The sequence below is a fragment of the Thalia democratica genome, chromosome 7 (assembly GCF_965202585.1).
Source record: "Thalia democratica chromosome 7, ktThaDemo2.hap1.1, whole genome shotgun sequence".
NCBI lineage: Eukaryota > Metazoa > Chordata > Thaliacea > Salpida > Salpidae > Thalia > Thalia democratica.
In genome coordinates, this window is record NC_139171.1 from 20,083,394 (window position 1) to 20,155,482 (window position 72,089).

General features: G+C 24.9%; 1 protein-coding gene across 3 annotated transcripts; it reads right to left on the minus strand.

Annotated features, from left to right (window-relative positions):
• Positions 1-17,270: 17,270 nt before the first annotated feature.
• LOC145840336 (rho GTPase-activating protein 17-like) lies at positions 17,271-40,817 on the minus strand. Of its 3 annotated transcripts, none has more exons than XM_082947563.1 (19): positions 40,751-40,817; positions 40,443-40,521; positions 40,046-40,085; positions 38,995-39,114; positions 38,584-38,675; positions 38,258-38,369; positions 37,730-37,897; positions 33,906-33,974; positions 32,815-32,896; positions 29,858-29,985; positions 29,260-29,453; positions 27,559-27,639; positions 27,085-27,204; positions 26,122-26,198; positions 22,353-22,575; positions 21,788-21,997; positions 19,940-19,972; positions 18,589-18,851; positions 17,271-18,367 (listed from the first exon to the last, which is right to left on the minus strand). In XM_082947563.1, the coding sequence occupies exons 2-19, from the start codon at positions 40,508-40,510 to the stop codon at positions 18,195-18,197; spliced, it is 2,253 nt and encodes a 750-aa protein (XP_082803689.1). In that variant the 5' UTR covers positions 40,511-40,521; positions 40,751-40,817; the 3' UTR covers positions 17,271-18,194. The 3 variants fall into 3 exon arrangements, with proteins under 3 accessions (XP_082803689.1, XP_082803688.1, XP_082803690.1); XM_082947562.1 differs by lacking the exon at positions 19,940-19,972 and adding an exon at positions 20,695-21,405; XM_082947564.1 differs by lacking the exon at positions 19,940-19,972.
• Between the last annotated feature and the right edge of the window lie 31,272 nt (positions 40,818-72,089).

Genomic DNA, 72,089 nt, shown 5'->3' on the forward strand with positions numbered 1-72,089 from the left:
CTAAACAGGGTTGCGATTTTTGTAAGTCGAAGGGCGAATTTTAGTAAAGGGGCGAAAAGTGGGCGGTAACTAGTAAGGAGGCGAATATAGGGCAATTTTAAAACTTTAGGCAGTCATAAATTTTTACTTTCTATCTTAATATTTTAATAATTTTAGCTTGCCAGGAAATATCGTTAAAGTTGACCCTATGGTAAAACTTTAACAAAAAAATCCATTTTGTTTACGTGAAGTATAGATTTCATTCCGAACATGTAGATTAGAATTTAGAGTTTTTCAGAAAACGTTGAGAAAACAAAACAGTGTAAAATCACAAACATGTTCAATAAATCTACACAAAGTATTGAAGATGGACAACTGTCTTTTTATTATCTGTCTCTCATTGTTGCAAACAAGGACTGCCTCACACCATCGGAGAAAAATTTTTATTCCTGTCTTAAAAACAGTTCCGGAAAAAAGTCATTCATTAAAAAAACACTAGTAATGTTTTACGTTCTATTCCATTAAACAAAAACACTGTGAACAGACGTATAGACGAAAAGTTAGAATGTGTTAACAAAAGTTAGTTCGAATGATGTGCAATTACTTTTTTTAGATGCAGGTTGACGAGTCAACTTTGCCGGAAAATGTCTTTATCTGTTTGCGTGCGTTTAATAGTTGATGATACAACAAACGAAGACTAGCGTTCTCCCAACTACTAGAAACCATAGCACAGGAAGGTTTGTGTTACAAAAATTAAAAATATTTTTAAGTAATTAAAATAACTTCAAAACATCTTATAAGAATTGCAACAGATGGTGCTCCGTCTATGATAGGAAAGTATCGTGAATTAATCACAAATAACAAAGAGTTAAACCTTAATATACTAACTATTCATTGCGGTATACATCGCTAAGAAATTGAGCATACGTTTAAATTACACATAAAACTTTATGATAAAAGCTGTCAATAAAATAAAAAAGGCATGCTTTACAACGTCGTCTGTTTAAACAGCTGTGCACTGACAATGATGAGGCTTTTATAAGTTGATAATGTACACAGAAGTGAAATGGTTATCAAAAGGAAACTGTTTAAAAAGTTTTCGGCTGTTTTTAGTTGAGTTATTGATTTTTTCTGATTAGGATAAGATATTAGCAGACAATCTTGTTAAAAAAAAAATAGACATTGCTTACAAGTCGCACTTATATGGTATGATCAACAATCTGAACAAAACTTTACAAGGTAAAAACTTGAAACTTGTAAAAGTCAAAAGTAAGATAACCAGTTTCAGAAACCAACTTGAACTGTATGGAAAAAGTTTTAAAAATAATCAGTTTTCATAGTTTGCAAGTTTGGAAAATTAATACTTCAAATAAGTGAATGTGAAATAGAAGTATTTTCATCTCAACTGGAACAGCTGAGATATTGATAAACGGTTTACTGGAGATTTTCAATTAAACGTCCCGAATTGGATTATGGATCCTTTCAGAAGCAGATATTTTTGAAAACGTTGACTTACAGGAAACTTTCTTAGACTTACAAACTGACCTTGAACTTAAAGTAAATTTTTCTAAAGAACGATGTAAAAGGCTTTGGATTCAACAAAAACTAAAGCAAAAGTATTCAATCACTTTGGAGGAAGTTAGATAGTTGTTTATAGCTTTTCCTTCTAGCTATGTTGTTAAGAAATCTTTCAGTTCATTTATCAACATCTTGAGCAAAAGATCTAATCAAGATATTTATAAAGGAGGTGACTTAAAGCTTTATTTGACTGATTTAGAACCAGATATAGAAAAACTTGTAATCAATCATTAAGCTCATCCTTCACATTAGATTAGACTTCGGTTGCAGACGTTATTTTCTTCTAGAGTCTTCAATTTAAATTGATTTTTTAAAAGATTTCTTATTTAAGCTGGTTTCTATTGTAATTAAGTAGTCTTTTTATAATGACAATTTCATTAAGTTATTTATTCTACAACAGGTTTGATTTGTGCCTAATGAATATTAATTACGGTAGACTTCCTCTTGAGTTTGCAATTTTTACCCAAAAAAAGTGCAAACTGATAATATCTTAAATTTAACTTTAATAAAGTATATGACTAACTAAGTATTAATAAAACAAAAAAATTATTATACTTAATAGCTTATATAGGTCAATATTTTTTAATGAATGTTTATTTTATGTTTTAGTAGATTTTACATTTATTTATAATATTATTGCATTATAACATATTGAAATTTGGCATTATATAAAAAATATGATAAAGCATTTTTGAGTTCACACTTTTAGAACTTGCTCAAAGTGCAAATTCAAGCGGAAGTCTACTGTATTTATTCAGCGGTTATGTTTTAAAGTTATTAATAGTTATGTTTTTACTTGGTTAATTTTGTAGTTTATATTTTTCGTTTTACACTACACTAAAAGTTGTTATAGCATAGTGAATAAAATATTTGTTTAAAAGATATTTATTTGACATTTGTTTGTTATTACTTGTAAAATCTGTATAAGTAAAAAAGTCTTGTAAATCATTAAAGTTCATATTTCAAAAAAGATTCTTTGACGCTAAAAGAGTGTAGATTTGACGTCTCTATTTAAATTGACTTTAACTATTTCACTAAAAAGATTCTTAAAGTCAGTTTTATTTTCAAACTTGGTTTATTATTGTTAAAAAATTGTATATTAAGGAAGTTTAAACTATTAGTACAACTGTATTTCGTTTTATGTTAATTCAAAACATTTTGACAATTAAAATTTGTTGTTTATTTTAATATATCAACCCTAGTTTTTGATTTTTCACTATTTTCCTCTGTTAAATTATTATAGGTTGATAGCTAGAAAACAAACTCGTTTTCGAACAGAATTAAATAAGCTATCGATGACTGCTACATTTACAAAACAAAATTTTAGTCTAATAAAAAACTATTAATTGACTAGTTTCTGTTCATAAAATTAACTGTAAAATCTTTAAATTTTGTTTTTTATAATTGAAATAATAAAATCAAATACTGTTAGGATTAAGGTTTAGTTTTTTAAAGGTTATTCCAAGTCAAATACTATTTCATAGTACTCCACTACAAAACATGTAGTTTAAAAACTAAAAACTAAAATTTTAACGTTACAACTGACTTGATTATAATATCTTTAAGCAATGAAATTAATAATTTTTCTGCTTTTACAGAATCTATTGATAAAACGGCTTTTCATATGAGATAATCAACCAGTCGGTCAAACTTCCTAAAACTAGATCAGCAATGATGTTTTAATATTTACTTCATTATGTGTAAAATAAGCTGTTCATTCTTTTGTAGTTTTTTTTTTATGGTAAAGTAATTTTAGAACATGCCTTTTTATAAAATAATTTAAATTTATTGTACGACTTAAATAAGTTACTTAGCATCCACTTCTAAATTCAACGTTCGTATTATAAGAGATTATGATAATGTCGGATTTCAGTTAAGATTTTAGATATTTAATATACGGTCCAGGTCAGAGGCGTGTCTAGACAATTTTTAAGGGGGTTCACAATTTTTTTTTTCTTATTTGCCGCTTAAGTACGCATTTCTTAGGTATGTACTGCCAGTTAAGTACGCATTGTGCGTATTACGCAATATTTAGCAAACTACTTACAAATTTTTCTTTCAAATTTTAAACTTTTTACATTTATATATCTATTTATAATAAAAATATTTTTTGAATTAATTTAATCTATAAAAAATCAAAATGTATAATTGTTGTGGCCAACAGATATACAAAAATTAACAACTTAAATAAAATTTGAAATTTCAATAAAAAACATGTGTAGACTTATACAATTGAATTAAAATATCTTTAAATTATATTTAAATGTTTGCCTGATGGTGCAGGGATTCTAATGATATTTTGAAATCTCTCTAATTAAAAAACTTTGAAAAATCAAGAATCAATTTTGTGGCCAACAGACAAAATAAAAATAGTTTTAATAAAAATATTAAAATACCATTAAATGATAAGAGAATGAACTGCTAAGTGGTGTAGTGGTCTAAATATGATTTTAATAAACTCTCTAAATTGAGCTTTTAAAGATTTAAAAGCTTAACACAACATGCATAACATTATTAGGTAATGCATAACTTGAGGTGAGCACCAATATCAAGCTGAAATTATAATACATTCGATATTTTATTTAAAGCTAAAATATGTTATACTTTATTTTAAACGAGCTGTATAGATACATATTTAAAACTTAATTTAAATATTAAAAACTAAAAAAATTATTTAACTTTCATTTTACAATATCATAATCAATATAAACTATTGTATTGATATAATCACTTTATATTGTGAAATAAAAGCAATTAAATATTAAAGTTTTGTTAACTCATGATAAATAAGTTTTGTTTTATTTATGTATTTATAAAAGTAAAAATTTTAAGCTTAAAATTATATTTAAATAATACATCAAATGTATTATAATTTCAGCTTGATGTTAGTGCTCACCTAAAGTTAAGCATAACCCATTAATATATACAATCAACTAAGTAAAACAAAACTTTAGTGGTTATACTGGACATTTTTTAAGTAAAATTGTACTTACTAGTTGGAAAACAATACTTAATCAAAAATTGTTAATTTTTAATTTTTGAAAAGGGGATGATTTAGTAAATAAGTTTGAGAAACCCAGCTCTAAATAGTAAAAATGTTGTGGATTTTTTGGACAATTTCAGTCGGTACGAACTTGTTTGTTTCAATTAGTTACCATTGGGTTAGTCCACGCTTCCATTTTACAACTAATAATTAAGGATTATCATATGAATCAAATACTTATTTGTATTATAAAAAGTAGTGAAGTATGTTTGTTTCTTGATTAATATCAAAACTTTTTACTTCACAACTATTTATTAAGTTTTAAATTTTTAAAAACAACCTTTTTCTTTTAAAACGAGTATACACCAACATCTTTTTTTCAATCTGTATTCAACTGCAATTTAATATTAAAAATTTAACACTATTCGGTTATATATGCTAACAGTAAATCAACAATTAAGTTAGTAGCAAAAATTGCTAAACTAAATAATAAGACGGTATAAGAAAATTATTTCTTTTTTCAATGGCTATATACTAAATTTAAACAATAATATCTTTTAGCAGCGTCGCGTGTTCTTTTTGTCAGGAGGTGCTGCAGATTGACATTGTCAAATTAAAAAATCCTCTAGTTTGAAACTTAATATAAAACATTTAATTTTTTCTTTGATCTTTAATAAAAAAAAAGTATATCTCCCAATGACCTTAACTAGTTTTCTGTACACTTAATATTAAAAAACTTTTTAAGTTAAAATAAATGCATGAAACTTGGAAGTTTAAATAAAAACAAGTTCAAGTGTTATAAATTTATATATTTTGTTTTTTTGTGTAAGTAATTTTTCTAAAATTTTGAACTTATTTGCCTAATAAATAAAATTAGAGATAAATAATTAGTTTGTTTTATGTTAAGTCATTTTGTAGTTTCCGCACATAACAAAATTAATGGGCTCTCAAACTTTAGTTAATTATATGTCAAAATTTTATAGAAAGATCAGTTAAATTTACTTAAAGTTTAAATAAAAGTCTACAAAGTAAAATAAATCTGTAAAAACTTAATTTATAATTACTTTAACATCAAATTTAATTTAAGTCAGCCTATACAGTAACCATTAAGTAGTATTAAAGTTCTTTTTTTTTGATCAGAATTAATTAAATACCTAAATCAAACTTAAGCAACAACAGGTAACTTATGTAAAATAAAAGTATGTTAAAATATTAAAGCTTCAAAGATTAAATCAGCTTTAAACTGTATTTAGTAAAAATTTAGTATAGATTTTGTGAAATCTATAATTAAATTAAAGCTTCAACATAAATTTATGACTGTGTTGTAAAAATCAGTTCTGGAAAATAAAAGCTTTATTTACCACGAATTACTCATTGTTTAATTATGCGACCGTATCATTTATTTTATTTAAACTTTTCTTATTAATAGTTATGAAGAATATACCAACCTGGAATTATCTGATAATTAATTTTGTTATTTTCGACTCATGTATATATAACACAAAAATTGAAATTTAAAGAAGTAAAATTATCAACAGTCTATATTTTTGTAGCAACTTGCTAATTCTTCCAACATACTTACACACTTGACAAGAACTATAAAAGCATAATTCAACTAAGAATAACTATTTTTTTTCTAATCGTAATGGCAGTGATGTATTTTGTTTAAGTATAGTTTGTTTATAAACTCATAATTAAAAAATGTATACTGCTGAGCATGAAATTATATATAAAATTTTAAGTTATACATTGCTTGAAGTTAAATTTTATGCAAATCAGTTTAACAAAAACAGTGTCTTTTTGAATATAATTAATACAACTACTAAACAAATTAAAACATGTATTATTTTTAACTAAAACTGTTTAACTATTTTTTTTATACAAAAAGTATACGAAATTAAATCAATAAAATTGTTTTTAAAATGACTGTATAAATTTAAACACAAACCGTTTTTAGTTTAAATCGTTTTATTATTTTTAGTAATATTAAAGTTTTTCAGTATTTACTTAAAATAATTTATTCTGGTTTTTGGCCGGTCAAAATCTTTGGAAAATATTTATTTTAATACATAATATTGTATAAAGTATCAACAACATGTTACTATTAACTATTTTTAAAATCATTGTTGGTTTGTTTGTTGTATGAAACTTTATTTAAAATTAGTATTAAAAATGAACAAGCAACGCCAAAATTGTTTTTACAATATGCTGCCACAAGCTATTAGTTTGACGCTTCCGGGTTTCGAACCAACGAGTGCTCGTTCTTAAAAATTGACAGCCAGCATAGTAATGCTTCGACCATACTGCCACACAATTCAGAGCCAGATACTATGTTTTAATATTTTAAATATGTTTTAAAAACTGATGTTTAAAAATGTTAAATTCGGAATACGATTTTTTTTCTATAAATATTTTTTTTTCTGAACAGAGGAAATTTCTAAAAAATTGTTATCTTTAAAGGATTTGATTTTGAAAACAGAAACTCAAGGTAGACTTACTAATCAGTTTTAAACACATTTAACACTCTGATAAAACTATTAGCATTTTAATTAGAATATATAAAAAATGTGCTCTACTGGAGCATTGTAAATTATTTACACTCAACTATTTAATTTAAGACACAAAAAGTTTATAGTTTGTGAGGCTTGTGGTGTTTACTTGTGAAATATCTTCATTAAACACACTTGTTACGTATAAAACATTTTGATTTCTTTTTTTTTTCCAACAAAAACTTGGTTTAATAAGAAAATTTTTACTATTATTAAGTATTTATTGAAATGTTGAAAGAAACTTGTCCTCATGTAATAATAATATTGTTAGTGTGTAAATTGAGTTTTTAACTGTCAAGTTATGCAACATCTTTACTTTAATAAGTTTATTTTTTAGATTTTTTAACAGTTTTTATCTGGTTCTAACATTGAAAAATTAAAAATGTAATTTATAAACAACACCTTGTCTTTTTATATAAATATTCCTTATTTGATAAGTTAAGTATAAACTTTTAATTTTCGTGATGAATTTAATAAATTTTGTACTTAATGATATTAAAACACATTCAAGCAATCATATTTTAATCTTTTTCTTTGTTATTTTAATTAAACCAAGTTCTAAAAACACTTTAATATTAAATTATTTTAAATTGTATGTCCACTTCAGAACATAATCAAAGTAAAAAATCAAAATATGATGGTATACAAGCTAAAAAAAATATTAACTTTTCACTCAAAATCTTAAGTTAAATAGTAAAACTGTATTACAGTCCTTTACGTTAGAAAAAACAACAAAAGTATTTTAAACTTATTGTATGTACAGCTGAACCTTTAAAATAAAGTTCATGATCATTGAATTCCGACTAAACAAGTTCTGATTATTCTGCTTAAAAGATAAATATATTCTAAACATTTTTGCTAATAATCAAAGCTTTAACAATTAGACTATCCTGTCACTGTTTCTTAAACTTTAAAACTTAGTTTTGTTTATCATGTATGTTAGAAATGTTGTGCAATTTAATTTGACTTCTATTGTGGTTATAACAAGCTTATAAACTAGAAACTGTACCAAACATTGCTACTTTTTATACCGATGAATAAATTCTATAAGGGAGCGAGTTTTATTTTATGCTTTGTTTAACATTTTTAATTTTTTTTATTACATCTTAACATATAATGTAACTATTATATTAAAAATCTTAAAAAGTTATTAACGCGCGAATACAACGATAAGATCTGTTTGTCCCGAAACTAAATTTCTTAAACACTTAGTTTACTACAAGTCAGTTATGAAAGAAACAAACGGCTGTGGTTAATGTGCTAGTTAACTAGCAAGTTTATTTGAAGATAAGAAACGAGATGTCGTAAAAGTAACTTTTAGAATAAAAAAACAAATGTGTTAGTTTAGAAAAGGAGAGTTATTAAATGGTAAGTTGCTAAAAAGAATTAACTATAAAAAATTACGACAAAGAAAAAAATACATTTCATCTTCTTTATTTTTCTTTCTTCATCTATCAGTTGTCCTGCTTTTTTGCATTTAAACCATCATTCTCCAAAGGAGCGTTCGAAGCAGATTCAGAACCTTTTGATTTTAGAGCCGTCTGTAACGCACCAACACATACCAGTTGATTACTAGAAGAACCAATACTTTCTAAGATCCGATTCAAAGCGGCAACTGACAGAAGTTGTAAACGCACTTTGCTCAAAACATCTTTTGCATGCGTTGAGCGTTCCTTTAAGTCGTGGTTCAGCCACGCTTTAGCTGCATGAAAGACTTCTTCCTCCGAACAAACTTGAAGATCAGAGCTACCTAATATTTCAGACACGAGATCGAATTCAAGTTCTAAGTAGCCTTCAGTTTGTACGACCTTGCAAATGTTGCGGTTGATGAAATCGAATGTATCTTTACGAAGCTTTTCATTTTTCATAACAACCGCTAAACGGTGGTAAAGAGCTGCGTTTTCAACGGAGATTTTCGCCTTGAAATGCAGAAATATTTCACTTTCTGCTTCTTTAGAACTTTCACTATTCATCAGAGGCAGGACGAAATCACTGTCTTCTCTGTTCATGTTACTAGTGATGAACGAAATAACTTCTGCTGCTGCAGACTGGACGTTTGTTGAGATTTGATCCATTTTAGTTTATTAATAATGTCTAAAAGTATTAACAATATGTCATACATTAAAACTTTTATTAAAATCAGTTATTTGAACTTTATTTAATTTATGTAAAACAGAATTTAATTTAGCACCATTAGACTGTTACTATTGCTTCCTAGACTGCAAATAATATAAAAGACTGCCAACTGTTAACATGAACATTTAATTTCACAATATTTTGACGAGAGTTAATGATAAGCTACCAATGATTATAGCAGTTACGAGTTAGTTAAGCTACCAATTAGATACGCAACATTTAAGTACAAACTGCCGGTCTAGTAAGCTTTTTTTTGCTATAAAAATTTGTGTTCGACATGCGTTTATCTTTTTGATCAAATTTAGATTATTAGATAGATTTAAAAAAAAAAAAACTTTATGTTTTTAAGAAGCAGTGGTAGTAATCAAGTTTATATCAATAAAGTTTTGATAATTAAGCTGGATATTTTAAAATAAAATAAAAATAATTGAATTAACTACCAATGTTAATTTAATTGAAACATAGTAAAAATAAAAATTGTTGTATTTAACGGTTACCTAAAAGGCTGGTGATTCTTTAATTAACACCAACTATAACTTATTTAGAAATGTAGATATTTAAATCTACACTTTAACCCATAATAAATCCCAAAATAACATAATACTTAGAATTACTTTATACAAATTAAACACGTCATTAAATGAACATTATTTACAAGGTGCCCACTCATTATTAAAGAAAATTTTACGGGCTTATAAGTTTTATCCGGGGGTTTGTACCCTTTTTTGGGTCTGTTTTCAGTTTTAAGTTAACTTTATAGTAAGAAACTGAGTTAAATAGTATAAAAAGATTGAAAAAATACTATAGAGCTACTTTAAAAATGTTTTTTTACAGAAATTTTTGTCGATGAAAATCTTTTTAAATCATATGATAGATTTTTTAAGTCAAATCAAAATTTTACTACTAAACATGTTAAAAATGTTAAAATCCAGGTTTGCAATTTTTATTAAAAAGTTCAGGTTTTTTACAACACTTCTCAAATTCCAGGTTTTTCTAGGTTTTTTTGTAAAATAGTCAAATTCCAAATTTCCATGTAAAAAGACAACCCTGTTAGTGGTATTAAGTAATTTTAGCCAAACCAACTTTTACCAGAAAATACTGTTATTTATAAAACAACTTTTTCATATTTATCAAGTTGAATTGATTAGGAACTCAGCTACATGTGTATTTACAATTGAAAACTTTAAAAATTTTCTTGGACCTAAAGATTTAAGTAGCTGCGTTTTTATTGTTTTTATTTATTTCATCTTAAAACAAATTTAGACTTAATTGATTAAACAACTATTTTTTAGTTTACTTCAATTAAAAAATAGAATAAAAGGTACAAAAAGTGATGAAACAAATATTACTATTAGAAATTTTGAGACCACGTTTCATCAACAAATATACAAAGTAGTACTAAGCATACTTTATTATACATAAATATTTATTAGATACAAGAAATTTGCATAGAAATTTTTACCATAGCAAAAGCTACTAAAATTATCAAGAACGTAGAATTAATACTTAAACAAACATACCAAGGTTAATTTTTAAAATAAATTAAATAAAAATACATTCTTTTAATTTTAACAAAATTTTACTAATGTTTATTTTTATATTTTGTACGAACATGCTTACATACAGACATTCTATTAATCAGAAGTATTTTATGATCCACGTTATTTAAAATTATATTATTGTAAGTATTTAGATTTAAACCTAAACTTGGTTTTATTATATGAAAAAATAATTTAAAAAATAAAAACTTAAACCAAATCTTTTAATTTCAAATAAGTGCATAAAAATCATATAATGTATTTGAAGGCTGTAAATTATTTAAACTATCACTTGTATCTTTTAAAATCTGACAAAAGTCCTGAGTGACTTAAAGCTTGAAGTAATTACATCTAACTAGGCTGAGTTTGTGTGTAAAGAAACTACATCAAACTAGGCTGAGTTTGTGTGTAAAGGAACTACATCAAACTAGCCTGAGTTTGTAAGAAAAGGAACTACATCAAACTAGCCTGAGTTTGTGAGTAAAAGAACTAGTGTGAGCCACTACAAACAATTTCAACAAGCCTGAGTTTCATAAATATTTAAAACTAGCTTCAATGTGTAGCAACCTTATACTCAGATTATAATTACAGGCCTGAAGATTCTTTAGAGGTAAAAGGTCGTTGGCTTTGTCTAAATAAATAAATTTAATATCAGATTATAACAATGATATTATACAAAAATATAAATAGAGTTAACTTTTAGGCTTAAATAAAAAACTAAAGGTTGTATTCTAAACCTAATTTTTTAGGCAGTTTGTTCTTAATGTAAGTAACTTTATAACAAACATTTATCTAGGTTTTAAGACAACAAGGTTTATATCACTGTTGTTTTTTAATTATTACCACTTTTTCTAATGAGACCTTTTTTATGTTCAATTTATGATATCTTTATCAATATGACTAATTTTCAAATAGAATTTAAATTTTTGATCTAAATACTAGTCTTTATGTGAAATTAAAAGAATACAGTTGTGTTTAGTGTTTGTGAATTTTTAAAATATAGGTGGTGAACAACTTCTCAAAATATTCATACAAATATAGGTCTTAGTTACTTCACTACTATTACATATATGCTTCAAAAACCTTTAAACAAAAAAGCTGACACTAGTATGAGTCTAATATTGTGCATTTCCTAAAATAATCAAACATTTTATTTTATCCTACACCATAACACACACTAATGTGCCTGTAAGTAAAACCTTTACAAATTACTAGTTTTATTATAGTTTTCATTGTTCATAAATTGCTCTAAAAATATGTATATAAATAATTACAAGTAGGGTTTAATGAAATTTTAGATATTGTAAAACTTCAAATTTTCAAATAGTTGTTCTTGTTAACCAATACACTAGAGATTTAGAACAACAAGACTGGTAAATAATAAGAGGATGTTTTATGTTTTAAAAGTGATTCTTCTATCCATTAATTTGTATATTTTTAAATGTCTTGGTATATCAAGTTATAATTTATTTTTTTCATCTTGAATATTAAAACAAACTAAATACTATTTCAAAATTATTAGGCAACAATATTTTTAATAATTGCAAAATTTTAAAATGCCACTATAGTAATATCTAATCAATAAAGAAATACTTGGCCACTTTAAATTAAAATATAAAAATCAGTTTTTTGAAGTTAAAATACATAACACCACACAAAATGCGTGCAATATTAGATACTTTAACTCAATCTGAAGATATTATAAAACTAATTGGGATAAGATCATTAAACATAATATTAGTAACACTTCAAATTCTAATAAATTAAGTTTTACTTAACCTTCTAATCTTTAAAAAATATTAAGTAAATATGTAAATGAGCTCCAATATAACTCTATTTTAAAATGCTTTATTTCTATAGATAACAATTAATAATTTATAGTTTGACATATTTACAGGAAAATAAATGTGTCACTTAAAATTTATATTTATTGAAGTAGTTTTTTAACATGCATTTTACTCTGATACTTCCTCTATGATATTGGTTTTTAGAGGATATGTATACATATTAACTACACTCAAATACTTAAAATTACTTTTAAATACTTCAAATCAAAAGTATTATAAATTGAGAAATGAATTTAATGATTTTATTTCTTAAATAGTTTTGAAACTTAAATCCAAATTTACCATTTTGAAATTTAGTTATATTTAAATCATATTTTAACAGTTTGTATGATGTTAATATAACTCAGAATTAAAATCAATAACATTAAGTTTCATTCTCTATTTTAAAATACTTTTTATATGAAATATTAACAAAGTATTTTTAAGTATTTTAGGGTAGTAAACATGTATACATAGGCTCTAAAAAATAATATTAAAATGGAATTGTCTAAGTAAAATGCATAACTGCTTAAATATAAACAAGTTCTAAATGATACATTTCTTTAATTATAATTATGTCAAAATAAATACTATTAGTAATTAATATTTATCTATATCATTAAATGCTTTTGAAATGATATAAACTTTTTTAATTTTGTTATATGTAAAATAAAATTAACCTTTAGACTTAAAATAAAAATACTAAATGTTGTAATCTAGTTGTACTTTTCACCTAGGTTAGAATTGTTGTAAATAACTTCTAAAAAAATAATTTGTTTCAATGTAAAAACATCAAGGTCTAAATCACTTATTTATAATGAAATTGAAAAAAAAATTTCTGACACTTTTTTAATACAAGTTCCTAATATTTTAATCAACTTATCATGACATTAAAAATTTTATTTTATAAGCTAGTCTTTTAGTGGATTTTTGATACAGTTATTAAACTTTTGTGGTGAATAACATATAGTTATTATTTACTTTGGTAGCATCACATATAAAATTCACAAACCTGTAAACAAGGAACTTCACATCAGTATAATACTAATACTATGCACTTCATATATAAATGTTTATTATATATAAATACCACAATAAACACACTTATGTGCTTTTTAGTAGAAACTTTGAGAAATAATACAAAGTTTTGTTGGTGTTCATAATTCATAAATTACTAATAAAAAAGAGTACGTAAATAAATGTTTACAAGTCAAGATTATTTTAATTATTTAGTATTGTAAAACTTTTTGTTGTTATGAAGTTTTAAAGTAATGTTATGTGTAAATTGATAAATATATATAAACTTTTTAAACAATAAAACTTTTGAGTAATAAAATAAGAAAAATGTGTTTTATGTAGTAGTTGTAGTACTGTTATATCTTTCTTATTTTTTTTAGTTATATTAGTTTTTATAATTTTTAATTGTCTTCATACATTAACTTAAAAACATTTTCAGCTAGAATACTGAAAGTTGGTCGATAGATTGTTATAAAAAAACTAAATCAAATAAAGAATTTCTAAAGCATATAAAAAGGAATAAAAACAATATCCAAAAAGTATTGATGAATTTTGTAAGATTAATGAGAAAATTAAATCTATTAGAGTAATAAATGCTTCAAAAAGATCTGCTATTTCTGAACACTTAGTAAATAACCTTGATTGTGCTAGGCTAGTAATTATAATTTAAAAAGATTTAAAATTGTAAAAAATTGTTTTCACATTTCGGATTTAATTAAACTTGAGGCTATTTGTATTTTGTTAAGAAAACCTAAGTTGTGTAAACATAAAGATTTTGATTATACTGTTTCGTTGTTTTCTTAAATTATTTTATAAGTTGTTGCCCTGTTTTATTAATTTTTAGTTGCATTGTAGTTAGTAGTACTTATGTATTGTTAATTACTCTTTGCTTTATTGTTATTAATTACGTTGATTGCAATTCCACTATATAAGTTAGATTTAAAACTTTATTTTTATTGCTTAGTATACAACTGACGAAAGAAGCATGAAATATATTTTGTTCTGAAAAATTGAGTCTTATTTGTATTGTTTGAAAAAAACAATATCAACTACCTGTTAAAAATACAACTTTAATTACAAAAAAAATCTGTAAATCCCTTATCTAAAAAAGTTTTATAGCTACATCTGAACATTAACTAGGTACTTCAATATCTCTTTTAGATGACAATGATTACGATAAAACAATAACCCCAGATTTTGAAATAGCCTAAAAATATGATAACGACCAACGTTTTAAACTAGCCCAAAAACTGTGTAGTAAAATGGAGAACTTTTTTGTAGTCTACAAAGACATTAAAATTTAATTAACCTTCTAAAACAGCGATTCTAAACCTAGGGCAAATTTACCCCTGGGGTTAAATAGGGTTTTGTTTCTTTGTTTTAGGGGGTAAAGTTTCTTCATTACAATTTATGTAAATTGATGTTTATTAATTTTCTTTTTAGTTCATAAGTCAGTGTTTAAATATTATCTTTTTTAAGTTAAATAAACTCCTTTAGTTTTATTAGTTTTTATATTTAATAAGCTTAAAGTTCAAAAAATTTAGTTTTTTTATTTGTAAAAATTAAACATTATTTTGTAAACCGGGGATAAATTTGGTAACTACTTTCTAATAAAAGAAAAATTAGGTAATAACCTTCTAAAATGGGGTAAAACATGAAAAAAGGGTTAAAAACCGCTGATCTAAAAGATAAAATCTTTAGAACGCCAGAAAACATCACATCCTATTTTATTAAGAATGGTATTCCATCAATAATATTGTGAGTATCCTTCTTAATTTTTAATTACTCTATAGCCCTATCTGATGTATCGAAAAAAAATATATTTTGCCATTTCAATACATAAGAAAGGTAACAAACACAACGCATTAAGCTGTAGGCCAATATTTATAATTAGTGGCTTTTCTCGAAGTTTTATGAACCTATTATATCTATAGAAATTTAAAATCACATTTTTGAACATAACATACTATGTGTTAAACAATTTTGTTTTTTGTTTAACATAAATTATTTAACTGCTAACATGCTTACATTCTTGGATAGTTCCTTATCTTAAAAGCAAATACATTAAAGTAGTCTACACTGATAAACAAAAAGCTTTTGATTCAGTACCACGAAAAGATTGTTAAAATTCTAAGTCCTTATGGGTTACATTTAAGCTTGAAACTTGGTTCAATGTGTTTTTAGTATTAAATCACATAGAGTTCTCATAAATAATACGCTATCAGATCCTTTTACGAAATTCAGTGGAGTACCACAAAAAGGTCTTTTCTAATACGTTATAATTGGTCATTTTATTTTTTTAAATCTACTTTAATGAGATTTATTCAAACATCCAATGTGTTATATATTTATTTGAAGATGATGAAAAAATCTTAAGTAAGTCAAACATTTCTTTACAGTTGTCTTAAGATAAAATTTACAAGTGATTAAGAATATTTAATTTTATTTAAAGTTAACAAATATAAAGTTCTAACCTTTAATAAAAACAAACCTCGATCAATTAAACTTTTATTGAACAACACTAAGGTACCAGCAGTTGAAGTTTTTTAAAATTTGAGAATATATATCTTTGAGAATTTAAATAGAATGAACAAATAAAATGTTTAAATAAAGTTGCACAAATTTCATCCTTTCAAATATCAAAAAGTTTTAAAACTAATTCAGCTACTATTCTGAAAAACTTTTAGAACATACGTTTGTCCTAAGCATGAGTACAAAACCCAAATTTGGTCACCCTATTTAAAAAGTCATCAACAAAATTAGGTCTGTGCAAAGAAATTTTACCCGTTTAATGTATAATCGCTGTAAAATATCAAATGCATCACATAATGATAGATTAATTAAACTTGGATTGAAGTCACTAGAAAAAATAAATTTAAGATTTTTATCAATACTAAATCAATTAATGTAAATAAAAGATTTTTATATAAACTTTTTATCAAACAAAAAAAGAAATAATAGAAAAGTAAAACGTAAATTGTATATTCAATTTTAACAACATTGAATGACAGAGTTTATTTCTTCACAGAGCAAATACATGGTGAATCAAATTACCACAGAATGTGGTATTGTGTAGAAAGGTGGATCATTTTAGCTTTATACTAAAAAGATTTAATTTGAACACTTTTATTATCAGCAAAATTAATAACTTTTAGTTTAAAGTTAATCATATACACAAAGTAATCTATAAAATTAATCTGTTCTAATTAAGTTGTTTTGTTTCTCTCAATTTTATAATTAGTTATTTATTTCACTTCGCCTTCTCCGATAAAACTATTAATTTAATTATTTTTTTATATGTGTGTTATATTTTATTAACATTGGGTTCTAGAAAATCATCCATTTAGTTGTAATTTCTTATAAATGATAACTTACCATAAACTGGAAATTTCTTTTATGTATCTACAAATATTATCGCCTCTTTTAAAACAAGTTTTATACTTTTAAAATATGATCCTTATAATTATTTTATTTTGTTAAAGTTTTGTTCATATTTTTTGCAATTGTTGAATATAATTTTGTTTCTCTCATTGTGTGTCCAGTTTAAGTGGCTCATGTTTTGATGCCTGAGTCGAAAATCTCACAATAAACAATATTATAACAAAAATATCACTGAAATCAACTATACTACTTATATACCATTTTTTATACCAACAGTCAATGAGACGAGTGTACTTTTTATTAAACGCCATGGAATATAAAATTAAAATGATTACAAAAAAAGAATATATTCGACTAAAGCACATATAAAATTACAAGCATAACTTAATACTTTTAATTGGACATGTTAATACTTTTAAGAAAGATATTTTTTTATTTTTGATAAAAACAGAAATTATTTTTATTTCTAACCTATAGTGTTCATAGAACAAGTTTTTTTCTAAACTTAAAAAATTGCACAAAAAAAAAGAAATCACGATAAAACAAAATTTCGACGTTCAAAAACTGAAATGGCTCTGAAAAAAAATCTTAAAAATGGAATAAACTCTTAAACTTAATTAATACTATCTAATAAAGAGCGGTAAATTTATACAAAATTAAAAAGCTTCTTTTTTATAAAAATAAATACAATAAACAGCATGATAGTAATAGAAAAAGAAGTAACACGTTTAAGTAACATAGGATGTCTTTTATTTGTCAAACTGTAATTTTTATTTTTGAAACACTTTAAACGAAATCGCACTCATAGGCTCAAATGATGTTAAATTTGAAACCGTTAAACTGAATAATCCATACAACATAAACTACTACCTCTTTTATAAAACAAAAACTTATAAATTTTTAAATATAAGCCAGAAAAAAACTAGCTTTGAAATATTTTTATAAAATCTTTATTAACGTAAAAAATAAACTTTTAATTTTTGAACTCTCAATTCATTTATATATGATAGAAATATTTAAAAAAACTAACCTTTGTAAAATTTAAACATTAATAAACAAACAAAATATTTAACGTCACAAATTTCAGTGGAGAGCAGAATTAACCTTTTTAACTAAAAAACTTTTGTTGCATATCAAAATAGAACACTCCTTAAGAATCACACAAAAAGCTCTTATGAAAAGTTTCACATCTGGGAATTCCCCCACATCAGAACTGGGTGGTGTGTCCGTCGTCCACGTCATCGTCTTGTGACGTAGGTAACTTGGGAGGGGAGAAGTTGGGAGGACTGGTAGTTTGTGGAGGTTTCATTTGAGTGTTTGCGTTGGAAGGAAGTCTCCTCCTGGCTGCTACTGGTGGTTTAGCTGGTACGTTCTTCTTTGCTGTTAAAAATATTTGATTACATACTCTAACAGCTAAATTTAATTTACGTGTTAATGTCAGAAGTACGTCATATTTCTATCCAGGTATTTAGTTTAATGATATTAAAAAATATGTACAGTATGCTCAAAAAACGAAAAGATGTTTTTCTTAAATTTCATAGTTAGCAGGAACTTTTATAATAAAAATATTATTATTTTTATTTCCATTTTTTAACATTAACCTGGAGAAGTTGGGTCCAGTCTTGCTTCGCTCCACTCATTTTGCTTCACTTTATTTTCCGCCACCTGCGGCAACTGAGGCGGTTTTAGCTGCGGGGGTTTTTGTTTCACCACCACTCTCTGTTGAGGGGGTTTTGGCGGGCTGTGCTGGGGAGGCCTCATTGGGGGTTGGCTGGGTTTCCTGGTCGATGCCCTCCTCACAGCAATCGGAGGTTTCTTTTCTCCGCTAGGTTGCAGCATGGAGCTCATAGTGGATGCACGAGGCCTGATAAAATGTTCCAATATATATCTACTAGAGAATCAGGGAGGTACAAATACATTTGTTAATTATATCAATATAGTTAAATTAATTTTGGTTAATAATTACAATCTGTTTTTTTTTTGATTTTGTTTCATTACTATTTTAGTTTGTTGATTTGTTATATAGTACTTTTAAATATGTTTTTTCTTAGTACATGTATACATATATACATATATATATACACGTTAAACTATTATTCTCATTTCGTAATAATTCTTGTCATATAAATCTAAAATAACAAATAAAAACCAACAATCTTTCACAGCTATTCAAAAAATTTATGTCAAAATGAAACAAAATTATTAGTATAAATTTTAAATACCTATTTATATAGTACTTTAAATCAAAGATACTGATAAAAATTCAGCTTGATTAAAATGTCAAAATGAAACTTTATTATTAGTATAAAATTTTAATATCTATTTATATAGTACTTTAAATCAAAGATACTGATAAAAATTCAGCTTAATTAAAACATACAAGCAGGCATATGATAAAACTTGTTAATTGAAAAGATCCTTTTTAAAGAATAAACATGTTTAGCAACTATAACTAACTACAAAATACTAACATTAACTAATGATTTAATGGTATTATTATAAAAACTTTTGTAATTGAAGCACACCAGTAATTAAAAACTAAAGAAAATTTTCGATTATCACCTAAAATTAAAAAACAGATTAATTAGGCCATATTTAAAGCATTGCTAATTCAAATGCTTAAAAATTCTCATTTAATATCTTAAATTTTAAAAATTTATAGCTCAATATTTTAAAAAGTATAAACTTTTATGAGTTGAACACTATTTCTGTTTGTCGTATAACAGCAGTATTGCAATTTAAATCTTAGTTACTAACTCAATAAAACACTATAATTATTAAAATTAATTTAAAACTTAAAAACCATAACACCAATCGATATTTCATAATATTTAGGATTATATTCTAAAATTACTTATAAATCTCTTTTTTAACGAAAGGAACCACCAACGTAAAATTTTGGTTTGAAATTAACACAATTATTTTGAAAAAACAAAAAGTTTGCTAAATTACCTTTTCATCCGAGAGAAAGAGTATAAGTAGCTTCTAAATTCAAATTATTGTAATTTTTTAAATAGTTAAAAAACTTCATAAACTTGTATAAGTTTAAAAACAGTTTTTCAAAAAGAAATCTTAAAACTAATAGAATCTTTAACTTTTCATACTACTTTTATTTTAGGTTTGTATATAGCTCAAAGCTATATCTAATAGAATTGGTTAATTGCAAGCACTAATTAATATTGCTTCACAGAGTATCTTGATTTACACACTCATGGAACAAAAGACTAGTTGTACATCTGTATTTTTGAATTTGCAACATCTGTATAAGTAATCACATAGAAGGTATTCTACATATCACAGTGAAATGCATATAAAGCAAGCAATGAATTACAATTTCACTCTGATGCAAGAAACCTTAACTTAAATTAGGCTAAAATTACATTCTAGCTGCTTTCAAGTTATTGTATTAGTCTAATAAGTGATCAGTACACTAAGACGAATTGCATTTGTCAGTAATAAGCTAACACTCTAATTGTTTTCAAGATGCCATATGTTAGATAAATTAGTGATTATTACAAAGGATTACATTTGTCAATTATTAGTTAGGTGCGTCACATTTTGCAGTAAGAAGCTAAATGAATTATGTTTGCCAGTGAAACGCTGATTAAGTTACGAATTTTTCAGTGAAAATCACACGTAAATTAATCAGTCGAGATGATTTGCAAGCCAGAGTTAATGTGAACGTCACCACACTCTCTCCAACATACCTAGGTAGTGTCGAACTGCTATTACTTTGAGGAGATTTCAGCAATGTGCTTTTCAGCTCACTTAATTGGTCTTCGTCAAACATCACTTTCTGACCGCCTGCCACTTTTGATTTTCCGTTTAATACTGGTTTCAAAGTGGATGATTTTTCTTTCAAGGACTTTTCAGGTTTGTCCGAGGGTTTAGTAGCGGGCTTGTCAGTTTTAGATTTTGTTTTTATGGACATCTTGGAAAAAATGGAAGACTTCACCAAGAATTGGGTTGGTTTCTCCAAAGTTCTTTCTTGAGGCTTCTCAGAGCTGGCTTTGACAATTTCAGGATCGACTTCCATTTTTTCTGTTTTAAACACAACTGTGGGCTTTCCAATTTTTATTTGGGGTTTTTCCAAACCCAAGCTAGGCTTATCTGTATTAATTTTCGGTTTTTCGGTAACAATGACTGGTTTATCTGCCTTTATATTTGGTTTCTCTGTTTTAACTACAGGTTTGTCTGTTTTTATAGTCGGTTTCTCTGTTTTAACTGCAGGTTTATCTGCTGTAATTGCAGGTTTTTCAGACTTAATTATAGGCTTTGGAGAACTGACAGCTTTAATGTCAGTACTTTCTGTAGGCAATTTTGTTGTTGTTGTTTCAGGTTTACCATTTTCAGAACTTCCATTTATTACTTTTGACTTTGCTTCAGCATCTTTTAATGCAGAAGTTTCATCTTCTTGACTTTTTTAAAAATTTGGTTAAAAGTTTGTGACTATTTAATATTTACTGCTTAAAAAAACACATAATTTTAAAACACTAAGGCATTTCTGTTTTCAAATAATTAAGTGCTTTTTTTTTTGTTTCTTAACACTATTTACCCTGCTTATCTAAAGTCGAGAGTATTAATTTTAGTGAGGTTTAGCAAAGTTTTATAAAAACTATATAAGTTGATAAACTATACTTTATTGTGTAAAAAAAAATATATAGTATGTACAAATAAAAAAAATAAAAAACCTTTTTATTAATAGACTTTTAAAAAAAGATTTCAATAAACATTAAAAAGCACTAAATGCTATTAGAAAGGAGTATAATGAACAATTTCACTAAAAATGTTTAAACAAACTTTCTAATCTGCTGGTGTGTTTCAACACCACTAGTATCTTTTGTATTATTAGCAGTAAGAGCCGGTAGTTTAGGTGCGGAAACGCTTGGTGGCCTTGTAGCAGGCACAGTTGGAACAGTTGGAGGTTTTGTAGTTGGTACACTTGAAGGTGGTCTCTGTGGTGGAAGCGGGGCTTTCTGCTTGTTCTTGCGAAGTTTCGTTGTTTTCTCACTGTTGAATAATAATACTGTTGGCAACAAGTGAAAAATATTGTAGGTTAAAAAACTTGTACGTTGAAACTCGTTCTATACGTACAAATTGTTTAAAACTGGTAAAATTTATTGAAGGGTGGCTTAATCAAGAAATTAAGTATCTAATATTTAACCTTAGTTTTAGTTTAACCAAAGGTGTGTTTTCATTACACTTTAAAATTACTAATTATGAAAAAATATATAAACTGCATGAACTTCTAAATTATAATTATTTTAAAACTATTAATAAACCACAGACCTAATAGTAACACATTTAAGTACAAGTAAAAGTTAGCCGTTAAGATAAATTTAATACCACATAAATACAAACTAACATTGTAGCATAAGTAGGTTGTTCAGTGAATCCTGCCTGGAGAGCTTCTTGATTAGTATTAGTTTGCAAAACTCCATCGTAAGAAGACTTTCTCCTGTGTCCCTGCTGCTTAGGAGAATCCATTTTCTTCATATTGTTGGAAGATTCGATCTTGGTCAGAGGTTGGATCGACTGGTAAGGTTCTTCTTTCTTGGGTAGAGGCGAAGTTATGGAGAAATCTTCATCTGAGAGTTTTGACTAGGTTATTTTAATGAACAAAGCTTACACAGTTTTATTGACCATGTAGTGTAGATGTTATGTTTGGTTTTATCAGTTTTTCAGTTAATAATACAGATTTTGAAAGTCCATAAAAACATTACTATTGAGATATTGCTTTAATAAAAACTCATATTTTATTGCTAATGTATTTTTTTTGTTATCAAAAACATTTACTAAATAAATTACAAACAGATTTGAATTTTATTTAAAGTCACAAGTATTGACAAATGAGTTTAAATAAAATTAATTTACTTCCAAAAATTTTAATCAATTTCGTTTTTGTTCGTTTGTTAAACTAGACTATTTTATTATCTTACATATACTAGAATTAGCGTTTTCTCAATTGGCGATAATTCACCGTTTAATAAGTGAAAGTTACAAGAAAATTCACATATAAAATCTATTGGTTTTCAAAAGGGGGCAATATAAAGTTCGTCGAAAGTCTTTTTTCAAGTAGTTTCAGATTTAAACAAATTAAATCATTGTTTGTGCAAACGAGATGCTAAATTTTGAATTATTAAATATTTTATAGTTTTCAAGTTTTAGCTAAAAATACAAGGTTTAATTTCGTTGATTAAAAACTGTATAGGAGTATGACTTTAAAATGACGAATATTTATTAAATAGTTTTAGCTGAAAGATGAACTTTTCTTTTTCGTAAACATTTTGACTTAATTAATACAATAAATGTTTAATTGTATAAAAAAAAATTATACGTAAGCTGTTTGGAACACTTAAGTAAATAATCACCTAAAGTTATAGTAAAAACCTAACAGTTATAAACTGGTTACAATATCTTTATAATTTTCGAAGCTTTAAACTATTATGACTATTAAGTGGAACTCTTAATTTATAAAGGGCTATACTGTTTAAGAGACTTAAGTAAATAATCACTCAAAGTTATAGCAAAAACCTAACAAATATAAACTGGCAAGGTATTTAGAAACTCTTGAAAACTAGTTATAATTTTCGAAGATTAAAACTATTATGACTAGTCTATACTAAGACTTAATTTATAAAGGGCTATACCATATTTATATGTGCACAGTTATTGATTAAACTTCATAAAATGTTAAAGTTTGAAAATTACTGTAAAAAGAAGTAAAAACTAAGATAACTATTAGATTTAAAAACGAAAACCTTAAGCATTTTTTTTTAACAAGCAAAACTAAAGATACTAGTACTAATCAAGTCTCCGCGAATTTTTTTGCATTTATTTTATTATAAATTGGAACTAAAACATACTAAAAAAAGAAGTTGTTAATTTTTAAATGAGCGTTTTTTAGAACAAAAACTAATTAATTTTAACAAAACTTGACTTACATCCATAAACAAACACATCTAATCTTACACTTGGCATAAAACAATAAACAAATAAAGATTACACAACTAAATCTTATTCATACGTCAGACCTCAATTTACATACCAACTGGTTGCATTGTTAACTGGTAACCATAGTACTTATAACTATTTATATATGCGGCTTACAGGTTTATGCAAAATTATATGCTGATTTATTATTAAGCAATTGTCGGAAAGGTAGTTGGTACTTTTAGTTTTTATTTCATTTTACAATAACTTTCAATTTCAGTTCCAGCTAATAAAACAGAAATGTAAATTATTTAACTACAGCAAAGATAAATTTAAACTATATGTCCAATTTAAAATAGATAATTTAAAATCACTTTTGATTTTATTAAAAGTCTATTACAGGTTATATTTGTTATCATCTTATCGTATGCAATGTAAGTTAAGTAAAAACTTATACTCATCGTTAATTTTATTTTCTTTAAAATAAGACTAACTGAACTGAAAAAAAAATACCATCTTTTATGTAGGTTTCAAGTGTATTTAAATTTAATTTTTTAAATATTCTACCATATTAAAAACTGATTTAAGGTTGAGATTTAGATGATTTATAATTTTATAAATATAAAGCTAGCTTCCAGCAACGTTTTCCCGCAGATTTTAATCTTAATGTTTGTTAGGTTGATGTCGAACAAGGCGTTATACATTATAAAAATTTATCGATTTAAAATTTTATATCAAAACCAATAAATCATTGTTGTATGTAATAAATTATTCATAATGGATTTATTGATGCACAAAAGAATTTTTGCGGTGATAAATAAATCATACTATATGGAGAAATAGTGTGCAATATACCAAATTCTCATTTCACTTATTTCTTAATATAAAACAACTTGAACATAAATTCTTCGTTGTTAATGTTATGAAATATTTTATTTGCTGTACAATAATTATGAAACAACACGTGTTTTGCAATCTCAATGTTTTTAATTTCATTTTACTTAAAAGAACACTTATTTTTATTTTATTCAATTTAGATTAATTTAAAATTGTTATTTATCAAACATAAAAAACATTAGATTTCAGATGAACAATTTAATTAAGAATAAGAAATTCGTTTTAATCCCATTAAACACATATAAGTCACATAAATAAATAATAAATTACTTGTTTGATATTTGTGGTTAAAACTTAATTTAATATTTATTACATCATTGAACAAAGACAGGCTGTTTTTTGTAGAATTCTTTATTAAAACTATTCTTTGTTCGAAGCGTAATTCGTTACAAGTTTTTTTGTGATGTTTTTAATAAAGTATAAATTAATATAGTCACGAACTTTAAGAAAGTAATAAAAAAATATGTTCATAAAAAATATGTTAAGTAATGAAAATTGTGCTTTAACTATATTCGAAAAAAATATTAAACTATAAACTAATAATAACGTTATTTTGTAATAACTTATAATTGAATGTTTTTTTTCATAACTTATTTAGTAAAAATACTAAAACAGAAAATTTTGTTTACAATTTTTGTAAAATAATTAGATTTTTGTTTTAAATGTACTTCGAAAAAACAAGTAATTTCGTTTTTTTGTTTTATAAACTTAATAAATGTTAATATAAGATGTAACGTTAAAAGGCGTTAAATCCTTGAGATCCTGATAAGCTAAGCTTATCGGAATATATACCACATATGTTTTTATGTTAAAACTTTATTCTGACTAACGGCGTGCAAACGTGCAATTCTTTAATTTAATTAATCAAAACTATAAATCTGAGGACCACTTATATTTATTTACTTTTTGTAGCTTCACAATTATTATAAAAGTTAATTATTTCTAGTAATAACTTGATTTATTAGTTGTTAAATAAAAATACATAGGTTGTTTTTTAATATTACAATGGCTTACCAAAACTTTTATTATATAATTGATTTTACAACAAAATTATCAGCGGTTTATATGCAAATTACATTCAAGTGGCCTTATAAAAACAAAAAAAGTAGGTGTAAAATACATTTTATAGCTAAAATATCAAAATATAAAACTATGAGTCTACAAAAAATAAGTTTCAATTTAATTTATTATCATAAAAATTATTTTAACACTAAGTTCGGAGAATATTTATTATCATTACAGGATTTATTTAAATTTAAACTGTACTACATTTTTTGAGAATAATTTATTAATTTATTACTAACCTCCAGGAAATAAGGTATTTGCATTTCTGATCATAAATTCAACAAGACTCGATATTATGCTGTTGTCTGCCATTGAACTGTGAGAATAAATTTGTTTGATTATCATACCTTAATAAATTAACTTGTTAGAAATTTTGTTTAAATATGACTAATTCAGACAATAATAACTATAAACAAAAATAACAGCTTATTGTAATAATATAAATTTTTTAATAAATTTCTTTATTACTTTTGTAATGAGCAATTGTCATCAAAATATTTTAAATATTGATATAAAAAAAATCAAGGCACGTTTTTGAGCTAGTCTCAAAAAATGTATCAAAGGCTACAGCTTTGTTTAGTGTGTTTTTTTCATGGTTTAAAATAAAAATATACAGTAAAGATAAAACAAAAGTAATATTATTTAATATAATACACAACAATACAACGAACAAAATACCCTAGTAATAATAAGCGTTGTATGACGCATATATATTGCATCATATTATAGTAGGAAGTATTCATATAAGTATTATTATAAATAGCTATTATTTCACATAACTTTTACATTTACTTTGTTTTTATATTGATAAACTATAAATTTTAGCGTATAAATATAAACTCATAACAATTAAACTTTTTTTTGAAAATTAATAAGGTTAATAAATTCATTGATTCTGGTTACTCTTCGTACTCTTAATTGATAGTAAAACAATATTTTTAAAATATCAAATAAATAATATTTGGTTAATCAAAACAAGCCAAATCTAAGTGTAATTTTTTGCTTGGAAATCTAAGGATTTATATGAAAACTATTGCTTAGTTTAAAGGTTGAGAAAAATAATTTTTTATCTATACCTAGAGCAACACTAAAATTAAACATATTAAATTTATTTAGAAGTACAAACTAGATAAAATAAAAGAAAATAGGTTTAAAAACTTATTAAACAGTTTATTTATACTCAGACATGATATATGACAAACCTGATATCTTCAACTTCTCTCCTCAGTATATTTGGACCGATAACAATAGCGAGGTTGTATTCTCCCATTTTATTTTCACTCTGGTGCATTGCTACCAAACTCATGAACTTGATCACGTATCTGTTAAATATATAATATTATAATCTTGTTTGAACTTGTTATGAATTGGAATATTATTTAAGTTTTTTGACTGTTAAAAGTATGCAAAATAAATAGTTAAAACAAACGTAAATTATAACTTTAAATAACTTTGCCTCATGTAAGAGTTATTGTTTTTGCATTTACTAGTTAAACGTTTTAACTCACTTAAACTCTACTTTTTGTATGCTTCTTTGTTTTAAAACTTTAAAATATTAGGTAAGTTAAAATTTTGTGAGCGAACACCGCTCTACGTTATCAATTTTAGTTTTTGATGTTATTTCATTTATTAACTTTTTATCATTGATCACTGTGCGTTTAAATTAATTATCAAACCCGAGGTTGTTTTTATTTTCTTCTGGCAACAAATCCAATGTTCGTTTTATTTCTTCCATTTTTTCTTCAATGTCCATTATTCTATTTATGATTAAGTTAGTGTTTATATATTTGAAAAATTTACTTATTTTAATGTTTTATTTTAACATTTCAAAGCCTATACAATGTATGATGTACTTTTATTTGTTCTTAAAATGATACTTAAAATATCAATTAAATGATATTAAGAAGATACTTAATGGAAACAAAATAGGGTTGCCACAGAAAAAGAAGTTTTCACATGACATGTATTTAAACATGACTTCCAACTTATGATCACTTTAATACTTGCTTAATATGGTTAATATGAATGATTTATGTAATGATATTTAGTTAGCTTTACATTTTATGACACACATATACCAAACTGTATAGAAAATACTCAAACATTAAAACACGTAAATAAACAAGCCTTAAATTTCTTTTATAAAACAAATAAAACAGTTTTACCCACTTTTAAAATCAAAAAAAAATCACAATGAGTCTGTAAAAATTAGCCTAATTTTAATGGGAAACTAGAAGAAAAATAGTAAATCTTTATATTTTGATTCAATTATCATTTTAAGAAATAAACAAAAAAATAATTTTATTTATTAAAAATCTAAAGAAAATATTTGTAATGAGGTTGACTCATTTAAATATTTAAATGGAATTAATTAAAAAACAAAATCTTAACCTCATTTAGTAATTGACAACTTTGTAAATAATTTGTAACTGCTGCAATAAACAGTTAATACATTTGTATATTGAACAACTTGGATTCAAAACGTTTCATGTTTATACAACACTTCACATGATGCAAACTTAAATATAACTTTCAACTTGTGATCAATCTAGTAGTTGATTACTAGTAAGTTTAGAACATTGTTTGTTGGCTTACTATAAGTTTGCTGTAAATTTTATTAACTTTCTTAATTATTAACACCTTCTTAAACAGTTAAATGTTAAAAAAACATTATTCAAGATGCATAGACGCAATCAAATAAACTTTAAAAATACTAAATGATAGGAAGTTATTTTTTTGTAACTATAGATTTAATATCAAATTAAATTATAAACATCTAGTCACATAAAACTTATTGATTTTTATGATAGACAAAAATATTTTTTTTACAATAAATAAACTTCACATCTTACAAACCCTGCAACTTGAGGCCACTGTTTGTACGATCTACAAATCATAAAATATCCTGCATGTCTCTCAAGAGGGTAGCTGTCAAATTTGCACGAAGACAATTTTGCACGAGGGGATAAAATTGCACGAAGATACTTTTGCACGAAGGGTCTTTTTTGCACGAAGACACTTTTGCACGAGCAGACAATTTAGCACAGAGAAATTTTTTGCATGGGGTGAATTTTTTTTTTCTTACTTTTACTGTTACCCCTAACCCTTACCCTCAGTCGGTTATTTTTTTTTTAATCTTTTAATTGTTTGTTTTCTCTTTTTTTTATTGAATAAAATTTTTTCTGTTTTTTTTTAATCTCGTGCTAAATTGACCCTTGGTGCAAAATTGTCTTCGTGCGAATTTTTGTTCGTGGAAAATTATCATTGTGAAAAAGTACCTACGTGGATTTTTGTGCCCTCGTGCAATTTTGTCGTCGTGTAATTTTGACCCGTTTCCTCTCAAGCACATTAAAATCTTAATAAATACAAGCACAAACCCGGCAATTTGAAGCCACTGCTTGTACAGTCTGCAAGTCATCAACGGATCCTGCATATCTCTCAAGTACTGCTTCATAGCACCACACACTGCGTCCAAATCGTCGCTACAATCTGAAATATCTGTACATCCAGCGTTCAGCATCGCCTTGCAACGTCGCTTCTTCGTTTCACTACCCGACTTCCTGAAGATTCCCTGTTGTGAAAAGTGTAATTATTATATAATTGAACAACGTGTAAAGGCAAATTTATTTTCCTCTTCTTTTTTTTGCTGTAGTATATAAACTACACTTTTTATCAGCTCAGTGGAGCACTTAAAAGTACAACATATCTGACTAGATACTCTTTACAACGTATTTACCTAGGGATTAACTTATTTACTAGAAATTTAGGTTATGGTTTAAAGTATATTATTATAAATACTTTCTACGCTAGATTTTACTTTACATTTTTTAATATAACAATTAACAAATTTTCAACTATATAAAAAATCTATATTTTAAAATCTCTATAAATAAAGTAAATCAGCAGCATTTTACATTCGTACTTAAGCTAAATTTAAAATAACAGATACTAAACACAAGAAACAATCAAACAAACTTCTTCATTTAGTCCGTATACTCTGATGAGATTAACGCAAGCCTCCAAAGGAGATGCTATCTTCCTATTGGTCAGTTTCAAATGTTCTAGTAATGGACGTTTGTATGCAAATCTCATGTTGGTGCTTTCTGTTAATAGATTTGACAACAGTTAGAAACTACTTAAGATTTCTATTGTAAAAATTAAATTCTAGTTATTGCAGTTATTTGATATATGAATTTGAAATTGAGCCTAATATTTTTACCTTGGTATTAAAGCAAACAACTTCAACGTAGTACTCAGTTAGTACTCAAAGGGATCATATTCTTAAAACCAATTTTTGTTCAAATGTAAACGTTATAAAAATTAAGTTAAATTCAAAACATCCATGAGTAACGATGTACATCGTAATATTAAGACACTTGTTCTTATAAATTTAAATTGAATTTTTACACAACAGATGCTTGAAAAATAAGAAATAAATAGAATCAAACTAAATGTTTATACACTTTTAGCCGATATACCTTTTCTTATGAAATATTAATATTAAATTTGTTTGTTTAAATGAGATCTATATTTTTGTAAATTTAAGTTTTAGATTTGTAATTTATCAAATAGGTTAATAACAAAATTGTATAAAATTTTACATTTCACTGCAAGTTAAAAACCAATAATTCCAAAATTATAAATTATAAATTCAATAAAACCAAAAACAAAACGCATTAAGTCGTTATGGCACGAAATTAAGTTTTTTTTTACTTTTTTAATCTTATAAACTCCCTAAAAAGAAATTACTACATGAGATTTGTAAAAGCATGCAACTACATATATCACTAGTGTTTAAATTTGTGGAAAAATCCCAAATGGTTATACTCAGTATTTTATCTAATATAATTTTTTAAATACAACAGCTATTCTTGAATAGAATTCAAGACTATTCAAAAACCCGTGTAGTCTTATACTTTAATCAAAAAAATCTTAGACAGTTGCCAAATTGCTAAACACTTGATTTATTTTCTAAATCAAACGGCATATAAAACTTGAGAATATTGAAAACAATTTGGTAAACAAATTGGAATCCTAAAAAATACCTAAAGTGTAATAATAAAGAAAAGTAAAAAAAAAATAATACCCTTGTTGTGAAACATGTATGTTGCACAAGATTTTCAAAATAACATTTTCAAAACAATGTTTTTAAACTTGTTTAAGGCAACGTATTTAAAATATATGGAATATTTAATAATTAAATAAATTTAGAAACACAACTTTACAATACTTGAATTATTTAACAAATGGTGTTTGAAATACATTGGTGTTATTTTTTTTTTTTTTTTGAAATTGTCTCCTTAAAAGTATTTTTTTTATAGATGTGTTTTTTTCTTTGTACTTAGAAAAATACATAAAATGCTTTTTAATAGTAAAATACAGATATACTGTTTTTTTTTTTAAATTATAAGGTGTAACAAAATAATTTAAAAGTATTATTAAGACTAATAAAGGTTATTAATTAGTAAGAGATATACTAAACAAATAATTTTGAAAGATTAAATGTAAAGAAAATACAATCAGTTTAAAAAAAAACAATAATATTTTTTTTTTTACTTATCAATCATCTACAACTTTTACATAATGATTAATCAAACACAAAACAGTTTCACGTCATAAAAGCCTAAAAAAACAATTTTAAGTTTTAAGTTTGCAATTCTAATCTTACTATAAGAAGACAGTGATTACAATCACGCAAATTATCCTTACATAAAAATGAATATACAAACTTTAACCAATAATTTGTATTACAAAACCAATTAAACAAATAAAACTAATAAACAAAGAAATGCAAATAATGCTAACGAAACTCTAAAGCAAACAAAATAAGTTCAGGGCGTAGTAAAATTCTACATAATAAATGCACAAGAATTTTATGTTTTGAGTTTAAAAAGTTTACAATTATTATGTGAGTGAAAAACGTTTTGTAACATATAGGATAAAAGAATTCTTTAAAACTTGTTTTAGATAATAATTTTAAAAGTACTTTAATAGTCATTTAGATTTTAAAAAATATAAATATATATGCAAATTAATACAGCTTTGTGTAAACTTTTTTTCAGGCTGATATTTTAATTAGGTATCACGAAATAACAGTTCTTAAAAAATTCTCAAAACACAGCTATTAAAATAATAAACTATTTTCTTAATTCACTTGTGAAACTAGTTGTTTGAAATTATCAGGGAGTAAACCAAAGTGAAAATTTTATAGCTTCCGTGTTAGTAATGTGATAAGCAAATATTTAACTTGTTACCACATAATATTTTTATTTATGTAAATACTAGTTTCTATAAACTTCAATTCAAGCTTATCACTAACAAATTACTACTAAGCGCTTAGTTTGAATTTTTTTTAAACTACTAGATAATGTCGTACTTTATTATCTAAATACAATCTAAAATGATAACAAATAATAATCTAAAAGCTTCAATAATTATACTTAACTTAAAAATTAAAAGCGCAAAACTTAAAGTTTTCTTTTATATTCAAACTACTATTTAATAACGTGAAATTTTGAATTGACTTTTAAAAGACTTCAAAACAACACGGAACTTTTCAATTGAAATAAAATAATTATATGAAACAAATTATTTTCCATCCAATTTTCAGCAAAAATCAATACAGAATAATGCAAAGCTATGAAAATTTGTTTAAATAAGTGTTTTTTTTTATTGTCGTACTATAAACTAATTAAAAGCTTATAGCTTTGTGTGAAATAAAACATAATTAGAGGATTTATACAAATTTAGAGAACAATTTTTATTTAACTTTGAAATCTGTTATTATACTTAGTAACAAGGATGAAAAACTTCGGTCGAAACTTTATGAAAATCAAAAAATTTAAAAATTAATTTAAAGTATGACACTGCAAGCATTTTTGAAACATGTTATTATAAAATATTATTTTAAAAACTTATATCAGAAAACAAACCTTGAGTAGCTACTAGATTGCTTTCATATTTCTCCAGAATTTCCACACATCTTTTATGGTAAGCAAGTCTGTTTCTGTGTAACTGTTCATAATATTAATTAGTAAGTATATAATATTTATTATAAATATATTTAATCTAAATGCAAAGTTACTAAGTTAAATAGTCATACAGTTGTACACTTAATAAAAGGCCTTAATGAATATACTTTATGAATCTGATTTCGAAAATTGTGAGAACCTAAGGATAAATGTAATTCAAGAAAAGCATAACACATTTTCAAAGCACTGTATAAGCTTTTAATAAAGACTGAATAAATAGTAATAGTTATAGTTATTTTCTTTATTTACAATTATATATTTTTCAAATTATTAAGTTTCCATGCTAGTTTTTATTATTACTGCATGTTTAATATATAAATGTGTTTCAAGTAGTTTTCACCTGTTAAGTGTAAATATTTATTTCTCAAGTTAAAAAGTAAACTTGACAAAACAATGCATTTTTTTGCACATATGTGTCTCATAAGTATTTGCGTTATAAAGCTTAAGGGTCATTTTATTTAAAAGTATTTTAGAAGGCTTTTTAGAAGTATAACACATTTTTTAAAGTAGACTGAATAAGTATATAGCAAGTATAACTATTTCCTTTAATTTCAAATAATCAAAGCTTACATGCTAGATTTTATTACTATTGCTCGTTTAGTAGATAAAATTGTTTTTAACTATTTTCACCTGGTAAATGTAATTGTTCCACTTCTTATGTTTTAAAGTAAACTTTACAAAAAAGTTTAAAATTTATGGACATATTTGTTTTGCACATGAGTGTAAAAAATAATTGCATTATGAAGCTTAAGGTTATTTTGTTTTCAAGCACCATAGAAGCTTTAATACGCTTTAGAGTTTGAAATAAAAGTGAAAATTATTTTATCTAAATAAAAAATTGTTATTAATTTTATTCACAAAAAAAACTTCAAGCAAAAAGATCAAGCTTCTGTATGTGATAAAATAGTTAATAATATTTTTTTTAAGTTAAACCAATTAAATACTTATACAAATAAAAAATGATATTTGTAAGTATAACAAGAAAAACTCACATCAACAATTCTTTCTGTATGTTCAGTTTCGGTGGAGAGAAATTCGTACATTTCAGTGATCACTTGGTCCTGTGAAAATATTGTTAGTTTTACTACAAACAATAGCAATTATTTTGTGCAAAATATTTGATTAAACACTGTTTGGTTTTATAAACAAATAAATTTGTTTTATTTTATTCAAATAAAATGAACAGTTCTAAAACTCTAAACCAAAAACTTTTGACTGAAAAGGAAACAATACATAACTTTAAAGCACAGTAATTAGCTTTAACAATCAATTATTTTATTGAGAAATGCCTTTATACTTTAAACCAAGTGAAGCTTTGGTTTTATATCCAACTTAAGTTATACAAATACCAAGTTACTAATTTTAAAGCTAAACCTAAAATATTTTTTACTGTTAATTTTAATGTTACAAAATACAGTAACCTCTCGCTTATTTACGCACATTGTGTACACAGAAAAAGTGCGTAAAGATACGAGAGATCGTAAATATACGAGAGGTATCAAATATACTCACTATATTGGCTGTTTTTGATCTTTGTTTACTTTATTTATAAATATGAAAATAAAACTATACATATATTAAAAAGAAGGATTTAAATTTATAAAAAATAATAGTATTTGTAGAAAAATTTTACTAATTTTATTAATAGGTAGATTTTACCTTTATCTTTATTTATATGTGACTTATTTGATACTTAACATTTGTATTCTATTTTATTTAGCAAATTCAATTTATAATTAAGCATTTGTTTTTAATTAAAAAATGGTGTTGGCAAGAGTGTTGTATTATTTACTTGTGTTTTAAACTCTCATTATTTCATTATACTTTGATTATTTAACTCAGTCATATTTCTTTCAGATTTTTAATTTAATCTCTATTGTTAACAAATTTTTTAAAATACTGAGGTAAAATTAAATGTTTATCAATTAGTTCAGGAACATAAGTTTACAAAGTCTAAATATATAGAGAGGTGAGTTAGCATTTAAAAACATATGTTATTTTAACAAAACACAATAAACCTAGTTTGTGCAATAAAAATTTCATTTTTTGAATTTATTAGAATTCTAAAATGCGTAACTAAACGAGAGTGCGTAACGTCATGAGTGCGTAAAGATTCGAGAGGTTACTGTATTGAACAAATGCTTTTTAAGCTTTACTCGATATTTTTGATCACATGTTAAAACGACATGATGTGTTTTTTTTTTCGGTTCTATGAAAACATTAGCTTTATATTATAAAAAACTTGTGGCTTGACCACAAAAAAAGCATATAAAACATAAAAATTTAATCATCAGCAGTAAAATATGCATTTTTTTATTATGTGAACTTTTCAGTATTAAAAATGCGCTAATATAACAAAAAAAGGTTCACACAAAAATACTAGGAAAATAAAAATTTAATAACATGTTCTTAAACTGAATGACTTTTTTTCTTACTGTATACAAATATTATCTTTATTAAACTACTAAATAAAAATACGTACACTTAGTAAGTTTTATCAAGTTAATTTTATTAAAATAAAAACACATATACAAATAGTACAACATATTATTTTATTATATGAACTTTTCAGTATTAAAATCGCACTAATATATAAAAAAAGCTTACTCAAAAATGAAAAGTAAACTTTTATATATATTTTTACTATTGTATATAAGGATTGCATTATTAAATTATTTAATAGAAACATTTAGGTTTAGTAAGTTTTACTAAGTAAAATTTATTAATATATAAACAAATTTTATTTATAAAAATAAAATAAATCAAAATATATAAAAAATATAAAATACATCAATTATCAATTTAAAATTACATTAATTATAATACTAGTAAACTTAAATTCATTTTGTACAAAACCTTTTATAATCAAAGTAATTTTATGTTTAAAACTAATGTTAGCAAAGCTTAATGAAGAATTGTTTATAAATATTTAGATGTTATATAGTTATTGCAGACAAAATAAATGCTAAAAAATTTGCAACTCATTAAAATTTAAAACCAGTTTTGAGGTTCACGGTCGTAGTTCAAACGTGTGGGTTTTTTAAATAAAATTACATTGTTTAAAACTTTTTTTCTAAAGTTCTAACATTTATTTATTATCAAGTAACAAAACTTAGCTACAAAAAAAAGGTTTGTTAAGATTTTTAATGACCATATTAAGCAATGTAGCTGGTTTAAGTTATAAAAAGTTACTAAAGCATTGTATTCGATTATGAAAAGTATCTAATTAAAAAATTAGTCTTTTTCATTGTTTAAACAACTAGCAAAATACAAAAAAAAATATTGTTAGCTTTAATTGGTAAGAATTTTAAATAAAACAACGATCTTAGTAATTTAAATACAAGACATTAAAAAGAATTTATTTTGAAAAATCGATATTTGAACGTGCTATAGACTTATTTAAATCTTTAACATCAAAAAATACTTCTAATGGAAAATCATTAGGCAAATAATGGTTTAACTACAACATAATGAGAAAAATACTTTTACATAACAGCATTTGAATAAGATTAAACATTTTTATAAAAAGTAATTATCTTAAGTTTGACTATTTAAATTTTAATATAATTGTTAATAGTAAGTTAAAAACTAAAGAAAACTTAACTTTGATTGTTTTATTAAATATGTATTTTTTGAATAACCTACATGTAAGCCGAAATAATAACACTATTAGGAGCTTAAGTAAATTAACTTGCATAAACCAAAAAAAAAACACTAAAATTATAAAAAATAAAAACTCAGTGTTTTAATCATAATAATTATTTAACTACTTTTGTAAATATTGTAATATGTTAAAAAAATCAAAACTTAAAGTTAAAAAGCTTAATTATTTTGTACATTAAAGCTGTTTTAAAAATTAACTTTTAATTATTTACAGTTTTAATATTTACTTAAGTTCTTTTTCACTAATAAATGTCTATTTACTTTCTCAATAGTTTTAATACTTAATTGTTTAAATAAACAAGTAATTTAGATGCTTAAACTTAGTTTCCTTATATTTTTACTATTAAGGTTCTATCAAATAAATAATTTTAAAATAGAAAAACTTTAGAAAACCTAGCTAAGTTTTCAAATAGATTTAAGATGGCAACACTTATTAAAAAAGTTAATTGTCTATCAATTTCTCTAACACTTTCTTGAGTGAGAATTGCACATTAATTACCGCTTACTTCATAATCATCTACAAAAAGTTCAAGCACCATTAATAACTGCAATTTTCAATAAGCACTTAAAATTTACAAAACGAGAACAGTCTACAAGCATGTATTTTTATGTTTAATTTTATCGTTTTATGTTAAACACAATTTTAAAACATAGATGACACTTACAAATAAAAGTAGAACATAACTATATGCTTAGACATGAATTAGAAACATAGCAAACAAAATCTCAGTAATGGAAAGTAAATAAATCAATAAAACAAAGAACAAACTAATTAAAAACTTTTGTAGAGATTTAATATTAATGATTTCTTAAAAAGAAAAAAAAAATATATTAGTTTAAAAATAAAAAAAAATACATACAAATTTTTGCATACATACAATCTATTGTTTTGCTGGAAATCAATATTTATAAAAATTTTATGTAAACAAAAATAATATATATTAATTTATAAACAAAGGTTAATACTCATATACTATTCTAAGTTTTAAGTGTGTAACTTAGGCCCATATACAAACCATTTAACGTTTTTTTAGTAAAGGAAGTCTAATACTCATATATATATATATATTTGTATATACAAACAAACCACTGCAAAACCAAAAAAATTCAAAGATTAATACTCATAATACATATATATATACAAACCACTTACCTTGGTGCTGCTGACTTTCTTGTTCATGTCTTCCAGCTGGTCTTCCAACGGTTTGCTGTCAACTTTTACATTCTTCAATGATGCTTCATACTGCTTATTGCATGAATCCCTATCAGATATCAGCCTCTTCAGTTTATCACGCTGCTTCAGTAATGATGGGATATCCGTCTGTTTATAGGAATATTCATAATTTATTTTTACAACGACAGAACATTTAATTAACTTTTTCAAACGATTTTGTAAAAGTAGCAAATTTTACAACTAGCTTTTGTGTATTTTTCATTTATAAATATATTTATACTTTTTCAGTTGCTGTTTCAAACTATAACATGACGCCAAAATAATTCTAAGGGCTCCCTGATACAAAAAATCAAAATAAGAGTTTATAAAGAATTGATTAATTTTCAAAAGGACAGCCAACTAATTTTGGTATATATATTTTTTTTTGGGAAAGATTAAATTGGCAAATCAATATATCTACTATTACAAGTTGTATTAAACAGTTACAATATAACAATAAGTCCAAACCTCACAAAATTGTTGAAAAGTAGCAATAATCTGGTCATCTACAACTTGTTCGTATGAAGCTTCACTTTCCGCCAACTCCATAAACACATTTCCTTCTACTTCCATGCAGTTTCTATATTGAATGAAACAATCAATAAATTTTTTCATGACTTACTTTGTTCAAGCGAAGTTTAAAAACATAATTTTTGCTGATCTAGTCATGATTTAGAATCATAAGTTGCAATTTAATATAACTTTTTCTAGCTTCATCTATTGTTTATCTTTAAAATAACAAGTAAATGACACTAAACTTTAAAATTTTATTTCATTATATAAAACAAACTAACGCAAGCCCAACATCCAGTTCATTTTTCTCATCTTTTAAATTTTGGCTGCACTCCAAAAGTGACTGACCAAACTGGGCCTCTGGTATCCTTTTCTATATAATAAAATAATATATTTTAAAAAAGTTAATACTATTGCTGTAGTAAAGTATAACATCTGTTAAGACTTAGTTTGTGTTTGAAATAATATAATTAAACAGAGTTTAAAAATTTTATTGTAATTTTTAGTAGTTAGTAGTTGAATACTTATTCATTAAAAACCTAATTTGAGCTTAAGTATTGATATTGGTATTGACAAAAGCTTGGAAAACAGAACTTAAATTAATTTAAAAAAGTAAGTTAAAGTACTTTATCACTTTACTAGCATTACTTAAAAAGTTAATAAAAAATTGTATAATTTTTATAAGATCAAACTTTTCTTTTTTCAAGGTCCAATGGATTGCCATGGCCATGCATTCTACCTTTCAAGCAAGGTTTGAGGTTCTTGTAGCAAGTGTGGAAGGCTTTGTGCACGTGATCCACATGTTTCTCTATCTGGGAATTATGTATTTGGTTTGTACATAAATGTTCATAAGAAGTAAAATTTGTTATAAAAAATGTAAATTGTATCTAGTTCATATCAGTGTTTCTTAAAGTGTGTAACTTAGGCACATTTATTAATTAGATGTAATTATCATTATAAAACATAATCAAAGAAAACATCGTCAAAAGACTACATGGCCTGAACTTTCTTATCTCGTGAGACAAGCCTAAATCAACATAAAGGTTGGCATGATCAAACGTTAAATTAAAATTTAATTATACTAATTTTTTTATGATCAAGGCCATAAAAAATGGACATGTTTTTTCATCTGTTGAAAACTTTTTGTTTGTTTGTATGTGTGTACATTTGTTTATTTGCTTAACTGTAAGTAGCATACTTAAATTGAATAATCTGGAAAAAAATAATACAACTAACTACATTAAGACCATTAGGGGGTAAACTGTTTTACTTTTTTTTTACTTGGTCTCATAATAGTTTAATGACTTTTTTTACATAACTATAAGTTAATTTAGTTTGAACTTAATAACACAAGTAAACATAATAAACAAATGAATAAATAAACAAAAGTAAACAAAATATTTCAGTCAGTACTATATTTGCAAATTCATATGAACTTTAAAGACACTTAGTATGTTTAACAACAACCTATATGAAGCTGGTATTTGTGAAAAACAATTTCTAAGAATTTTAAAACAAAAGGTATTAATTTTTTTGATTGTCAGTAAATTTATCAATACACAATTAAAAACTAGGTTAACTAGGTTACTGATGTCAAAAACAGTTAAATTTTTAAAATATAGGTCATTAGATTGAAAATTCATAACTAATTAATTATGTATTTACACTAATAGCTAGACAAATCAAAAACACTTGGCAGTAGTAAATTTTATTTAGTATTAAATTGATATATTCAAAACTAACTTCAATAAACTGTTCATCTTCAAAAGCTTCCTTGGGACCACTGAAAAATTGTTAAGTTTGTTTATAAAAGTTTTAAAACAACAGTTTGTCTGTTTTAATTTAACAATATATCAATAATATTATTAACTATAACTCAAAAATACAAAATCAAGTATAAGTGCAATTGCTTGGCCATAACTTTTCAGTTACAAAACTTTAAATTCTTGTCCATAAACCAAGTGTATGTGAATAAGTTAAGCTTTCTCTTATAAATTTTTCTGCTACGTTAGTACCACGCTTAGTATATATACAAGATTAAAAAAAAAACATATTTACGTCTATAAAAATTGAAAACAATTTATTGAACAAATAGTGTCAAAACTACTTAAAAACTACTAAATATAAAAATAAAACATACATTTTTAACTTTTGTTTGAGATTAGAATTGAAATTTCTAAACTGTTTCCTCATGTTAGCTGCATTCATTTTGTTATACTCTGAAAAATAGTAAATATACAAATAAAGGTAAAAAAATTAAAAGTAATTTTATTTAAAACTTTAAGTACTTAATTAATTATACTTAAAGTGTTTTAAATTTGAAAATATAGTTTGTTTTCCTATTCAAAACATAATTAGTTAAGATGCAATATTATAAAATCACTCTCTTAATAAGCAGTGAAAAGTAGTAGTAGTAAAACATTTGCGCCTACTTTATAAAAAACTTACATAAAGTATCTCCTTTTGATGCATATGTGGATAATATTTGAATAAAAGAACTGTATTTATATAACCTGGAATTATAATTTTATCAAAATTCTTTGTTTCAATTATAGATTAATTGAACTTGTAACTTAAAATTATGAAAAACTAATAAAATCATAAAAATAAAAAAATTAAACTAACAAAATCTTTTAAAATAGTCAATTTTGTAGCCTTGTTTACGAAACAAAAATTACTAAATTTTATTTCAAAACATTTATAAGACTAAAATTAAGTAATTAATGATAAAAGATACAAAGTTATATTTATTATCTTATTAGATAATACCTACATTTATGTTATTAAGGTCTGAATTTTAACTTCTGTTTTCTAATTAATACTTTATGATGAATAGTATACAAAAACAAGATAAGGTTCAAAACTTAAATCAGTTAAACTACTTATATACTTTTAAGGTTTGTGAACCAATTAATTAAATTTTAAAAATCTCTAAAGAGTTTAAATACAAGTTTGAGTACTTACCAAACTTCAGTTTAAAAAAATTATTCCCCCTCCAAAGGAATATAAATACAACAAACTGATTTTAGTTTTGAAGTTTGTTTGTCATAAAAAACAAAGATTTTAATTTGAGATCTTAGTCTATACAGAAAATCTAATTGGCAAAAGTTTAAAACAATTTACAAAATAAGAGATATAAATTGAGTGTTATATTGCTAGTTTTAAAAAACTTAAAATAATTATTGGTAATTCTCTTCAAATTATTACTAAAATTCTTAAAGTGAATATATTTACTATACTTTTTTATTTTAAAAAACTTTCACCCTTTTCTTTTAACTTATGATTGTGGATTTTTATAATTATTTTGTTTATTTTTTGATTTCAAAATTAGAAAATGTTTTATTCAAATTTATAATATTTTAAACTACTACCTTTTACAAAGATACAAAAAAATATTTTACTAACTTATCTAGCTTTGTATAGTTTGATCTGAATTCAATAAAAAAATATTCATTAAGTTCAATATCTTTGCTTTAAAAAACTAAATTGTTTATTAACCAGGTTGAAAATTTAAAAAAAATCTAAAACACTTGAGTTTTAAATCAATACTTGAAATAATTAAATAAGTATTTAATATGTATTTTCTAAATGTTTCTGAGATTTTCAAATTTTGTGATAACTGGTCTGCTGAAATTAAATGATGTCTTTAAATTGCATGTTTTTAAATTGATGCAAAATAGTATGACTGAATTTGATATTGAGCATGAAAGTTTTATAATCTTGCTAGTTCTCTTCACTCACACAATCCAAGGTTTCCTAAAAAATTAAATTTCATAACAGATAGACCTAGAACAAGACTTAGCCTAAACTGCTTTAGGTACTTGGGTCCAAAGTTTTGGTCTAGTGTCCCAGAAAATGTAAAAAAACTAAAAAAAGATGAATTTAAATGCTGTTATATAAAATTCCTATTAACTTGCTACAAGAAGTAAAACTTGAGTGCTTTTAATTATATGTTATAGTATACTATTTCATTGTCTTACACTTTTGTGTATTTGTGTATAAACTGGATCAATTGTATATTTTGTTTCTTTTTTGAGTTTTGTATAAATTTAAGTTTGAATATTTTATGTTATTTATCTTTTTATTCTTATTTTTATTATATAAAGGAATATTTCTGTTAAATTGTGGTATTTTTGTAAATAGAACTTTGTTATGAGAGAAATCATTTGTCAAGTTTTGTGTTAACTTATTGTTAGCAACAAATTACATTAGTTTTTTTTTTTTTTTAGAATGTTGTTGTTTTGTAGTTTTTTGTTTATAATTTGTACTGCTAAATGGTATTTGCTACTTAAATATTTAACAGCTAATTGTGAAATCACTTTGGTGGTAGTGATATCATAATTGGGTTGTTGTTATTGTTTTTTTATTCATAGTGTCAGCAGCACTTGCTTGGTGATTTGAGCTACAACATTTTTCCACACTAAGTGGTATTTAATTATGATATTTTAACTTTGTGAAACTTGCCAAACGACATGTCACCAGGGGTTTTTTAATAAAGGGTTAGGATAAGTTTTTATTTTTATTTCGGCTAGTTAAAAATAAAGTTCTGATTTTTTCTGTTTATAAATAGATTTGTTTTTATTATTTAATTAAAAGGGTTTCTTTAATAAATTTAAAGACAGGGCAAGTGGAAAAACACATGATGAGCTTGAAATCACTTGCTTGATCTTCAGAAAACGTTTATTCTTGCAAAAGGTAGAGTTAGTTATGATGATTTTCTACCTTAAAAAACTGAACTTAATTGTTTTAAAAGTTACTTGCAATTAAATCATTACATTTTACAGTAATTTTAATCATAGATTAAAAAAAATTTGAACAAGATTTCAAATTTAAGTTTGACTTTATATGGCTGTGACTTCATACTATAATCAGCATATCACTATCTTAGTTTGATCATCAATAATTGTAAAATCTTATTTAAGTTTTAGCTTTTAAACAAATGACCATATTGAATTTTTTAAGTTAACTAAAAGTTGAAATACTTATATGTTTATTAGAATAAATATCAAAATTTTGAGTCTAAAAGTGTGAACTTATTTAGCTGATCACATTAATATACTTCAATTAATGAACTTCTTAACAGATGACAGTTCTAACAAAAAGTCTAAGACTTATTTTTTCCAAGATTACTGGGCATACTGCTATAAATATTTTAGAAGTATTAATGAAGACCACTATGTCTTTCAATATAAACCTTTAACAAGTTTTAGTTAGACATTATACCGAAGAAAAGCTGTACAAGTTTTTTTTTTGTATAAATGTCAAGCTTTTGGTTTCAATCTTGCTACATCAAATTAAGAGTTTTCAAAGCCATCATTAGGACCCCTACCTTCAGGCCACAATCAAATTTTTTTAGATTAACTTAGAATAAGAAAGTTAATTTTCTATGATACAAATGAAAATTATTTTCATTCACAAGTATTATATTTATAGTAACTTTGCCAAAATTATGCTGCTTGTTTAGAATTAAGGGCATAGGGGTGTTTTAAAATTTTCAAAAAATTAATAATAAAAATTTCATAATAAAAAAACAAAAAAAAGTTTTTTTGTTTATATTTTATATAGTTTTTTTATATTTAGTTTTTTTAAATTCTTTCAGACAGAGTTTTCTAAATATAACAAGGAAAATTTCTGGAAAGTTTGAGGTAGTTATCTCAAAAACTGTAGGAGGAGATAGATTATTAGTGAAATAGTCTATTTTTGCCGTTTTAGTTTGCTCCTCCAAGAAGGAAACTATTGTTGCCTCCAACTTTGACCAGCTATATCTCATAATCTATTTTGAACTTTTTAAATCTGTAAAAAGCATCTTGTAGCTCAGTAAAAACTATATAAAATAAGATCAAATTTTAAAAAAGGTGTTAACCCCCCTATGCCCTTAACTCAAAGTCTGTCAAGACCTGTTAAGGAAAGAACAAGACTTTATGCCTAATGGCACAACAATTTATTTATCTTTTGATAACGAATTATATTCTTTTAGCTTCTCTATATTTTTTAGTGAAAATACACTTTGAGAGAAGTTTAGAAATTTTGAAATTTCTCTCATAGATACAAGTTTTTTAGCCTTTTTTAAATTTGTCAGTTAACTTTATTATTCAAACTCAGTAAAAGTATGGGAACAAATTCTGCAACTTTACAAAAAAATCTTGGTAGACATATAGAATTTTATAGATTTTTTTGTTCTTTACTCAAGCATGTTATTAGGAAGTTATTTCTTTTTTTAGATTTTCATGAAATCTTCATTGAAAAAATTAGTTTGCTCATTCAACATTAGAATTATTAGATATGAGAAGTTTCGACAAAATAAAAAAATAAATATACCTTTTTTGCATAGGTTGTTTTAGAAGTTAAAACTATTTTAGAACTATATTTTTCATGGTAGTTTATTTTTATAAAAGACTTAAAAAATTAAATTATATTTATAAACTTAATATAATTATTTTTTTTTTATAAAAATATTTTAATTTGTACTATTTTTTTATATACTACTTAAGTAAAATCTGCATAACATTTTGTAAGTATAAATGACACAATTGTTTAAAATTTACGCTTTACTTAGAAATTTCATAATTTAATTATCAATAATGTTTTAAAACTGTCAAACAGTATAATTTATAAACATTACGTAAGTTACTGTTTCAATTAACTTAAAAACTTTAAATCACCAAAGGTACACGGTTACAGCTCTTCATATTTTCTAAACTGTTTTTGTGAAATGAGGGTGGGCAACCACTTAATTCTATAACTACAAACACAACTAGATCTTTACTAACCATCATACTTTTTTAGATTTATAAAAAAACATTGAACCGATTGACTAACTGTAACTACTAAACAATAACCAAACAGTCATGAAATTAGCACCCAGCTTTATGAAAATAAAGTTTTGTTCTTGTTTAACAACTTTAAACAAAGTTTTTTTTGTTAAATGTACTTTTATTTTTAGACACGCGGAATAAAAAATGCTGAGCACAATCTGTCCCTTACACAGTCCACTCCCGCTTTAAATTAAAATAAATTACCACATTAACTTTTAGATGTTAAAATAGGATAAAGGTAAACTTCCTCTTTTGATTTTAAAGACCGGACAGGATTGAATTTTAGACAAACAAAAACAAAAAATGGTTAAAAGTAAAACCATCAAAAATATTAATCTCAGTCTTATACAAACGCTTTAAAGAGATCGATTGTTTATTGAAAAAAAAAAACATTTTCAATTCTTTAGAAAACAAAATACTAGCAACTAGAGAAAACTATTACCTTAAATTAAATATACTTAATAAAATATAAAATCAAACTAAAAACTATTTTATTTAAATATACTAGTTTTATTTTAAATACTACTAAATAAATTTTATTAAACGATATTTAATTTTCTTTAGTTGCTGGTATACTTTTTTGTTTTCTAAAAAATTAAAATTTTTTGTTTTTTAATAAACAAAAGATATCTTCAAAGCGTTTGTTTTAGACTGAGACTGATTTTTTTGATGGTTCTTAACATTTTTTGTTTTTACTTTAGATAACACTTTACTCCATTAAAAAAAAGTATGTTATTTTAGTCGATGGAAAAGCTTTTTTATAAAAACGAAAAACTTAATAACTAAACAAAAGGGTCAGTAGACGTTTTTTGATCCCAAGACAAACTACGAAAGTAAAAATATTTAGTTTTTGTTTTAAACTTTTTAAACGGAACCTAAATATATATTAATGTTAATTTAAAAAATATTCAAATCTATCTTTAAGACTTTTTTTAATCCAGAATGTTTTGGGTAGTTTTAAAATTTTTCCTTTGCGAACCGCTTTTTTACTCTTTTAGGACCATATAGCCCGCGGGCCGAAGTTTGCTGATTGCTAAATTACCGCTTATACACATATATATGGTTTACTATCAATTCTAACTCGTTATCATTTCTAACCCGATCACTTCTAACCCGATCACTTCTAACCCGATCACTTCTAACCCGATCATTTCTAACCCGATCACTTCTAACCCGATCACTTCTAACCCGATCATTTCTAACCCGATCACTTCTAACCCGATCATTTCTAACCCGATCACTTCTAACTCGATTACTTCTAACCCGATCACTTCTAACCTGATCACTTCTAACCCGATTACTTCTAACCCGATCACTTCTAACCTGATCACTTCTAACCCGATCATTTCTAACCCAATCAATTCTAACCCGATCACTTCTAACCCGATCATTTCTAACCCGATCACTTCTAACCCGATCATTTCTAACAAGATCATTTCTAACCCGATCACTTCTAACCCGATTTAACCCAATCATTTCTAACCCGATCATTTCTAACCCGATCATATCTAACCTGATCATATCTAACCCGGTCTCTTCCAACCCGATCTAACCCGACAACTATTAACCCGATCTGTATTAATATATTTGTTTATTATTGTTTTAAAATAAGGATTTGTTTTAAATACAAATTAGTCTTAACAAAATTGTTTTTTTTAATGAAATTTAGTTAGTTTTGTTTAGAATAAAACTAAATGTTCAGATAGCTTTGTTAAAATATAATTTTTGATATTCTTTGCTATTGGAAGTTTGTTATCCTACGCTAGTCCCAGGCATCAAAATCTGGCCAGTTAAACTGAATGCCACTTAACAAAGAGATGCAAATATATTTACCTTTTAATCAAAAACTATAATTTTTTCTAATATTTATAGATTAACTGCAAAAGAATTTAACACTTTTGTATAATACTAATTGACTTCTTTATGTTATAAAGGAGAAGGTTTTTAACAAATTTGGTTTTAACTTCTGAATAAGCAAGTCTAACATCAATTCTTTCATTGATCAGTGAGTTCCAATAAAACCAAACATAGCTGCACAATCTTTCTATTTAGAATTAACTTTCACATTTTTTTCCAACAAAAATCCTTCACTTAAAAATTCAGCAACACATATTGAGACGATTTAGTAAATTATTTCAATGATTTTAGTGCAGCAATCAGAAAAACAGTCTCAATTACGCACTTTTTCATTAAAAGAAGTTTTATGGTTACTTTTATAAAATTCTTTTAAAACATACTAGAATGTCAGAATTCAAACAAACTACATAAGTTCATTAATAAAATTTATTTTTGTTCTAGATCAACCGGATATACACATCCTGACTTTTAGAGTTAGGTTCTGTACATTTGTGCAACCGTTTTGTATTTCATTGTTTTCTTATCAATTATTTTTGTCGCTTTGCCAAAGCATAATTGATACAATTAAAATAAACATTATTGGAATTAAGGTACAGACAGTTGAAAAAAAAAAAAAAATTTAAGTGCATTGACTGACCACTAAATTTAAAGTCCAAAGCACATTAGGAACACAGATTAACAAAATATCTATCGAAAATATTGAAAAACCTTGTATAATTTACAGAGGAAAGGCGTTGCTAACAAAATTAAACTATAGAGTTACCCAAGTTCTACATATTATATCAATGGTTTATTTTCGTTAGGTTTATAAATCAATGGTTTATTTTCGTGGTAATTAATTATTTAAATAAAGTTAAAATGGATTAATTATTAACTGTATTTAATTAGTTTTAAAAAGCATTACGAAAATTCTAAGTCTTCTGTCTTCTAAAGATTAAGTATTAAGTTTTGATAGACTTCACTGTAAGAAATATAATAAGTTTTGCAGCCATTAAAGACTATTCCGTACTTTTTCTTTGAAGATATTTTATATGGTTAATATACATTTTTTAATTATGGAGTACTGATTGGCAAGTTGCATTCGAATTTAAGGCGAACTTATATAAAGTACAACTTTTTGAGAAAATTAATATCAGTATATATGAAACTCGAGATAATACAGTTAATAAAATTTAGTAATCGTAATTAGTATGGTGGTTTCATTTAAATTATTATTATTAAATTCTAAGTTCTTAAAACGAAAGTGTACACTGTGAAAATAGTCAAAAGTAGAAGTAGACGTTTTTCAATATTTAGAATCCGTCATTTACTGAAAATTAAATTAAATTTTCTTTCTTTTAGCCAATGGTAATTTATACTTAAAGATTTAATAAGACATAACATAATAAACTTAACTATAAAAGTTAAGTGTCGAAAACTTATTATTTTGCTTTTTTTTCTTTCAAAATATGATGTATATAAAGAAAAACAAATTTACATTTATCATGAAAATTTAAAAGTTTTCAAAATTTAAAATTGCAAAAACAGCTTCTCACGATTAATAGTAGAAACTTCTTTAAAAAATTTCTTGATATCTTTTAAAAGTTATTGTATTACACGTTTCCAAAAACACAAGAACTTAAAATTATTCAGCGAAAATTAAATATGGAATATGAATATAAGTTACTTGATTAATTTATATATTTTTAAATTTAAAATAAACTGATAAAATTTGTTTGTATTGTGAAACTCTTATAGGTTTCTAGAAAATTAGAGGTGCAAAAATCGTTTTTAGAAGTTTAGAGGTGCAAAAAAAAAATACCGTGAAAAAAGTCAATAGATTTCAAGCTGGCGTTACTGTAATAAATAAAAAGTAAATATGTTGTGTGTAATAATCGTCTGAAAAAATAGTTGATTAAAGGAAACAAAAAACTTAATGTAGTTTTTATAAACATTTGCTTCTCTATATACTTAATTTAACTATAATTAATTTATTACTCTATTTCAAAATGTTTTTCAGTACTTATTTCGTTTATACTTACGTTATTTCAACTGTTCATAATGAAGCAAATTTTAATGAACTTTTGTCTACTAAAGTACTAATTTAAGTCGTAATTAAAACATTTTGTATGTTATATAGATTTAAGTGAAGGTTTTAAAGAAGATTACCTGGGCGAGATTTGATTAACCTCGGACTTGTTATACAAATAAACATCTGTTTAATTGTTAGTGAATTTTTTCTTTTATTGCTTTAGAACTTAGTAAGAATTTATCAATGGTGTGAAATCAAGACGCTTAATCGACGTAATATACTTTTGCAGTTTGTTATACGATATAACTGTTTTAATATCTAGAATATACCTAAAATTCAGGCTTTAACACTTAAGATAACAAAAGTATTTAATTTCTACTAGTGTTTGTTTAAGTTCCATCATCTTAATAGGCCTATGTAAGTTGTATAACAACTTGTAAAAGTTATTAAAATTAAAATTAAAAATAACCTACTATAAATCGCTAGTACATTAGTCAGCAATAATACAACATTTACAAAAGACTTAGATTGTAGTTTTTGGACCGTAATATTACCGTTTTTGTATCTGGGTATTACAATTGTCAAGGTTTACTTTTTAAAATTTGCTTATGTTAAATTTATTATAGTCACGTGAATAATTATAAGATCCAACTTAAATGTAGTTATAAGTGCTTACTTTAAAATCCTACAGAGAATAGTTCAAAATATTGTAAAGTAAACGATTTAGTGAATTGTATATTATTAACGAAAATCGGCTGTTAAAGTAGATTTAAAGAACAAAAAAATATGAAATAATGAAAAAGAAATTTAAACTATGTAAAGGATGAAATATTAAAAAATAAGGTGATAAAAGTAAATAAAACTTATGTTTAGTTAATACGAAAGTTAAAGTTCATACTAACATTTTTTTTTTCATTACACACTAAAATCATATTGTTTTAAAGAAACTAAAAAAAAAAAACATTGATAATTTTATAAGACTAGTTAGTTTTTGAAGCAACCTATATCAAAATTAAGAAATAAAATAAAGAAATAGAATTTGTTAGAAATGATCAGGTTAGAAGTGATCGGGTTAGAAGTGATCGAGATAGAAATGATCGGGTTAGAAATGATTGGGTTGAATCGGGTTAGAAATGATCTTGTTTGAAATGATTGGGTTAGAAGTGATCGGGTTAGAAGTAATCGAGTTAGAAGTGATCGGGTTAGAAGTGATCGGGTTAGAAATGATCGAGTTAGAAGTGATCGGGTTAGAAGTTATCGGGTTAGAAATGATCGGGTTAGAAATTACCGGGTTAGAAGTGATCGGGTTAGAAGTGATCGGGTTAGAAATGATCGGGTTAGAAGTGATCGGGTTAGAAATGATAGCGTGTTAGAAATGATCGGCTCCCATATATATATATATATATATATATATATATATATATATTATTTAATACTAAGTTTCACAGTACTATAAGTAGTTTAATGTTTTATATAATTTTAAACAACGAAGCAGCTCAGTGAAATAAAATCTGCGTACATAATTCTATGGAAAATTAATTTAAATTTTAAAAACAAAAGATTAGTTAAACATCTAGTTTAAAAGTTAAACTAACATAATATTTTTCACACCTACACACTAATTATATTTAATTTTTACTATTTATAAACAAAGTGGAGATTAAGACAGCTTACAAATAAATCATACAGGGTTTAGTTTTTCTTTAAATATATTTTTTACTAAGTTTAAAAACAATATAAATGTCTACCACAGTCACTAAAGGTTTTTTTAAATATTAGATTTATATGTAAAACCAGATTTAGTTATACTAGTCTAGAACACGGCCCGCTTATAAACTATCGGTTTAAAACTAGTGTTGTCAGGTTTTTAATGATCTTTAATAAACTATACTAGACAAAATAATAAACGTATATTGATTAAACATATATCCTTGTTGTTTTATTTTAAAAAATAGATTTTTTGAAAACTTAAAAATTTCTCTTTTAAATTTCAAGTAAACTAAAATAAAATATGTCAACTTAACTATAAGAAAAAAGTTTTCACATTAGTTACTTTAATTTTATTTGTACTTAATTCTTACTTCGTTAAATTGAGAGATTCTGCAAAAGTAACCTAGATTTGAAGCCTACATTAAAACTTAAGCTGACAACTGTTTTTGAATAATATGTGTTTAATATAATTATTACACATTAAACTTCTTGGCAATTTAATACATTACCGGTGACTAAGTTATAAACTCATAAAAAAAAAGATAAAAAAAAAAGATTAACACTTTCCATTATGAACCTTAACTGTAAAATTTTGAACACTTCTCTGAATTTTATATGCTTTATAACTGATTATTGAATTTTAATTACATACTTTTTTGTTTTTAAAAAACTTTGATACATACCCGTTAAAAAAAGTCCTACTTTGATTAGTTTGCAAATTAAAAAAACAAAATGTAAAAATAAAACAAAAATACTTATCAATTATTATTTTTTTATGATTTTATACTCAAACCGTTGCAAAAATATCTAAAACTGTTTTCTAAAAAAAAAATACATATATAATAAATTAAATTAGTAAAAATAATTAAAATCAATTTTTTTGTACCAATACATAATAATATATTTAAAAAAATGTTTTTCTTTAGTGACTTAGTACTCTGTTTTTAAACATTGTACATAAAACTGACTGAAATAGACAAAATGCAAAAGTTTAAAAATTTAACTAATCTAATAATAAAAATATGTTTTTAAAGTTTTTGTTGTTAAATGTGAAAACTGTTTTTTAAACATGAATAAATTTTAATTGAATTTATAATGTGTTTTTATTTTCTACTTCGGTATTAAGCCTTACATTAAAAATAATAAAACCTAGAAAGTTTAAAACTTTTTATAAAACGTTATAGTTTTATTAGAAATTGATAATAATATTAGAAAAAAAAAGAATTTTTCAAAACCTCATTTTTCATCATTAAATTAAATATAAATTTAAAAGCGTTCGATCATAAAAAACTTTTATTTAGTTGCAATCCGAAAATAATAACGCTAAACAAAAAAGATCTTTTCTTTTTATTAAAACTGTGCTTTTAGTTTTACTAAAAGCAATTTCTTTGTTTTATTTTGTGTTTTTTAATTTTCACAAGGATAAAATAAAGTCTTCAATGTTCAAAATAAACTATGTATTTAGTATAACTAGCTAAGTTTATATTTTTAGATTATTATAAAAAACCAAATAAATTGGAAGCATTTCAAATAAAGTTCAAAGTTAATTTATTTTGCTTTTGTTCTACAATATTTAAAGATCATTTTTTTCAAAATTTAGTGGTATCGTCTTAAAAATATTTTTTTAATTATTTACACTTGCAATTGGTTTAAATTTTATCTTCATTTTTTGAAACGTAACACAACTTGTTTTGTTTTCAAGAAAATAAACATTTTAAAACATATAATAATAGATTGTTTTAATTTTTAAACCTTTTATCAAAAGTTTAAATAAGCTAAAAATAGTTTTCTTTTATAAAATACAACTACTTGCAAAAAAAAAAGATACTAACTGTACCTTACTACTACAACTTACTCAGCACAAATGTTTCTTACATGCGTAGTATCAACCAATCAAAAGGTAAAACTATACAATATTGCTAAGTAAAACATAATTTATTACAATAATTTAAGTTTTGACTAGTTTAAATTTTTGTTAAAAGTTCTTTAAATATCTTTTGACTGACAAAACTCATATAAAAATACTGTTTTGATTTTAAAAGTGTTGATAAAGTGAAAAAATTAATATCTAAGAAACAACAAAAATATTTCAAACGATCTAAGATTTATCAAATTATTTTAAACTTATTTATTTATTTTACAAAAAATTAGAACTTAATTTAAAACTTACACACTTGTATACTTAAATTTAGAAAATTAGACACAAAAGCTATCTTACAGCGCAACTATTTGTAAGAAAATCTAAATAAAAGTTTTGAAATTGTTAAAAACTTTTTTAATATTTCAGTATCTTTTTCTAAAAATTTTAAAAGCTTCTAAGGAAGTCGTCATAACACGTTGATAAAATACAATTTTATTACATACTGTTGCAATTTGCGCTTTACATCTGTAGATTCTATATTTTTATACTTTAGTGATTATTTTTATTTAATCTAAATATGTTATGTTATGTATTAGTATACTAAACAAGTTGAAAATATTATTACAAACTTTAGAAATTGTACGTAAAGAAAATTTATAAATAAAGGCTTAAAAAACTTCCACTTATTAAGTAAACTTTTTAAAAAAGCAAAATACTTGTACTTTCAAAAGTAAGCTATTCTTTACCATACTTTTTTTTTGAGCTGTTTTTTTATAAACAATCAATTTTATATTTATTTTAAGCTTTGTTTTAACATGATGAGAGTAGAACAATAAAGAAATATTTTTACAAATTTTATCTAAACATCTATTTATTGTATTAATTTTTTTTTAAACGCAATAACAGTTAATTTTTAACATGTTTTTCGATAAGCTTAAAGTAGATAGAATCATAGATGAGTTCAGTTTAATATAAAACAAGATAAGAATTGGAAACAATTTTTTTATCAAGAGGGGTTTTTTGAAGAATTCATTAAGTTAAACAGATATTCCGATAAATAATCATCTAACTTTATTAAAATTAACAGAAACGATTTAAAGATATAGCAAATTAAATATTAGCAAACCCACAAAAGCTGCCTTAAATTTTCAGATAAAATTTTACCGGTGCCTCTGTTAAACCATGCAGTTTTGACTCTTCAAATTTTGATTTAAAACTTTAACAGAAGTTCAGATTAGATATAACTGCTACAAAAATTGTCTTGCAAAAACAATGACATAAAACAGTTTTTATGAAACATTTTGAGTACAAAATAAACCACGTGTTTAAGTTTATATTCTCATGTGTATATAATTGTTTATGAAAATTTTGATTTTTTTATATATTTAAGCCTTAATACGCAATTGTATTTAGAATACTAAGACTATATAAACTTAAATTTAAATAAATCACTTTTTCCAACTTTTAAAAAGTGCTTGATTTGTGTTAAGTAAATTTTAAAATGTTGAAACGAAAAACGTAAACAACAAAAAACTCTAAGTAGCTACTTATACGTTTGTTTTAAACTTACAAAAACTTTTGTAATATGTATTTTTTTCAAACAGTTATACTTTTATAAGTCCTTTAAGTCTATTATTAAAATACAATATTTTTGAACATCTTCTAAAAATATTATGACCATTATATAAAAGTGAATGTTTTTAGTGTTTGATTATATAAACGGTATATACGATTTAACGACGTAAAAGTTCAACATAAAGCATAAAACAAATATTTTTTTAGTTAAAACAGCGAGTAAAAAACCTTTCAAGTTGTGATTATAATTAAAACTTGATTTTTTTGGCAAAGAATGCTTTCATATAATTAACTTACAAACTTAACTTGAAACTATACTACATTTAATCTGACTACTTACTTTATATTATCTTAGTTGTTTAAAAACTAATAACTAAATTCTCTACTAGTTTATACATGTTAGATAGATAATTATAAAGGCTTTCGTAATTGAAGGACAGAAAAAATGTATCAAAAAAGTACAAAATATTTATACTTTTTGATTTATTATAAATAAATTTATTCAACTTGAAACAGTATTGCTAGTAGCCTGCTAATCAAACAAAACTTACAATTAAAGCGCGAACTAAAGTTTTAGTTTTAATAAAAGTAAAACGACGTAAAAGTTTGTTCATTGGTCTAATAAATTTCAAAGTGTTAAAATGATTAAATAAAAGTTTTAAAACATTTTTATATAGAAAGTTGGTGTGCCTTATGATATGTAAGTTAACACTGTTGTTAAGTTTATTTTAAGGGACTTAATCAAAATAAGCTTGTTTTTAAAAATATTTTAGTTTTTAGCTTATAGAAGTACTAAACTAATCAAAAAAAAAAAGTAAAAGAATTTAGTTTGAAATTTAGCAAAAATTTACTGAATAAGTTTATATTATGAAATTAAAAATAAACTATCCAGATATTAAAACCTTAAACATTATATAAACTATACAATCACAAAAAAAAATCTAAAAGTAAATTACCTACTTTAATTAGAAAAGATTTATAAAATAATAACTTAGTACATCGGTAAATATACTTTCAAAATATTTTGAATAAACAGTCAAATTAAAACAATAAAACCGTACCTAGTTTTTTCTCTTTAACAATATTTTCATAAAACTATAGTTAGTTCCAGAATCATTTTAAACTATAACAATTCATAATTAAGCATTTTTAAGAGATAAAAATGTTTTACCTGTTAATTTTTTATAGTGAAACAACACTCGAATGATGGATTACAAAGTTTGAAAGTGTTTTGTCATTGGCAATAAAAAATAAGTTTTGGAAAAGTTTGGTTCATTAGTTTTTCAAATTTATAATTAAAAAGCTTTTATTAACAAACGAAGATTTCTTTAGTGCAAGTCCTACACTAACTAAAGTTTTATTTATTTAAAAAAAATAAGTTATAGGTGGTTTAGATATTTTAAATTTTTAAGTTGCTGTTATTAAACAAATAATAACAAAAACTTTCTTAATTGACTGTTATATTAAACTATGCAAATTTTAAAATTTGATGCATTTATTAATATGTAAATATTGTTAAAAAACAGCTCATTAAGTTTAAATTAGTACTTATATCGTTATGTAATAAATTTATTACTGAACTCATTATTGTTTACTAAACGACCAAAAAAGCTCAAGTATTTCGGTCCAAGGACATGGTGCAAAAAAAAAACCTTTCGATTCATACACCAAAACAGTTTAACGTCATGTCCAAATAAAGTAAAAAGAAAAACATAAACTTTGACACAGTAAAAATATTACGCAACAAACTATTTTACATATAAAATATTGAGTATTTATCAGTTTTAAATTCGATAAAAAATAAAAAAGTTTATAAATAAGAGTAATTTTTACCTCAAAAAATGTTGAATCTTTCATCTTAATAATACGTAAAATTATTCAATTGAGCTTTCTTTTACAAATAGACAGATTATGATTTTAAGTTTAATTTATTTTTTATTTTAAAACAATCTTATATGAAATGTAAAGAAAATTTGTATATATGAAAATTTCACTTTTATTTGCAAAACTAAAACTAGTTTTATATCTAAAATAAAAAAAGTAAACTTTTACTTTTGGTTTCTAAGTTGACAGTTTAGCGTTTAAAATGTTTTCAACATTGTTTATGCATGTTTCGTTTAAGTAAGCACAAGTTTTGTTCTAAAACAGACACTTTACTTATTTCTTTTAGTTTATTCTAGAACAAGTTTTGTTTTTTCTTAACTTTTCAAAACAAAAAAAAAAGTATTGTCAACTTATTATAATACAATATAACATCTACATACAAATTTTTAAGCAAAAGTATTTTTATTGGTTTTAAAGTGTTTAGATAAAGTTCGTATTATAAAATAGCGAAATATTTTTTTGTTATTTCAAGCTACTGTTAAACTTTCAGGTGAGTTAGTTAAAAAACGCATATACAGCTAGTTTTTTGTTTGTTTGATTTTTATTTTCATGTTCTAAAATTTAATGTAATGTTATAGGTTTTGTTTTTATAAACCTATATATAATGTAAAATTAAAGTTTATAGACAACGATAAAAACAGCAACTTTGTGATACTTTTGCAACCTTAAAACCTTCTCAGTAAGTAGTATTTGTAGTATACTATTCTAAAACAAATACTAGAGCCTTTTATACATTTGAAAAACTAAAACAAGCTTTTACTACAGTTTTTTATTCATAGTGATAGAAAATCACGTTTTTTTCAACGTTTTAAAATTTATGTAATTTATATGAAAAAAATAAACTGCTAAAAATTACATTAACTTAAGAAATCGTAACAAAGTAAATAAACTTAGCATTTTATTTGAGGATGAAATACTTTACAAAACGAAAACTAGGTGCGTGTAAAAAGTTCACAAACTAAAACACTCTCTCGCTAGAGTTTTTACTTTTGTTTTGATATAGTTAAAAGTAAAACAACTACAAGAACAAAATATTTTAAACATGAAACTAAAAAATATTTTTTTAAAGCTAATATAATGAAGTTATAAACAAGTTGTGTAGCTATTCTAATAAGATACTTTGTCCTAAAATTGGTATGACTAATTGCTTTATTGCATAAGAATGATTTCAATTTAATTTTGCGTTTATCAAAACTTAATAGTAAAAACGTCTATAAGTTAGTTAAGTAAGTATATACTTAACAAAATAAATAAGTTTAATGCGAGGTAACATAATTAGTTAAGGCTGATTTACTTAAAATAACTGCCTTAATTATATTAAAAATTTCATATATTATTTCAAAAGTATTGACTTTAGTTAATTTTGAATATTTTTTAATTTAAACAAAAAGAAAGGTTTAAAACATTTAGTAGTATAGATATAGAAACTTAAGTTTTTAGTAAATTAAAAATATGTATTTTTTTAATAACTAAGCTTTTTGTTTAAAACGAATTTTGACCTGTAGCTAATTTTTTGTTTTACCAAAACTAAAAATATGTTTTGTAATTTGCTCTTTGCGCAGAGATAGTATTTATTAGTCCAGTACGTATAAATTTAATTTTAAAGTGTATTAATATCTGCAAATAGTTAACTGTCTTTTTTTATTAACACGATTATTTTTAATAAAAAGTAATAATTCAAGTAACCCATTTAAGTATAGTTTGCATACAAAATATGATACTAGTAATTAATATTAAACTAAATTAAATACAATCATAAAATCAGTGTTGTACAAGAATTATCCTAAACGATCAGTTTTGTTAAAAATTTATATTGAGTAAATTTTATAGAATTAAATAGTTTTCTTAATAATTTATTTCCGCGAGAAAACTACAACTATTTTATTTATGGTAAAATTCTCAGTTTAAAAAACAACATATTCATAGTATTTTACTTTTATTATTTTACATTCATTTAATTTTACTATTTTTAAAACATTAAAACTTTAGTTTACTGATTGAGTTGAAATACTTAGTGCTCTTGATATTTTATATTAATTAACGTTCGTTTAAAATGTGTTCTTTTAAAAACTATCTAAATTCTCATCAGCTCTAAAGTATCTACAAAAATATTTTGATAGACATTTTTAGAGTACAGTAAAACACTAAATTAAACACTAAAACTAAAATACTTGTATTTAAAATTGTAAGTAAAACACTTGATAAATTTTGAAATGTTTTAACACCCCTCGCGCTTTAATGCAAACTTAACGTTAAAATTTAACTTAAGGTTAACAAAAATTAAGTAACTTATAAATTAAATAAAAATGAAAATGTTTAAACCGGTTTAATTTATTTTCTAATTGCGTTTTGTTAAGTATATAGTTTATAAATTCAAGAGTACCAAAGAAAAAAATCATGTAATATTTAATATTTTAATTTACACACTACATTTTTCAATGGGCTCTAGCACAACCCTAATGAGCCTTAAATAAATAAAAATTTAAGATAAAAGAATTAGCAATAAAATTCATTGGTAAATTTACTTTAACAAAAAAAACCTTAAGATACTAGTTATGTGTTGAAATTTTAAATTAAAAAAAGCATAAACTTTGCTTTGTTTTAGAATTACTTTGTATATAATACTTTAAGGTCAATTAACAAGACGTTGTTAGAAAATTATTTGTGTTGTTGTTAAAAACAAAGTTCATTTTTCATATTAGAGTAGGATGTATGATTAATTAAATTATTTACTTGTTATCAAAAAAAAATAGTTTAAAAAAAACTTCATTACACCTTAGGGATGCCTTTATAATTAAAAAGGAATTAAAACACAAATACTAAACTAGCTGATTCACCTATCACACAAAATCAGATATCATAATTTAAGCTAATGAAGAAATAATTCGCAAAAAAAAATTAAATCATTTTTAAAGCATAATTTCATCTTGTAAAACTGCATTTTAAAAAACCCATTGTGCCACTATTTTTCAATGTTTCGTAATTTCACATCAAGTTTCTACACGTAGCAAGCCGACCACAAAAACGCTTCATCGTAACTCTTCCTCTCAATACACGCCCACTCCTCTCCACCGTCCACCAGCCGTTTACCGTCAACAATCTTCCAACTCCTTATCTCGTTGCGCACCGTTCTTGGAGTGCCGGTCGAGCCCACCGAGTAAACCTCGCCGTCCTTGCGAGCCGCGAAAACAACCCGTTTCTCTTTTTCGTCGGCGCACGAAGGCGTGGTGTTTCGGTGCAGGTAGAAAAAATCGTTCTTCATGTCGTACACCAGCATGTTGTCGCGCCGTTCCACCTCGTAGAAATCAGCTTTGATGAAGAGCTTCTCGTGCTTTTGGCTGTAAAACATCTTTTCGAAGCACCACATTCTGATATCTTCAACATTCGTGCGACATCCGTCGAGTCTTACGTCTTTAGTCGACAGTTGTTCGTCCTTCAAAATGCGAAACGTTTTGCAGCAAATTACCGTCATTTGGATGTTTAAAAAAGATTTCACTTCATTGTCAACGTAGAAGAAATTATGTTGGTTGCATGGCCTGTAGAAAACATACAGTTTGTTGTCATAGCATTGTGAAATAAATATATGGAACCTGACCGATTTCGCTATTTGGAAAGTCTTTTTTTCATAAAGTTTCAAAAGTTGGGTCTTTTTGTTCCTGCGAAACAACCTCAAAAGTAGTTCATTTTCATCGTCACCAACTTTGTGTTGAGTGAACAGGTAAAGGTTTTCGCTGTCAGCACAAATTGAAAGCGTGTCATTTTCAATACGATTCCTGCTGTAAATTGAAAATTGAGATTCCTTACCTGACAAAAGATCATACTGAATCAAAACCTCAATGTTTCCTAAATACTCATAATTAGCTATGAAGCAAAGCATGTTGTCATAAAACTGTAATAAAATGAATAGTTTCATTTTAAATTCTTTAAGCACTTGGACAGTATCGGAATGCTTGGGTTTTATTTTCAACGAAGTTGAGGTGGCTGAGTTTCTTTGCAGGAAGTACAACCCTGAAAACGATGGACTGCCGCTTTCTCTGAACGACAGCGCTCTCTTTTTGAACTCTCTCAAATTCATGTGGGGATACTTCGAGATGAGTCGCAGCTGTGAACGCAGAGTTTTTTGGTTCAGGTTGAGGGTGAAGTGGTCGAGGCAGAGTTGCTGCAGGCAGTCAATTTGCAAGTACTCCGCCATGTGGTACGTTTCAAATATTGATTTGATGTCCAGAGCAATACTGCCACCGCTGATAAGACGCATCACTTTGTTAACAATTTCTTCGTTTTCCGGAAAATAGACATCGATCATGTCAGACTTGTGGTGTTTGTAGCAATTTTTGAGCATTGTCTTAAAATAATTAGACAAGCCTAGTAGCTTTTGCCTGTCAACTCTTAAAACCAGTTCATCATCACGGAAAAAAAGAACACTGCTTTCAGTTTGCTTACTTTTTAAATTCATTTTGATTAGTTTTAAGCTGTGTGAAGAAATATAGTTTTTATTTGGTCTTTTTTGATTTATTAAATATATATATATCACCGGTTAAAAAAATAATTTACATAATTAATCCATCTTTGTTTTAGCATTAAAAAACTTAAATATGTCATGGTGTTATAGAGCTTTCAAAAGCGGTTCTATCAATCTATTTAAATATTTAAACTAAATCCACTAAATTTTAGGGAAATTTTTAAAATGAATTATTGTGCTGTAACCCACTAGAAAAAGAATATTACTTTATTTTAAAAATAGTATGGTTTTAGTGTACATTAGCTTGCACCATAACTTCTAAATAAATAAGAAAATTTATTAAATTAATACTGATATTAAATAATACTCAGGTCAGGGCTATTATAAATAAAACTAGGTATGACATGAACGAGCATACTTTATATGAAAGAAAATTTGCAAACACTAACAAATATATCAAAACACTATAGTTTGAAAAAACTTTAAATATGGCCAAAACTTTTACACATAAACTAAATTTAAAAAGATATACTTTTAAAATTTATGAAACAATATTTCATTTAACTACTTATAATTTAAATCAGAAAGCTGCTCATAAAAAATTACATTGTTTAAAAAAGAACTTTACAATGAATAGCAATTATACAAATGTCTAAATAAATTAAATTTTAGCATAAGCAAGGTGGTCTCAAATGAATGGCTGCTAGAAATGGTGAGAGTTAATACATGGCTGTAATATATATGGGAATGCAAACTTGCATCAGTAAACTGGTGAATGCTTTTTATTTTTCCTACTCTAAACTCTATCAAACTTGCATCAGTAAAATAATTGACCTTGCAAGCTTTCTCTTAACCGCTTGGTGAACACTAACTTCAACTCAAAGTTTTCCAGTAAATTTGAACAACTTTCAAATGCAGCTTGATATCCTACTACACTTTTTCTTAAACTTTTGAAGGATAATTTTTACTCTACTTTTCATTTGACTTTATGTTGGAAGATAAACACTACCCTTCCTTTATTAACAAGAGAAAAGTTAAACATGGTCTCAAAACTATAATAAATGTTTTCAAAAATCTGTTTTTGTGTAAAAGAAATGAAATAACTAAACAATTTTTATTAAATGGTGTTTTAGTACTAGAAAGCTTTTTTATTCTTGATTTTAAAAAAGTGGTTTATATCATAACTTCACAAATCTTTTTAGTTTCAAAAAATATATCATATATGTATTACAACCAACTATAGTTTTGCAACATTTCAAAAACAGATAGATAGTAAAAACACAAAAAAAATCACTTAAATGTCATGCCTATACAAATTCCTAAACAATATCAGAATTTTACTAGGCTTTTCTTTCTTAGTTATTTATAAATATTGTATTTTTCTATTATGCTATTAAAAGCTTTAAATGAAATTTAACATAACTCACTGTGATTAGGATAGGTTACAACTTTTTGTGACTTATTTATATGAATACTTTGTCAGTTCTACTGTGACTTAGTGGACTAAATTGTGTCAGTTTTGTTTGGACTTGAAGTTTGTTCCATTCTATTTTGACTATTTAGACTAATTTTTTAAGTTCTTTTTTAACTTATAGACAAAATTTTGTCAGGTCTATTGTAACTTTTTGGACTAAAACTTGAACAATAACCTTTAAAACTTATTTGACTTAAACTTTGTCGCCAACTTTTTATGACTTAAAAACTTAAAATGTGTAAATAGCCTTAGGAGGTTTACTTTATAATCTCCCTGTGGCGTTTTTATCAAACAACCCCTTATTACCTGATGATTTTTTCAAGCCCCTATGTCTTTCTGGTTGTAATTAAACCTAAAGGCCTTTAAAAAAACAAATATTAAATGTGAGTATTGCTTATTGAAAATTATAATCAAATATATAAAGAACACCATACTTAAAAAATAACTTAGATGTGGTTAAAACTTTTACACAGGAAGTAAATCTAACTTAAAATGTGGTCAAAACTGTTACACAAGAATTAAGTCTAACATGAATATACTTCAAGAATTCATAATACAGTATTACATTTTACAACTTAAAATTTAAATCAACTACTGCTTACAAAAAATAACACTGCTTAAAAAAGAACTTTACAATAAACAACAAATAATACAAAATGACCTGCATGTTAGCAGCAGCAAGGTGGTATAAAATGAATGTTGCTCAAACAAATGAGCATTTAGATGTTGTTTGCGAATGCATACTTGCATCAGTGAAACAAGTAACCTTGCGGGCTTTCTTTTAAACGCTTGGATGAGCAATTACTTTAACTCAAAACTTTCCATTAGACTTAAACAGTAATCAAATGTAGTTTGATATAATGTTAGAATATTGCAAAAAAAAATGCTTGAGGGTAACAATTAGACCTACAAAGACTAATTTTTTTTAAATGATTTCAGTTGTTGTAATTTTAAATGACAAAAATTGAAGGTTTGCTCTTAAAAAAAGTTATAAAATTAAATAAAATTTAGCTATTATAATACTAAAAAGTTTTCAATTTTATTTTAAACTATCAGTGAAACCTCTAGTTTTTTTTGCTATTTTAAACAATTTAAACAACTAATCAACATAAAACAGTAGTACAATTAATACTTCATTACATATTAGAGTGTTAACAATTGAATTGTAATCTTATTACTGTATGTAAAACTCACATGATTATGTTTAAAAACTATACCTTAAATTAAAAAACTAATTAAAGATCACTTTGAATAGTTTGCTAATCAATTTAAAAACTAATTTCAAAGTTTTTAGTTCTTAAAGTGATTAGTAAATTATTAAAGTGATTTTTAAGTTAGTTCTTAAATTTAAGGTATAGTTTTGGAAACAACATACAGCTTAAAAAACATTTGAACAAAAGTGAATGGCATTGTAAAAAAATCATAAATTAATTGTGTTAAAATTAACTTTTTAATTTGAGATAAGTAAACACTTATAAAACATAAATATTTTTGTAAGTTAATATTCATGTCAAAAAAAAAACGAAAATTTATAGACTTGAGCTAAGCCATAACAAAAGTATTATCTGCAGAAAGTGGCTTATCAAGCAACCAGCTCATATTTTTGGTAAAGGTTTATAGATTTACGCATGAAACACTGTTTTAGCTTGTTAAACGGGCAGAGTGTCAGAATGGCACAGCGACACTTTAGCACAGCGTTACCTTAGTACGGGGGTCAATTTTGCACGGTGGGTAATTTTTACATGGAGCCTTAATTTTGCATAAGCTAAATCTTTTCAAAAAGAAAAAATTATGAAATCTTTTTATTCAACTGATAAAAAATAAATAAATAATATATATAAATAAATATTAATACTCTAAATTTGTGAGAATTTTGTGCTTAAAATAATATTTTTATAAGCTTGTCTATTGGTTTTTTACAAAAAACTTCATTTTATATTTTTTTGTATTTTGCAGTTGTCATAGTATTAAATATTTTGACACTTTTAATTCTCAAACCTAAAATGTTAAAGTTTGTTACTTAACAATCATAGCAATTTTAAACTAAATAAATAGTACGATAAAAAAGTTAAGATAATAACTAATAAATACGATAATGTATTTTAAAAACTAAAAAAAAACTGAGATTTTTTGAAGCATTGTAAAAAAACTTTTAGTGTGCTTTTATAGACTTTTAGTGTGCTGTTTAGTTATTTATTATTTACTATTTTTTAGTTAATGTTTATTGTTTTAAAATTCTTAATACCATGTAGTAATATGTTAATCTTAACATTCTAAGGTTTTCTTTTTAATTTTTTTATGGTAAAAAGTTTAGCAAAATTAATAAAATCGTTTAGCTTTTAATTATTAACACTATTAAATTTAATTAAACCTTATAAATTTAGACCAAACACTTGAAAATTTTATACTTTCTTTTTGAAACAACTACATTTGTAAGGTATTCATTTTAATTTATACAATATAAACTTGTTTTAGATTATATGTAGTCTGTTTTTTTTTTCAACGTAACCCCTATGATACAAATTCTTAAAAGTTGTCAGGATTTTACTAGGCTTTTTATCTTAGTTGTTAATAAATATTGTGTTTTTCTATTATGCTATTAAGAGCTTTACATGAAATTAAAAATGACTCACTGTGACTTAAGATAGGTCACAACTTATTTTGACTTATTTATACCAATACTTTGTCAGTTTTACTATGACTTGGTGGACTAAATTTAGTCAGTTTTCTTTGGAGTTAAAGTTTGTCTTTTCTATTTTGACTTTTTATACTAAATTTTTTTAGTTCTTTTTTGACTTTTTAGACTTAATTTTGTCAGATCTTTTTGACACTATGGACTATAACTTGAACAATACCCTTTAAAACTTATTTGACTTAAACTTTGTCGCCAAATTTTTATGACTTAAATACTTAAACTGTGCCAATACCCTTAGGAGGTTTACTTTATAATCTGCCTGTGGCATTTTTATCAAATTACCTCTAATTATCTGATGATGTTTTAAAGTCTTTCTGGTTGTGGTTAAACCTAAAGGGCTTTTAAAAAAGCAGATAGTAAATGTAAGTAGTGCTTATTGAGAATTATATCAAATATATAAAGAACACCATACTAGAAAAATAACTTAAATGTGGTTAAAACTGTTACACAACAATTAAATCTATTATGAATATACTTCAAGAATTCATAATACAATATTACACTTTACAACTTAAAATTTAAATCAAACACTGCTTACAAAAAATAACACTGTTTAAAAAATAACTTTACAACAAACAACAAATAATACAAATGCCTAAATGACCTGCATGTTAGCAGCAGCAAAGTGGACTAAAATAATTGTTGCACAAGCAGATGAGCATTTAGGTATTCGAGTGCAAACTTGCATCAGTGAAACAAGTAACCTTGCGGGCTTTCTTTTAAACGCTTGAATGAGCAAATACTTTAACTCAAAACTTTCCATTAGACTTAAACAGTAATCAAATGTAGTTTGATATAATGTTAGAATATTGCAAAAAAAAATTCTTGAGGGTAACAATTAGACCTAAAAACACTAATTTTTTTTAAATGATTTCAGTTGTTGTAATTTTAAAATGACAAAATTTGAAGAGGTTTGCTCTTAAAGTAAGTTATAAAATTAAATAAAAGTTTAGCTACTAGAAAAATAAAACTTTATTTTCAATTTTATTTTTAAATATCAGTGCAACCTCTAGGTTTTTGCTAGTTTAAATAAATTAAAAAACTAATCAACATAAAACAGTAGTATAATTAATACTTAGTTACATAGAAGAGTGTTAACAATTGAATTTTAATCTTATGACTGTATATAAAACTCATATGATTATGTTTAAAAACTATACCTTAAATTTAAGAACCAATTTAAAAATCACTTTGAATAGTTCACTAATCACTTTAAAAAATAATTTCAAAGTTGTTAGTTCTTAAAAAAAATTAGTAAATTATTAAAGTGATTTTTAAATTAGTTTTTAAATTTAAGGTACAGTTTTGAAAACAACATACAGCTTAAGAAACAAATGAACAAAAGTGAAAGGCATTGTAAAAAAATCATTAATTAATTGTGTGAAAATTAACTGTTTGAGTTAGTGTAAGTAAACAATTATAAAATATAACTCAACTTGTAAATTTATATTCATATCAAAAAATAAAACAAAAATTTATAGACTGGAGATAAGCTATAACATAAGTATTATCTGCAGAAAGTGTCAGTTTAAGCAACCAGCTCATATTTTTGGTAAATTTTTATAGCTTTACGCATGAAACACTTTTTTCAGCTTGTTTAACGGGCAGAGTGTCAGAATGGCACAGCGACACTTTAGCACAGGGGGTCACTTTCGCACGGCGTCACTTTAGCACGGTGGGTAATTTTAGCACGTTAGGTCAATCTTGCACTGAGCCTTAATTTTGCACGAGCTAAATCTTTTCAAAAAGAGAATTTATGAAATTATCATATTCAACTGATAAAAAATAAATATTAATCTCTAAACTTTTGAGAATTTTAGCTTGAAAAATTTTTTTATAAGTTCGCCTATTAGTTCTTTTACGAAAAACTTATTTTTTTTTTGTAGTTTGCAGTTGTCATAATATTAAATATTTTGACACTATAAATTGTCACGACTAAAATATTAAATTTTGTTACTTAACAATCAAATCCATTTCAAACTAGATAAGTAATACGATAAAAAAGTAAAGATAATAACTAATCAATACGATAATGTATTTTATAAAACTAAACAAAAATGGGATTTTTAAAGCATTGTAAAAAAACTCAAGAATACACATTAGCAAATTTGTTTAAAAACAAGTTATAGTCTGCTTTTAGAGACTTTTATTGTTTTGTTTACTGATTTATTTTTTACTGATATTTTAATTAATGTATAATGTTTTAAATTTTTTATACCATATCGTAATATAATAAATTTAATAAGTTCTAATGTTTTCATTTTAATTTTTTCAGGTTAAAACGTGCTGAAGTTGCCCTGCCCACCGTGCTAAAGTGTCGCTGTGCTATTCTGACATTAACCCTATTTGATGTGTATCATATAAAGAAATTTAAAGTTTGATTAATGACGTTATAAAATTAACACTTAATTTTATAAAAATATAAGATGTTTCTTTTTATGATTTTTGGTAATAGCAAAACAAAAAAGTACGTTTTATATTCGCTTTATTTTTTAAAGCTGTTAAAACGTGAAAATAAAGCAAGTTAAAAATAATGTAAATGCACAAAAGTTATACGAGTTTATCTAATATACTGGTTTTATTGTTTAGCAAATTCTGTGAAAAATGTACACAATAAATGTCGTATAATGTAATTGAACATGAAAACCTTTGCAAACTAACACAAGTACAAATGAAAGTATACAGTAAGTAATATATGTTAGTTAGTATGTTTAAATGGCTTGCTTTAATTGGTTATAAGAGCAAAAAACAAGTAAACTATCTTGACTAAAAACCTTACTAACTGTTAACAAAAATAAGTTTAACTGCCATAAACCTTAAAATAAAATTTTCAACTATGTTTTTTATCATTTCTCAAAAAGCGTGAATCTCTAATAACCTTAAACAAAAAATCTCAAAAAATAAAACCTTTACAGTCGAAACGGTGTGAATCGAAGTCGGGGGACCATCTTCCGTTGCGGCAGCTTCTATCTGTGTAAGCAGCGAAACTGCCAGCGCACGACAGTTGAACCGACGTACTGTGAGTGGCCTCTCTTGGTAAGTGACGGCTTAGGTGTTGTATGTGGGGAAGATGACAGTCTGAAAACAGTTTGCCTTATATATAATTTTTAATTGTAAACACAATTCAAGTTTTTATTTTAAATAATTGTAAAGTGTATCCAAACTTATTGTGTTTTATATTTTAAATGATTTAATTAGTGACGTAACGATCCTTAAAGTTTTAGATTAATTTCATGTATATTTAGATTTATGCTTTGAAATATCATTATAATTAAAAAATTGATGAGCTATTCTATTGAAACAATTATATTTGAAAACGTAGTGTTTTATTAATAAAGAAATCTACATAGTTTATTGAGAAACTTCGACTTTAAAATTACAGAATATATGTTTTATAAAAACAATAAAACTGTTTGATCATCAGCTGTATAGCTCAAAATGAATTGTTCTCTGCCAAACATTAATACAAAAAAGGTTCAAAAAACCAAAAAAAAAAAGTATGACGTAGTTATGATATATTGCAGAGTAAAAATATTCATAGCAAAAATTAATCTTTCACTGGAAGGCAATTAGGTTTATATAATCACATTATATAGATATATAAACAATACAAGTTTAAAATAAACAAAAGTTTACTTTATTACACTACGAGCTGACCTGAATTAGTTTGGGCTATTTCCGAGTTTGTTTCAGCATGATTGGTTTGATTTTTCAAAGATTTTTCTAGTTGCTCAAATTTGTTTGATAAACTATTCGAATAAGCTGAGTAAACACATTGCTTTTAAACTTTTAATAAAACGAACTTGTAATGCTAAACTAATACTGTTTTTAATGTTTTTACAAAGCGTAGTCTGTAATTTTTAAATTATTGAAAATATATACAAATCGGTTTACTGAATTTTATCTAAGTAAAATTTTGTTTTCGAAAATAAAGTAAGTTCTAAGTAAAAGTAAATTTTAAAACTATAATAACACAAAGCACAAATTTTCAACCTGAAGTTAAGTTAGTTAGTTTTTTAAGTTTTTCGGCTTGTATTGCTAATGCTTCTTTTAAATCTTTTATTTGATCATCTTGAGTCGTTATTAGTTCGTTCATTTGACCTTGAAAAATGAAAGTTGTTAATTTTACGTATTGAAAAAAACAGATTTTTAAATCAGAAATAAAAAGTACACAATTTATGACAACGCTCTTGCACTTTGAGTTAAGAAAGTTTAAATAAACTTTTGTAGTAGAAAGTTTAATAAAAAACTTAATTTATAGACATAAGCACCTAATGCATCTACTTTACTTTAAAATAATATAATAAAAACAACAAAAGAACCTATAACTTTCGTGCATTGAGTTGTTACATTCAAGTTTATTTTTGACATTTCTCCTCTGAGCTCTCCAAGATCCGCCACTCTCTCCTCCAGAACACCCACTCGCGAGAACAGACCCACCCCCGAGTCTCCCTTCTCCCCCTTGGAACCTTTCGGTCCCATCTTGCCCCGTCTAACGGGGCTCGACGGGACGATCGAGTTCGAAAAGGGGGTTTTCCCCTTCACTGCAAACGTTCCAACGCCGTCACTTTCAACGCTGGTTGCTGCAGTGAGGAGAAAAGAAACAAGGAAAAAATTCATTGCTGCGAACCAAGGGCGTAGCGTGGGGAGGGACACTGGCGCATGCGTGCCACCCAAAAAAAGAAAAATGTAAAAAAAAAGGATGTAATATCTTTATCCTTTATAGTTTATTTTTTCTGCTTAATTTGCCTTTTTTCAACTATGTTTATCTAGTATATTAAACGAAATTTTGAATACCAATTAGTGACAAGTTAGTAAAGTACATGTTAATACTCAATATACTGATTCGGTGCGTAATTGCAAATAAGCACCGATGTTGACGAAAAACTCCATAAGGAAAAATTTTTTAAGTTCATTAACTTCATAAGAATTTAGACTCAAAAAGTACGCAATTAATATAGCGCACCGCTGTAGTATAACCTTACGGCAGATTATTTTTCTACAAAAAGTTTACAAAAAATACGTCACGCTCAAAGAAAAATTAAACAATTTTACAATTTTTTTTTATGCTACATTGTTAAGACTACTGCTAGTTTTCTGAACTTTATTTTTGTAAACATACAAGATAAGCGTGTCGGCCTAATGAGAAATAAACTTAGTTTGTGATTTTTATTTTTAACAAATACAATAAAATGAATTAAATTTAAAAGTTATACTTTTAACTATTTTACATTGTTGTAATAAACTGTAATAACAGTTTTAAAGTTGGTCTATTTTAACTTCTGTGTGACTTTATTTAAATTATGTGCAATGAGGTGTTGTTATCATTGTTGTATTGTATATTAAAGAGATTGATATTTTTTTCGTAAATAAAACAGATACTTTCGTTTTATTGGTATATAAATTTTTAAAGATATTAAGTTTACTATTAGCAATAAAAAGAATTTTTATTTAGTAAGTTTACATTTTTGCAACTACAAGTAATTCTAATGAAATTTATACTTTTATTTAATTATTTAATTTTGTAATATATAAATGCTTTTTAAAACAGTTAACGAACTTATTTTACTTAAAAATTTATTTTAATTATATTACTTATAAAAAGTTTTTTTATAGCTAATTACAAAAGTTTTAATTAAGAGGATTTTTTGAGAAAAAAATTTGCGCACCCCTGACTAAAATACCACGCTATGCCACTGCTGCGAACTACTAAGCTGTGATTAAATGAAACAGATTGAATTTTGATTTTTATACACTTTGCGAAATGTTTGCTGAAATTATTTGCAGTTTGTTTCTTCACAAAATCAAGATCAAATAAAGTCTGTTTTAGTTTGATGTTTGCTCATGCAGCTTTTTTTCAAACAATGGAAATAAACGAGCCCGTTTGTTAAATATTTGAACTTACACAGTATCAGCCTTGAAACAAGTTTGTTTAACTTTGTTTTTCATATTAAATTATAATCAGAAAAAAAAAAGTTTTTAGAAACTTCTTTTTCGCCTTGTTTGTCTTCTTTTATAATAGTTTATTAGAATATTTACCGACAAAATGGGTTGTTAAACTAAAGTTTCATCTATTTAACTTATGTTTATCATTTTCCAAGTTTCCTTGATCTGTTTAAAGGCTTGTTTAAAACTGGTAGAAAAATATCAATTTAACATAAAAAATACATTCTAACTTCAAAATTTAGAAAACGTACTTAAAATCTATTGAACAGAACTTTTATAAATTACAGCTTATAAAAACGTTTCATTACTTAACTTTAATTTATACAAAACTAAGTGTAAGAAAAGCATAAGCTTGAAAACGTCTAGTATATTTTTAATAAATTGAGCTGAACTTGCTGAAAGTTTTACTGAAATAAGCTAATACTGTTTAAGTTATTATCTAATTAGGAAATGCATCATTTTAAATTATCTGAATATCAACCTAAATTTCAAAGAAACAAAAACAAACATAAATTTAATTATAACAATTTAGCTGAAATAAAAGAATTACAGATCATTTATAATTCACGCTTCAAATGAAACTGCAAAAGTTGCTGATTTTATTCCAAAACTACTATATCTATGTAAACATAGTTAGTGTTTATGAACCAACTTTCAAAATATTTTGTATTTAAGACATATATTTACAAACTATACATAAGGTAGGTAGTAGTTTAGTTGAGTGGTTAGTTTTCTTGTTTCAAATAAACTTTAATTAAATTAAAATTAACTGAAGTACTGGTAAGTTTTTTTACCTAATAATGGCCTACAATACGCCTTAAACAGCAAACTTTAATCATTATAGCTGTAACCTGAAGTTTTATCTTGTTATCAGTCTAAGTTAAACAGTTTTCTTGATTAAAACAAGTACAGCAACACCAAGGAAGTAATTTTTAAATTAACTATCAGACTTCTCTTAAATTGTCAAACAGATATATTATATTCTTTATATATACAATAAAAAAAATTGTATGAACAAAAAATTACTATATAGTAACTAAAACAAATTGAAAGATTTAAAAGTTTCAAAGCTAATGCAGCTGAAATAAAAATCCTACATTTTTCTTTTCTTTTTAATTATCGTTTTAGTTGCTTACAAACAGTTTTATCTTAAAGTATACACTGAAAATATTATTGAGCGGTTTTCAACCGACGAAAACGTCGGCGAAAGTCAGCAGAGCAGAAACTCTCGTATTCCGTGAGACAAGCTCAAGTTAACAAAAGGTTTGATCTTACAAGTTCGATCATCAGACCGCAAGCCCTCGGTAGACTGATACCAGTTTCGTCCTGATTACGATTCATGAACTTTTCTAATTTCTAATGAATGACATTTTTCTGTTGGGGTTAAACAAGCCGTTAAACGGGAAAAGATGGGTGAAAAGGGTAATGGAAATTTGGGAAGTTGTTATACATAAATTAAATAGATAAAATAAAAGATTTATTCTAACAATCCATTGTCTG

Bases quoted from the DNA above. Each gene is read 5' to 3' on its own strand.
- LOC145840336 (XM_082947562.1), bottom strand. From the start codon at position 40,510: ATGAATGCAGCTAACATGAGGAAACAGTTTAGAAATTTCAATTCTAAT. The intron at 22,576-26,121 runs GTTAGTAATAAA...CAAAACTCTCAG, and splicing joins AAATACCTTATTTCCTGGAG to ATGAAGATTTCTCCATAACT. The intron at 18,852-20,694 runs GTATGTTGGAGA...ACATTTTATCAG, and splicing joins AGCAGTTCGACACTACCTAG to GCCTCGTGCATCCACTATGA.